The sequence below is a fragment of the Chlamydotis macqueenii genome, chromosome 19 (genome assembly GCF_036417535.1).
Source record: "Chlamydotis macqueenii isolate bChlMac1 chromosome 19, bChlMac1.mat, whole genome shotgun sequence".
Lineage (NCBI taxonomy): Eukaryota > Metazoa > Chordata > Aves > Otidiformes > Otididae > Chlamydotis > Chlamydotis macqueenii.
Genome location: NC_141574.1, coordinates 1,669,436 through 1,740,057, shown reverse-complemented (window position 1 = coordinate 1,740,057; position 70,622 = coordinate 1,669,436). Strand labels below are relative to the sequence as shown.

Sequence of the window (70,622 nt, the reverse complement as noted above, 5' to 3'; positions counted from 1 at the left end):
CCTGCTGGGGTTCTTGTGGCTGCCTCTGCCTTGTCTGCGCTGCTAGTGAGGAAAGTCTTGCTCCTCCTGCCAGCTTTAGTGGCTTCTCCGGTTTCCTTGGATTCAGACCTTCACCAGTGTCCTGAGACCAGAAATGCTGGTGTCGTCTTTGCTCTGAGCAGTTTGCTTTTACCCTGCCCTCTTGCATCTAAATCTGCCTCGTTCCATCTTCATTACATCCACAGGAACTCTGACTTTGACCTTGTGCTGGCTGAAATCCTCTCTTCTTTTTTTTTTTTTTTTTTTTTTTTTTAAACCAGATTTTTTTGTATCTTGTTAAGCTTTGGGGCAGGTCCTGCTGAGAGCAGCGTGGATCCCAGTCCGTTTAAACACCCCCCTTCCCAGCTCTGAGTCGTTGTGTGCTGGAACGGGTGCTTACCTGCAGTGAAGGGGGGGCAGTGCCACAAGAGGTGTTTCGGGTGGCAGGGGCACCGGCGACAGCAGCGGCCGGTCCGGAGATGGGGTCGCCTGTGCAGATGGGTGTCCAGTAGCACTGAAATGCAGATACCAGCAAGTCACCACATTAGTTAATGCTTTCAGAAGTGACTCATGGCTTGTGGTACCCCGTCTTTGAAAGAAGCGTGCCTGGGATACCTTATGGTTTGAGAATGGTGGGCACAAACCTTCCTCAGAAGCAGTTTCTCTCATGCTGTGGCCCAGGATGCGTGAGCAGGGAAGGAGCAGGCGATGCCCTCGCAGTGCGGCCACCGCCGCGCTCTCCGTTCAGCCCAGTGGTGGCTGGGGAGGCAGGACGGCGTGGCAGCGGGGATGGTGCAGCTGATGGGCTGGGACAGGCCTCCTCTGCGTCCCCCTCAGTGGAGTGTCCTCGGGTGCACTGAACACCCAGAGGAAGCGGGAAGTCAGGAGAAAACAGGAAATACTGAAATAAAGCAAATAAGTGCAAAAGCAGGTGGAAGTTGCTCAAGGTCATTGCTTGTTTTCCTCTATATTCGTTACTCAGACAAGCAAGAGGAAACTTCTTTTTTTGGGTACAGCTGCTGTCACTGCGCGGTCCTTTTTTTCCTTCTTCTTCTGATGACTATGTTCAGATTATGTGCCAGAAATAAAAATCAGCCATCGTGCTCCTGAAAGTAGAGGTCAAGGTAACATCTGCCTTGCCTACTCTGTTCTGCACTTACCAGTGTAATAATCACGCACAGGAAACATCTGCTTTGGAAATAACTTAAGCAGCAAAGGAGCCCAGCTTTGTTGAGTCAGAGCATCCTGCGGTAACTTGTCATTATGGCCATTTGTTTTTTCTTCGCTGCAGGGAGCCACGCTATCCTTTAAATTTCCCTATTCGAAGTGTTGGCTTTTCTGCAAGACAACGGGAAGCTCCTGGCCCGCAGCCCAGCATGCCAAACCGGGGTTCAGAGGCAGCGGTAGGTGACAGGGCTGTGGTGGCCCATGGCAGGAGAGGCGAAGGTGGCGAGAGCCCTTGTCCTCGCACCCCTCCAGCACGCCCAGCCTGCGGAGGTGAGCATTTCCAGCTGGTAACCAACACCCGACCCAGGAGCGGGGCAGGCAGTGCGAGTCACTGGGTGTTCGCACTGGCGTGTGTGTGTGTGAGATCACGTCTCTGGGCTTTGTACTTCAGTAACAGCTCTTTACGGTTATGGTGAAAGGTGTCTTCTAGACTCAGAACATGAGCAGCCTCACACTTGCTGTGCAGTGGGTGGGAACCGCCGCCCCGTGCCGGAGAGGCTGTTGGGCGGGACGCTGAGCCCTTGCCTGGTCGCGCAACTCCAGCCGCAAGAAGAGTGATGAGGGTCGCACAGGCAGCCTGTCGCCGGGAGTGTGGGACGGATCTTCCACCTGGGCTGCTGGGAGAAGAGCTCTGGCAGTAGGTGTGGAAGTGTTTGGTTTGAACGAGAGGCAGCCGAACTCTCGCCTGCTGCGTGGGTGGAATGGCAGGCCACCAGCTGTACAGGGCACTGAACGGCAGCTGGGGGTTTGTGTTCTCTGTGTGTGCCTGTCGCCCCCGACTGCTGGGCGCAGCACCGAGAAGCTACGTTAGAGCTGGAAATTTTGGCTGGAGGTAGCTCCTGAGGGATGCAAAGGCGGGGCTGCATGGTACAGGGACCCCGGGCGCTCTCCAGTGCACTAGGTTGTCTCTGCCCTTGGGAGCAGCTGGACGCGGACCTCTGACCTCTACACATCTCCTTCCCACGTTTATGTGCTCACGGTTAAGTGCACGTGTGGTTGGTTTGGTTTGTTTTTGTTACTGAGTTAGTAAAAATTTTTAGATTCTCTCTTTTCCCTCCCAAGCAGGAATATTTTTTTTTTTTATTTATTTGAAAAAGAACTAATTTTCTGAGCCATCTCTCTGGCAACTTGGAAGCCTGCAATTTGTGGAGCTTTTTGTTTTCCCTTCGGGTGTGTTGATCAGCAGGGAAAGAATGATGCAAGGAGAAGCCCAAAGACCAAATTCTTCTATATACAAATGGCATCAATGAACCTTGTGTGCATAGCACTGAGATCAGAAGCAGGACTCCAGTCCTGGTCTGAAAAAAGGATTAACAAATCCTTTATTAGCATGCTGTTCTTCCTAGCATTTTTACATGATTAAAATCCGAGCTGGGTCAAACAAGAATGAGATCTGATCAGAAGAAAGGTGCCTAAAGTAGGCAGAATGAGCAGTTCCCTGAATGGTATCTCACTCTGTCTTTCGCTTGAGTATGAAGGGAGCCCAGGCAATTAAAATGAGGCAAATACATTAATTTATGGATAGCTTGGTAAGAGAACTTCCTTCCTAAGGACTAGCAAGTAGATTTAGGTGATGTGTAAGAGTTTACCCAGTGTTCTAACATACCAACGTTCCCATCATGTCTGTGATGATGTGGTACATTTGAAAAACAGGTGATGTTGCCCTAAAAAGGAGTTTCTTTGATCTTTCTTCTGGATTCTGCTCGTGTTTAAGGGTAATGAGGATAAATTAATCTCACTCACATGGCTGATATTAAGGTGATTTCTTCTTAGGGACAGCTCTTCCCCCTTGTTTGATGTGCTGGTTCTGTCACCACCGCAGTCTGGACGGTGGCTGAAGCCAGCAGCTGGTGAGAGCCATGAAAATCTTCCTGCACTTGGCAAGGGGAAATTTGACTCTGCTCCCTTTTCAACCCTTGCGTTTGTCAGCCCGAGGTTGGCCGATCTCAGCCCCGGGGCTGATTGACTCACGGAAGAGCTGCCCGGCCGCTTCCCAGGCGAGGGACGGGGAGAGGCAAGGGTTAACCTTCCCAGAAAGGCCGGCTTGCAGCTGCATCTTTCTGTTCTGGTACTGTAGATCTTGCTGCATTATTGATGTTTTTTTTTTTTTAAGCTACTAAACTGCTACATTTACTGACTCACTCAGTCTTTTATCATATACAAGAGCACCACGCGCATTTTGGAAAAAACATCCTTCCCATTCCTTCACAGCTTGTGTGAATCAAATTTATTTTTGTCACTGAAAATGTAGGAAGGGTCCAGCCAAAACAAAGGTTTCTCCTTATCCTCCTGCAAGAGCAAGCACAGGCTGTGGTTTTCAAACAGGGTTAAAAGTCAGGCTTCCGAGCTCATCACTAGAAAGGAAGCACCTCAATGCTGGAAAATGCCTGGACAGCCTGGTAGCTCTCTTCGAGGTGAGCCTGCAGCTCTCCGTGGTGTACGCAGCGATCTCTGCGGGAAACCCAGATGTTCCCAGCTGTAGCGCTGAGTGTCAGAGACTGGTACCCACAGAAAGAGATGCTCAGAGAGGGAAAATGACTGTGCTCAAAGTCAGCCACCAGATCGATGACAGGAGGAACAGCTGTCTCGGTGGAGAAAGCTGTCTCCTGTACCATCAACCAAGCACGTTCTCTCCCACCATTGAGTCAGCGTGCCGAGCGGAGCCGTGCCTGGCAGCGCTGTGGCGGGAGGACTGTGCCGCTCCCGCAGCAGGGACGCGCGGCACCGTTTGCTGCTGGTGCCTGTGGGCCTGGCGACAGCAGATCCACCAGACAGTGGGAGAGCAGAAGGATCCTGCTCTGGGCGGTGCTGGTGGGCGAGGGTGCGTTTTCCTCACCTGTGCCCATGGAAGTTCCTCTGCTCCCTTGGTGGAGCTGGCTTGGGGCAGCTGGGGTCTCTCTGCCGAAAGCGGCACCGTGAGCCGCAGGGCAGGGTGGGACCAAGGAGGGAGCTGGGCTGGGGCTGCCCATGGCTAACTGCAAAGGGCTGCTCGTCACGCAGCCCTGCCAGCAGCGCGGGGCCCTGGCTGCACCCCTGCCCCGTCTCCTCCCGGCTGCGCGGGGGCTCGCGTCCCTGCCCCGCGTGGTCCCTCCCTGGGCACGGACAGGCCGTGGTGCCCTGCCTCCTTCCTTGCTCTGCTTCCTTTGCTGCTCTGTCTCATGTCTTTCACCAACTTGGAGATGACAAAAGCCACTCTGGGGCTTCGAGTGTTTATTCCAAAAGAAGGTTCCACGTTCGTTGTGGTTTTTTTTTGTTGTTTTGGTTTTTTTTCCCTTTATGATGACCTTGACTGAAACATTTCACCACCTATTTTTGTTGCTCTTAGGGTTGTAATTAATGTGATTTATTCTGTAAAATATCAGAGTTATTTAGTAAACATGTCTATAGAGATTTGTCCTGAATAACAGTGCATTATTAGAGATAATCCTTAGCTGCTCAGCTCAAACAACTTTTCAGAGCTGGAAATCTCTCACAGAGAAGCCAATTGTGAATATTAAAAGGGATTTGGAGGAGGAGGCAAAAATTACATTTTCAAATATTCCACTGAGTTGAAGATTTAACCTAGCAACATCACTGAATCCCTGCATGGGCTCACAACCTCATTTTGTTTTGTATTAAAAGACTCTTGGCTGCATTTTAATTGTGTACATAATATTATTGATATTTAGCAATTGTTTCTGTCACCTTCCACCTCAATCAGCATTGCAAAACACAGCTTGAACTAACTGGAATGCAATTTCCTGGCTAATATTCCTTCTCATCTCCTGAGAGGAGCTGATGTAACAGCTAGCAAAGCATGGATCAAACAGCCCCCGTCTCACAGATCTGCTCTTTCTCTCGGTGCCGTGTCAGCTCCTGTTGAAGTGAGAGCTATTTTATCCCCATAATGAGCGGATGGATTCCAAATTCTCCAAGCTAAGCAGCTCTTCTCAGTAGTTCAAGCAGGATGTGCAATGTGACTTGTAATTAAGCACGAGAGACACGCAGGCAGTGTCAGGGCGCTGATCCGGCTCCAGGAGGATTCGCTGTCCCCCGTGCGTTCGTGCTGGGGTTTGGCCGCTCCGCACTGCCGAGCGTCCTGTGGTGGGACGAGCGGCTGAGCCGTGGGGCGGTGAGCTCCTGCTCTCTGCTGAGGACAGGAGACGATGGGGAGTTTCATCTCAGCACATCTTTGACAAAAATGTGGAGGAAAGACAGAGGTGCCAGACTCCATCGTGCTGAATCCCATTTTCCTCCCATTACAACATACTAACCCTTAATAAAACATTCCTGAGATTTATGTGGCCTTTGCCCATGTTGCTGCCCTGCGGCTCAGAAGCTGGTTATCCAGTAAGCAAAGTGCCTGCTGCTCCGTCCCTTCCATGAGCGCCTTATCCTCCTCCTGAGGCAGCCCAGCCGTGGGTGAACCCCTTCAAACGCAGAGGATGGTGCTGCTGATGGAAAGTGTTCTTCCCTCTTGCCAACAAACGTTTGCAATACTCAGTGTTGTGTTCACCTTGACCCACACGCTGCCTGACTCCCGCTGCGGGATCCCCTTCACTGCAGAGGCAGGTGCTGCAGCGAACAGCCCCAGCTTGTGCTTTGTCGGGCTTTCTGCCTTGCAGTAGTTACACACTGCGTTTTTGGTAGTTAATACAGTAATTGCATTGTCTGCTGGAATTCCCCACTTGCCGTTGATTTAATTGCTTGGTTAGGACCATGTTAATTGTTTATTGACACTGTTAGCTCCCATGCTGGGGTTAGACAAACCTTCAGGCTGAGCTGCGCTCTGGGCTGAAGTCTCGGGGAAATCTGTGCCTGGCAGACTATGAGAAAGTTGTCCCCGTCGCTGCGCGCCGTCGGGGCTGAGCTGCGCTCGCTTGTGGTGCTGGGTTCACCCAGCTGGCGTGATCTGATACAGAAGAGTGTGTAGAAAGTGCTCTGTATCATTAGTGCATGACTGGCTACGTTTTCTGGGTCCAGTTCACGAGTCGGGTCCGTGAAATCTGTGTGTGCACTACGATGCGCATTCCTTGTGGATGCTGGCGCCCGTGGGCGGTGGAGGCTGGCGGTTCTGTGGTGAAGCCAGGGAAGGCATGGTTGTCTCCGGAGGAGACTCACTGCAGTCTTTGCTTCGGGCACACAGCAGCCATACAGCCTGGCTTGTCCCCCGGGCCGTGTTTCTGGGACCTGTTGCTGTAGGTGCCGTCTGTTGTACCGAGCTGTGCTTACGGTGGCCGGGCAGAGACGGTCCAGGGCCGGCCCTTGCCCAGCTCTCAGCGGCTGTGCTCGTGGTGTCGTAGCCGTGCTGCGCGTGGTACCTGCGCTCTGTGCCTGTGGGGCTGTCACTGTCCTGCTGCTCACCGGGCAGTAACCAGCGCTGTGCCCGCGCTCCAAGCTGGGCGCTGCAGGGCCAGCTGAAGCCCTTTTTCTGGTAGGAAAAGCACGTTTTCTTCAGTGAGCTTTGAATCCAGCTCTAACAGTTTCAGACTCAGAAGTGGAAAAGGCAGCCGTTTGGAGAGGGGAAGCAGGGCTGTGTATTATAATATCTTCATGCTATATATATAAAATCCGCTTCGCTGGTCTAATTTAAGCATGCACAGCATGGTAACACAGGGACTGTGCCTGGCCATCTCCTGATTGCGCTGCAGCGGGGAAGTTTTAATTTAACCTTTAGCTATTCTGAATGTCTCAGAAGGACTGTTTCTGCTGCATACTGTAATCGTTTTCATATCACTAAATTTTCCTGACAAGTCTGCTCTCTAATAAGGAGCTAAGAGCTCTGGTCCCCCCTGATTTTTAATAAAGTGTATCACTGTAAGTCAATAACCTGTCAAGTGCTGCTCCCTGCACTCAGCTAAAGCAACCAACGGAGTCTGTGCTGGTACGCAGCCAGGGATGCACGCAGAGGGGCTGGAGCCCGGTCCTGCGCAGGGGGGTTCACAACTGGAGTCTGTGGAAAGGAGCGGGCGCTGCCCGCAGGCACTGGGGCTCTCGGCTGGGGGCAGCCCCGCTACCTCCGGCTTGCCTGCCGCGGGGAACCGGCAGTCAGGAGAGGCTCCCCTTCTTCAGGAACGCTGTGCTGGTGTCAGTGGTGCAAAAGGGAACAGGAAATAACAGCTGGGAGAAGAGAGCATCCAGTTCAGAACACCTGCCAGCCCAAGGGGAAATATTACCCAGCAGAAGGAAATCAAATTAACTTTGAAATTCACCACTGTCAGAATAACGGAGCACTCACTCCAGGACATAATTTAATTGAGATAACTGTAACTGAATAGGCAGTTTTTCTTTTGGAGAATACTTATCTCTTATGATTCCTGCCCGCCAGTCTCGGTGTTTCACCAGCACGGGGCGATGCAGCAAAGGGAGATGATCTGGGCAGGAGCGCAAAGGCCAGCACAGATCGTTCCCCACACAGCCGGCGACAGGCGCCCGGTGTCGGGCCAGGGCTGTCCGCTGGGCAGGGCTGGCTGATGTGCTGCGCTGTCCTTGCTCCATGCAACAGCTGATGATCTCCTGTGGCCCCTAACTGTAAGCCCCATCTGGAAAGGAAAGGCGGCTGTGTGAACAGCACATAGCACCACGGTCTGAGAAAGAAGTGTCTAACTGAAATGACAGGATAACAACAAAACCTTCTCTCTCCTCTTCAAGGTCTTTTAGTTCATCAGGAGCAACCAGTGTTTCTGCTCTACCACTCCTGCCTGACTGAACGGGGACTGTCTGCCTTGGGCTGACTGTCCCTGGCACATACAGCTGGCTGCCATTTGAAATGTTCTTTGCCTTATGATTTATTCCTGTTTATTTTTTAACTGAAATTAAAGCTTCTCTGAAATCACCGTTCCAGTGCCTCTTGAAAGGTTCTGCCTTTAACATTTCTGAGGTGCAGCTTTTCGGCATTTCTAACTCTGGAGATAACTTCCAAAATGTTCACTTTTCATTCCGGCAAGTGGATGTTGAAATGGCTGAATTTCCTGATGAACTCAGAAAGGAGCCCAAAACTAGAGTCTGTCTTGTCTGTCATGTACTGACGGCGCTCAGCAAGGTTTGCTGTAAAGCATACAGGTTTGTCTAAAACTGTCCTGCTTTTTCCCTTCCTAATTAAAAGGTGTGAGAAGAGCATCCTCTCCTGATATCGCTAGAAGCTTTCAAAACAACTTCTTGAGTCGATTGCTTGAAAGGGGGGTTGTGAGGTAAATTCCCTTCAAAAGCGCTATGAAATGGGCATGCGACAAGCCTGCAGTTATTGTTGCCAGCAAAGCAGTACGGCTATTACTCGCTAGCACAAGGAACGTTTCTGTGATCAGTTCATCTGCCATTCCAGCCGCTGTCACTCACTCCGTGTCCTTTTCCTGAATGGTGCCGGCGAAGGGAGGCTGCTCACAGGTGGACAGACAGACAGACAGCCCGCCCTGCGCGCGCGACCCGTGGCAGCAGGGTTTCTCAGCCTCTGCTGTAGCAGCAGGGGTGTGCGGGGGGTCTGACTGTAAATCCTGTGGCAATTAAAAGAACAGCTGTTGTAATTTAAAGATTCCTTATTGAATCACTAGTAACTGATGCTGAAGGTGGGTTCTCAGTGAAATGACAGCAGCGCAAGATCTCTGAAGCAAGAAATGGTATTGGGGAAGAGGTGAATGCTCTTCAGCAGAAGAGAAAATCTGTTTAAAATTTCCTTTTTCCCAGTAGAAATTTCTACAAAATCTTCCCTGGAAAAAGAGCAGCAATGGTGCAGAAAGGGCTGTTGCCTTTGGCTGTTAATGGTCTCACGGAACAAGACAGACGCTACAGCCTCTGCCCTGAGCCAGGGGAGGAACCGCATGAGGCGTCCCCGGGCAGAGCGGCACGGCAACGCAGCGGCCCGAAGGAACGCGGGGCAGCGGCCGCCTGGAAACCCGCTCAGCCCTAGGCATCCCCAAAGGGCCAGCAGCGAGGAGCACAGCCCCATCTCCTCGGGGCCTTCTAGGACACAGCAGCCTTGGATGCCATGAAGCAAACAGGAACCCAAAAAACCCACGGGGCAGCGCAGTGGGTGCGTGCCAGGTACGCTCCATTGCAGGAGCCAGAGGAAGCTCCTGAGCACTCTAATGGGATTTTTTAAGCTCATTCTCTCCTTTACAAGTATTTGGCTTTTTTGCTGGTGATTAAGCATTTTGCAGGAAGACATATCACAGAAGGGATTTTGCACCGGTATCCATGGAAACAATAGACTGTTTCCATCTAACGTACATATTAATTTTTCCAAGCTGTTATTAGCTGTTCCTGCCAAAGGGGCTTAAAGCAGCATTAAGAAAGCAAAATAATGTAGCAAAAGATGTGAAACAGAATTGCTGTTACAGGGATTATGAGGACAGGATGTTTTTCAGATATTTTTTCAAACTGTGTTCCTACCTAAGGCAAATTTGAGGCCACATCCTTTAAATTTACAGGAGTGAAGTCATTAGCATAAGAAATTCACAGTGAGTTAAGTCACATCTGTGCTGTCAGAAGAGCTATTTACATTCTAAGAAAAACAATCAATGTCAGAGGAATTCACTAAGGTGAATCAGGAAAAAAAACTCTCTGGTTTTATTCCATACATACCCGTCATTTACATCCCCATAGTATCGACTTCTGGATTTTGCTATTGAAAAAAATCTGAATTTTTGTACAAAAACTCATGCTTCAGTTTCTAGTCTGCTCTATGCCTCAGTCACTCTTTCTAATGAACTATCCTCAGTTATCCTTGCACTTGGTGGTTGGTCATCTTCTTTCTACTTTCTCCATCTCATGGAAGTCCACTGTGTGAGGTTCAAAGCGCAAGACCGTTCTCTCTTCCGATGAGTAGGCAGAAAGGGCTCTCAAACCGCACAGATTTCAGCAAAGAGGAGGAGCTCTTTCTCTTGTGACTCTTTAACCATATTTTCTAGCGATGCTAAGTGGACACTTTGCCAGCAGGCCACCGGCTCCGTCCGCCCCTGCGTTGGGCAGGTGTTGAGGAGCCGCAGCCGGAGCAGCAGCAGCATCAGCGGGCGCTGGCAGAGGATGTTGGCGGCAACTGGCAGCTGGTTCCAGGCGATGTATCCAGGGATAACGGGGAGGCGTGGCAGGGGGCAGGGCAGGCTTGTGGTCAACAGAGACAAGCCCTTCTCCTCTTCTCCCTGTTCCGCAAATCTGTCTGCATCTGTTGGCCAGTTTTGTTGACACTTATGTCAGATCTAAGACCTCAGACGGGACAAGAGGAAGATGCTCACTTGCTGGCTGAGCTTGTGAGAGCTGCTAGCAGTCCCCTGGAGAAAGGGGACAGGCAGCAAAATCAACAAATGAAAAAGAACGTGAGTGATTTTTTAGCTATTTTGAATCCTGGAAAGATGCTAATTGGCAAAGACTTTAAACCATGTGTTCACAGAAGACCCATGAAGGGCTGATAACAGTTAGACCCATGTCAGGATGGCAACAGGAGAACAAAGTCATGTTTCAGTGATAGTAACCGGTTCTCTGCTTTTGCAGAAAACAGGAGAGAGACTGAAACTGCAGAGACAGGATGATGGCACAGTTGTACTATTGTGATCATTACTTATTCCTTTAGCATTCATTATTTTTAGATGAATCATAATGAACTCATCTAGTATTAATATAAATGTAAAATGCAAATTCCTATGTAATTGAGCATCATTTAATGTACTGTTAAACATCTGCATGAGCTTCCCCTGAGCTGAGGTCTTTCTTTGCGAGAGTCCAGCTATGACTGAAGAATGAAGTGATAGTTTGGCTACTGGACACCTTGCGAGACCAGCAGAAGGCAACAGTTGGCCATTGTGAGTGACTATTAAGAAGAGAGACTTCTTAATTCAGAAATGAAAACTGAGTGACGTGAGGACACTGTGCAAATCCAGCATCAATTAAAGGCCATTTGTTTTCTTTCACTGCTCAGTAATTGCGGCTGACCTGGGCTGTTTTATTTGAAGGTCCATTGTATTGTTTCTCCCACTTCCTTGAGCTGTTGTGCAACTTCGAGCTGCAACGTGTTTAGAAGGCAGAAGCTCTTTGGGAGCTCTTCCAGCGTTGCAAGCCTGCTTTCCAGTGCCTCTCCTCTTCCTGGGCAGCCGGGACCTGCTGGCGCTCCGAGTGCTCAGTGCCCGTGGCAGGGGAGCTGGGAAAACCAGGCAGCAGCTTGCCAGGGCTCAGAAATGAGCAGCTGAAGCCAGAGACCCTCTCTCACCTGCATTTAACCTGTCTGGTGTTCCAGAAGGTAGTGAATTAGTATTTTATCTGTTTGCCAGTTACCCTGCTCTAACAGCCCTTTTTCCAAAAGGCTTTGGAAAGCACCCTCTATCACGCTTCCAGAGGGGACTAGGTTCAGTGCTGACTTTCCTGCTTTTATTTCTGGGAATACCTGCACACAGACCTGGTTTGTGTTCCTTTGTACTTTATCCTCTCTTGCAGTTTATCCAACTCGGTCTGGTTGGGGCCTCATGTAGCTGTCCTGGTTTAGCCAAAATTCTCATGAGGGAGAAGCCAACAGGCAGTGTCTTGTTTGCAGAAATCGGTGAAGTGCCTGCGCTGGGAGAGGTGACTGGAGGGCGTTTTTATCCTTTTCCTTTCACAGATGTACATAGGATATGTTAACAGAAGATGGACCTGTGGTTTGCACTGCTCAGTAAGGCTTGGCTGTTAAGAATGGCCTGAATTTGTCTAATTTGAATTCAAAGGTAAACGTAATGTTTTGTTCCTAATTGGAAGAAGATACTTTAAAATTGTGGAAATGCTTTTGAAATGGAAATTGCAGTTCCCACCCCCGAGGTAAAGGTGCACTGGGAACTGCTTGGCTTTCCTCGAATGATTTAAGATTATTTTCCTGATTAATCCATTCCTACTTCTTTAATCTCTCAAAACAGCAGAAAGCTGCCTGCCTTGGGGTTTGCCAGAGCCTGTCCCATGCTGCCAGGAGGAACAGCCCGCACGCAAGGGAGGGGGCCGTCGGGAGAACCTGTCATTGTCTGGTAGTACTTTCCCAGTCTGTACTATTGCCATAATTAACTATTCACTGTCCTTCCAATCAAAAGCAGTGCAGAACAAAGGAATAAACTGTTTCATTTTAGGAGGCAACGTCTTGGAAATCAAAACCCAACATACAGCACACAGGAGACACCTGCATGACTATCATAATTAATTTAATTACAAGTATTTGCTCACTTTTGAAAGATGAAGAGCATTAAATGCTAGATGTCTCTTTCTTTAACAAAATATCACTAGACACATTAAAGTGAGACATTTTGAAAGCAGATCAGTTCCCATTTGAGCAGCAGCCTTCATACAGAGTGTGATGAATTCCCCTCTCGCAACTTCCACCACATCAGTTCCAATTAACGTAATAAGCAAGACAAAGAGCTGGACACGTGCAAGTGTCACTGCCTTGGCCGCGGAAGGCTTCCATGACCAGCCAAAGTGGGACAGAGCTTAATATGTCAAATGGCTGCAAGCCACGCTCGGCGCACAAACAAGGTTCTCTACGCAGAATGAGCGAACGGGCAATTTGTAAGTGAAGAGTTCAAAGAGGGAAGACTTTTCCTGTGTTCTGACAGAAAGCCCAGCACTCGTTTGCATGACCAGGGCCAAAGTGACTCCTGTGACAGAAGCGCGCTCCTTCTTCCCACGCCAGCAGCATTTGTGCTGCCTTCTCCTGGGGGTCTCCGTGGTGCCAGCAGTGGGGCTGTAACTGTTCCTTACTTTAATTTAATGGCGTTTTTATGTGTTGTCTATTCCTGCCCTGTCTCAGAAAGAGCAAAGCTCCTAAGCAGTGAGCTAAGAATGGAGCGAAACGCGTGTAAAAGAGAAGCGCCGCCGGCAGAAGGGCAGCAGCCCTGCGTGGCAGAGCTGGCACGGCACGTCTGTGTCAGGACGGTGTCGCGGCAGGACGGCTGCCGCGGCCCCCCGACAGCAGCGACCCCTCTGACCGCACAAGGGGGCTGGCGCGTGGTGCGGCTTTGCTCCCAGCGACAGGAGCTCTGCCCAGCCCTGCAGTGCATCAGGAGAGAAAAGGCGCTGGTTTGGTTGGTGTCGTGCTATTGATCTCTCCAAGCAGAAATTAATGGAAGTGATTCTCCTCTTTATTGCTTCAGGGCTGGCTGTCCAGAGGAAAAAAGAGTCTGTTTGTGATTCTCCTTGCAGTTACTTCTTGCAGCAATGCATACCCATTTTTTTTCTGTCTTCCTTTCTTCCCATTTTTAAATGTACGCATTTCAAACGTTTTGGCCGCTGGGTGTGGTTTGGAAAGGAACCTTCAGTCGTTAATATTGAGCAAGATAATTTCTGATCATATAGGCAAGCAGTGAAAGAATAAGGCTTAAAATATCCTGCCCTCCCTCCAAGAAAGGTAATGTAAGTGGGTAAGTAATGAAAGAAAATTATTACTCTTGGTGTCTAGATATGGCTCTCACCTGGTCTGTCTTCCAGACTGAAGACGTATGTGTCCTTTTCTTAACAAGACAGGTTATGAAACTTAGATGGTTTTGGCAGCTGTTTTCTAAACGGAGTGCGGCTTTTCATATTTAAGTGCTATCTCTATAAATGCATAGTAAACATCTGGGATTATATATAGCGAGTGGCTCTCAGATCTGCCCTGGGTTGATATATCAGCAGTTTTCTTGTCCTTACTCTATTTCCGCCTTTTGTTTAAATGTTCTCCCCTGATAATTGAATATGTAAAACTCCAACCTTGCGAGCAGCCAGGGATCAATGAGGGCTGACGCTGAGCACAGCAAATAGATGGGCTAATGGCTCCACTTTTATCGAGCCCATTTAACACCTCGTGACAAGGGGCCCGGTCCTCCCCTCGCTGGCACCCTACGAGTAAATCTGTCCCCGTCCCCAGCGAGACGAGCTCAGCTTTAACTTCGGCCATCAGGATGGTTTGTGTGCCTGACTGACGCAGTTTGCTGAATCAGGGCCTCATCAAGACATATATCTAATGGCATCCAGTATTTGGGAAAAAAAGATGAAAGGGCAGCAGCAGAGGCCATGGGATGCAATTGCCGGCTCCTGGGGCCCCTTGGTTGCACTGCCGCAGAGAAGGAGGAGCTAACCCGGCATCTCACACGAAACCTTCAGCTGCCCCGAATCCCGAGGGGCCAGTGCTGCACCGGCCGCCCCTGCGGGACGAGATGCCAGTGGCTCCCAGACCCCTGCTCGCTGCGGTGGGGAGGTTGGTGAGGACAGGCGAGCTCATCTCCATTCACGGCCCCACAAAAACAGGAGCCCTCAAAGTCCAGGGTTGAAGGAGTAGGAAGCCTCGCACACACCTCCTATGGTGTCAGGCCAGCCCAGCTTTGCCAGTGGGATGTGCACGCTGTGGAGAACTCCTTCCCTGCATCCATTTTTGTGAAGTAGCATTAAGAGGAGTTGTAGGTTAATATTTAGGTTGGTTTGAGTTATGAGTTTGTTCTCTTTTCCATCGCCTGCAAACTTATCAGTCTGAAGACCTACCTTTCTGAACCCACCTGGTACCGTGCATGCTGTGAAATTCTGGAAACTACTCTTTATGAACGGTATAAATCAAACCCTAACCGTTATTTCCTAGCCCCCGGTACAGCTGACATGCTTCTAACATTTCCTGGCCATCCCTGCCCGTCCCAGCCTCTCGCCTGCAGGGACCGGGAGGGCACAGCCGCCGCACGGGGCGTTGGTGGCGCCTTCTCTCGGCACGACGCTCGGGCTCTGCGGCGCGTGGCATCACGGGCGTTGGTCTGTGGAGCGAGGGTGGTCGGGCATGTAACGGGCACCAGCAGAAGGAGGCTTCTTTAGGCTGGCTGAGTGCAGCCGTACACAACCACGTGTTTGTAGTTGTATTCAGGGAGAGTTTGGTTTCTCTCCATTTTTTGTCTCTCCTCCCAGACACCAAATCAAAACTGATGCTTCAGGGTGCTCATGGGTCTGAATGTAGGATTTTTCCTGTTCAGCATCCTTAATCATGCAGTAATATTTGTGCTGGTGAATTGGGCCCCCCTCCTGTGTGTTACGGAAGCATACGTGCAGCTCTTGGCGTGTGAGCGGTGCCAGTGAAATCGGCTTGGGGTGAGCGTGTAGCGTAAGGAGGAAATACCACCCGCGTGTGTGAGGAAGGACAAACTGCTCAGGAAGCCAAGTTCCTGCTAAGCTCCTCTTGGACAAGAAACAACATCTGTTGTCTTACTAACTGTAATTTAGTTCTCCTTCTGCCACTCTCCTGAGACAGTATTTAATTGATATTAAAGGAGCATGCATACCTCAAGGGGGCCTACAAGAAAGATGGGGATAGGCTGTTTAGGAGGGCCTGTTGCGATAGGATGAGAGGTAATGGTTTTAAAATAGAGGGGGGTAGATTTAGATTAGAAATTAGGAAAAAATTTTTTACGATGCGAGTTATAGAACACTGGAACAGGTTGCTCAGAAAGGTGGTGGAGGCCCCATCCCTGGAAACGTTCAAGGCCAGGCTGGATGAGGCTCTGAGCAACCTGATCTGGTTGGAGATGTCCCTGCTCCTGGCAGGGGGGTTGGACTAGATGACCTTTGAAGGTCCCTTCCAACCCTAACCCTATGATTCTATGATTCTATGATATTGAGCATGTACCTGAACACTTGCAATAAGGCCTATCAATACATCACCGATATATTGATATCTAACAACTTCGATTTGCAGCATTGGCAGTATTATCTTGTTTTTTCTCTCTAATGATTAAATACACCCAAGCGAGATGGAAAGTACAACACAGACTATGATTACACAGGTACTTTGTGCGGAGTCTTGGCAAGGAAAGGCACCAGCACATTGGAGACAAAAAAAGTGAGCAAAGAGCAAATGTTTCCACGGCAAAAGCCAATTTAAAATAAAATAATAGGTTCTGTTCTCCAGGCTTGCAGAACCTGATACATTGACACATTCAGATTTTGGGTGGATGGATGGAAGGACAGAGGATGCTCTTCCCCTCTCCATGTGCAGATAGAGCATGGTGACAGGTGGGGAGAACCTCACAGGCTGCCTTCTCTGCCTCCCCAAAACGCATGGGGATATGTTTTTGCCCCAAGTTTTCCAGAAATTTTGATCAAGTCTTGCATGCCCATGCTGTGTGCATGTGTCCATGTACACTACCTTGATTTTTCAGCAGTGGTAACTGATTTTGCCTCAGGCACTCAAAACGAGCCACTCCAGGTTTACAAAGGGTAAGAGAAGTGAGCCCCACCTTGTGCTGGCCGTACGCCATAAGGTTAATCCATGCTCAGCTGGACTTTTGAAGACCTTGGATAGTGTGACTGCTTTTTCCTCTCTGAAATTTTTCTGCCCTTCTTTGTAACCTTTTGTTTTCTTCTTTTTTAACTTTCTCTTCTCTTCTGTGGGCTTGCATAAGAATTCTCACCTACAGTTTTTGGAAGGGGTTTGAAATGAGGAAATATAACTGGTGTCTCTCCTTTTGTGCGTATATGTTCCAATTCTGTTTCCCATTTGCTCATTTTTTCCCTTCCCAGCTGCTCTTATACAGATGTCAGAGTATATTTTTTCAGTGAAACTGATCATGGACTCTGCCCAAGCCACCAGAATTCTTCTGAGCCCCCTGGACACCAGCTAACCTTGGCCAACACTGAGGCTCTTCAAAGCCAAGATCACCGTGTTTATCAAACCCATCTGCATGTCTGCCTTTGTGAGCTGGGGCTGCTTGCCTTGCGTTTTCTCCGTTCGTTGAGAGGCATCAGTCAGTGAGCTGAGTAATGTTTTCGTTCCCAACCCTGCAATTACTGTGCGGCAGTTAAGATCCTCGCACGGGGGATGAGCAGCCTGAATCGTCTGGCGCGCAGAGGGGCTGTATGAAAACAGCAGGCTAATAGCAAAGATGCAGGGGATTGGGAAAGCCTGCCTCCCAGTTTTATGCACAAGAAGTGGGAAATTACATGCTTTCCGACTGCAAAAATTTTGAATGGCAAGCGGGTTTCGCTGGGAGGTGTTAAGGAAAGCTTTCCATCACTCCACGTTTTCTCTCTCCAGCACTCACCATGGCGGGGGATTTCCAGAGGAGCCTGGGGAGCAGGCGCCGAGTGCCCATCCCACGGCTGAGCCTCAGCTGCTCTGCAGGGGTTGCTCCGCCACCTCCTCAGCAGCCAGCAGCAGCCAGGTCCCAGCTGGTGTCACCTGGCAGAGCTCCCTCGGTATCGGTGACACCGCACCGCCTGCTGAACGCTGAAATCAAAGTGCTGGCCTCACCCTGGTCACTCAGGCTGGTCCTCGTGGTAGGGGATGGTCCATGAGAAACACCTCGGCACTTCCCCATCTCCTCTTTCGGACACAGAGAAGTTCTCTGGAGCTAGGTTTTTGAGTTGGGGGAAGTCACCAAGGTGGTTCAGCTTATGACAGAGAAACTTTCTCAGGAGGAACCTCCTGCATTTACTCCAAGCACTTGTGCTCTGGATTTGCCCGCACAAATTGTGGGGAAATGTGCCCCACAGTATTAAATGAGACATTTTTTCCTAGCTTTCCTGCTGTCTGCAGGCACTCCAAGACTTTAAGTGGGCTTGTTGATCAGGTCTAGCTGTCTAGTTCATATTTGCTTGTCTTTCATTTGAGTTTCTCAAAACTATGTGTAGACATTTGATGACAGATCTTCAAAACAGGTGTAGAAGTAAGTAAAAATGTTCCAGCCTGGTTTTACAGAAACTAGGATTAAAACCACTACTCTTTTTAGCTGCATGGCCATTTAAAGAGAGATCTCAGGCCTGTTTGAGATCAATGATTGGGCTGATCAGCACCTGGCTGTTATAAAAACCAGCAGGAGTGAGCTCTGCAGGGCTGTGGAGGGTCTGGGGGCTGGAGTGGGGTCTGGCTGGCATTCTTTGTTTCAAGCAACCAGTCTGAAATCTCCTGTTTCAAGGTTAGGGTTGGCTTGGTAAGTCACCTCTGTTTTCGTGCTATCAGTGGTTCCAGTTGCATACTTGTGAAGGTCTTCTGGCTGGGGTATCATCCTGCGTTTTATTTACCATGGGTTTTTGGTGTCTGGAGCAGGAGCCCAGGCTGCTGGCGAGGACGTGCTCTGGGTGAGCAGGTGCTGGCCCGGTGGACCCAGGTGAACAGTGTTGCTCTGTTACCTGGGGCTTCCCACCAGCCTACATGTGGTTTTCCAGTCCTGTACCAGCTGCAGAGTTGTAGAAGCTTTTGGGGCCTCTGCTGTTTCCTCAGCCAGAAAGTGTGTGGGGAGCCTGTGAGTCCTGAGGAATCCTGTTCACAGCACCATCTTGTCATGCTGCCTTCACTCTTACAGTGCTGTTCAAGTGAGCCGGTACCTTGGGAGTGAGGGGGAGAGTCTCTTGGTATGTGTGTGCCCCAGTATGGTGGGGGGCAGGCAGGCACAGGGCTGCGGGGATCCCTTGCCACATGCTTGTGCCCTGCTGACGGTGCTGCGGCCGTCCTGGGGCGTGCACGCGGTCAGTGCCTCCTCTCCAGCCCGTAACACGGTGAGGGTCTGCACATTGGGCTCATCTGGCTTTGTCAGCTGGGGTACAGCCCCTGCCCAGCCTTGAGCTGCTGCTTGCTGGCTGGCAGCTGCTCCTTCAGCTGTGCCCTGCACCAGGATGAGGGAGGGATGATGCCCAAGGGCTTCCCCGACCGCTGCTCCGGTGTGCTGCAGCGCGGGAGCCCTGTACCACTCCATCCTCCCTGCAGAGAGAGATTTACCATCAGCGCAGAGCGCCTCTGCTGTCATTAATCATCCTTCCCCTTAAGGAAGTGGGAGGATATTTCAATGTGTTCCGGACATTGCCAAATTATAGGCAAAATATGCTGTTCAAACCCTCAGGCCTCTCACAAATAAGGCTGGATCCTCAGCTGCTGTAGGCACCCTTTTAAATTACATGTGTAAGAGTCCCCCAAAATTCATCTGGTTTCCTTCCTTAATGTCTAGAAACCTAGAATTATAATCAGCACTAAATTGTGGCTGGGATTGTATTACAGGATTGCTTAGATCCTTGTTGCTGCTCCTGAATTTTCATTTTCTGCTTTCTTTTCACAGGATGTGATATGTAGTGCTCAAATATATTCTTATGGCTGCAGGGTGAATATCACCTTCTTTAATAGGTTTAATGGGACTTTCTTTCCTTTTCTGGTCCCGTGGAAACAGGAGTTGTACTGGGTAAGATCCCACGTGAATGTTACCATCATTTTACTGTGTCAAAGATAGGATCTCATCAGCGCTTCGCTGTATTGCTAATTTGAGAAAAGGGCACAAGCATTAAAGCTCAAATGTGCAACCTTTAGCAATCCTGCAGTGTGTGTGGAAGGTACCTGGCATGCAAATTGTTGGGCATTATGCTCTGAAACGTTCCAATAACTTCTGAACTGCAGGATTATGTGACTGTCGGGATTTAGGTCACTTCCACCCCTCCTCCTCACCCCGCTCATCTGTACCACACTACGCATTGGAAGCACTGCTTGTAAGGGACCGAGGAGTGCTATTAGTATTCAAATGAATTTCCTTTTCATTATGAAAAATGGAAGGCTTCCTTTGTAAAAGTAATTTCAGTGTTACACTGCCTATTTATGGTGGGTTCTGCACTCAGCTTGTGGGGAGGTGACGTGTAAATATTCTTCCTAACCAAGGGCTAAATCTTGGCGCTGGCTTACGGATGGTGCGCAGGAATGGATCCATGTGACTGGAGGCACAACTCCTCTGTTTTGTTGTGTCCGGGGGCACCTAACTTCTGATGATTTTGGGAGCTGACGCATCTCTCCTAGCTCCCATTCCGGCAAAGGAGGCGTCAGTTTTTCCCTGCGAAGTTTCAACGCCACCCTTAGGTTCACTGGAAATGCAGGAATGCCGTGGAGACATGCTTTTGCAAACCTTAACTCATGTTTTTATCACTCATCAGACCTATCATTTATTTCACCCTACTAACATATAAATCTGCCCAGACAGAACATAAAAGCTTGTATTTGCCAGCTGTTTGCCACCGCAGAAGCGTGTTCTGTGCTGCTGCTTCCAATAGCTTGGGAAACGCTAATATCGCAGTTATTTTAGGGTGGGTTTGATGGGACGGGCTTTAAATGCTGATAGGTTACCAAGTATGACAGCACCCTTCAGACCCTTGGTGGTCAAATTTGGCCTGCAAAGTGGCAAACAGAGCATAATCTGCGTGTCGTCTTTAAAGAAAAAAGAACACCGCGGTCGGTGCCTGCCCTTGGTTTTCAGGTCCCTGCAGCTGTCCGTGGCAGAGCAGCAGGTTGTTTCTCTCCAGAATGCGAATAGGTTTCGGGTGCGGTTGGTCGTGCCCTCCAGCAGTGCTCCCGCCGTGGCTGTCCCCTCTGTGGGGTCCTGTTCTTCCGTGCCTGGGTGCAGTCAGTGCATCCCTCCTGGCCAATGAACCAGGATTTGCAGGACCCCAAGGACTTAGGATCCTGAGTCCTACTGAGTTATATGGGGGAATTCCAGCGCTGATGAAGCTGTTGGCAGTTTCCTGGGTTCCTGACAGCCCCTGGTATTTGTCCCATCCTGGCCCCGGACCCTCTGCCTCCCAGTCCTGCCCAAAAGGCTGGGAAGGCTTTTTCTGTTTCTCCCTATAGACAGGGAAAGCAGTGCAAGAAGGCTGTGTGGAAATATTAATAGAATTTATGGATGTGGCTAAACATGATTGAAATGATGCTTGTAAAAGTGGGTAGAACTTGTCAGTGGGTGTTTAAAATGGAGTAATACCATTTTAATTGTTATCCTTACTGCTATAGATCACCATAAGGTTATGTTGATGGAACCGTCAAGCATAGTAAATGCTGTAAGTACAATATGTTAGTACTAATTATAGAGTAATTTAACAACAATGTATATGAATAGGGCAATTTTGCTTGCCAATTCACCATAGTAAATGTAATTGTATGGAAGAAGGGGAAGGCAAAATATTTTAAATAAAGAACAAAATGATAGATACTGGGTTGCTCTTCCAGTGCTGGTGGCATCCCTGACTCCTTTTGAAAGGAGTCAAACCTTATGGAGCATCCCTCTGGTGTCTATGGCTGGCTGTACAAGGCACAGGAGATTTCGGACTGGTCGCTGGACAACAGCTCTGAAAAATACGTTATTTTTCATTGAGGGAGGTCAGCTGAGCGCTGTAGTGATGTGAAATGTTAATGGAGCACGTGCACAGGAATTACACCTGTGAAGGGCAATGAAAATAGGCCCCTGGGTTTTTTCTTTTTATCAGTCTGCAGGAAGTCAGAAGCTGTTACTCACTGAAATAAATTATCTAATAGCTGTGACCTTTTTCCCCCAGATTATTGTAATTTACAGACCTGAGAAAGAACTGAATTTAAGAGGAGTTGCATTGTTTTGAGTAAAATAACTCTTTTGCTCTTTACCTGAAACACTTTGTTCTTACTTACACTGAAGTTGCCTCTGGCTGTTTTGGAAACCCAAAGGGACTGTTGGGAGTTTGCAAATGTCACTTCTCTCTTCTTTAAACACCATTCTTGCAGTCAAGGTGATGCAGGTTGCCTGAGCATAGATGAGCCATCGGGCTGTGGCTCTTGGGAGGTGAGCTCATGCCCCCTGGGCATGGTGACCGCTCGCGCCCCTGCTTCTGCCCAGGCATCGTTTCTACAGATGATCCAGATTGCAAGGAAATGTGATTTTCCTGCCTATTCTGCTGGCTAACTCAGAGAAAGTTGTAGGTTTGAATCTCCACGGGCTGACTGGCACGCCCCAGCGAAACGGCCCCTGCTCTGCGTTACCCACCGGCACCCTGGCTCGGGGGGTTTTGGGGCAGACTCCACCTTGTCGTTCCATGATGCTAATGCAGCGCAATACAAAGGTGAATTAAAAGACATAACTGTGGCATAATGAACAAATGAGCGATCCAGAACATCTCTGCTAGTTCAGTTTCTAAGAGTAATTTCCTCCTCCTTGCTTCCTTCAGACTTCCTCTGTCACAGACAAGAGACCAAATTCACCACGTGAAGATGCCTCACGCCATGTCTGCAAGAAGGGCAAAGTGATTACGAGAGATCAGGGTGGCCCAGTAAGTATATTCCTTTTTTACTCCTCACTAGTTCTGGTCTATGCACTTTTCCTCTAGCGTGCTCTTTGTGTCTATGTAAAAACTCAATTTGCATTTTACTGTATGTCAGTATCGAGCCACTTTTTCTATGAAGTGAATTTTCTCATCTTGGAAAAATGAAAAGTGAAATAGACTTCCAAATAGTAAAAATTTATTAACATTTTTTTGCCTTTCATCAGTTCCATCAATTATATATAGCACAGAGGTTTTGAAGAATACATTTACAATTTGTAAAAAACACTAACATAATTAAATTCTTGTTAAGTATGGCGCATTTATTAATGTGTTTCTCTTTCAGCATCAGGTTGAACTTGCCTGTAACAACAGCATCTGTACTGTACCAGCTGGAGTATGGGAGGCACGTTACAGAGCACCCTGACGAAGACGTCTCTCTCGGATCGTGGCCCCTGCGCGGCACAGGAACGGCTCAAAGCCCCATGCTGGGACCTGGAGGACTTCTAGTCTGGCTCTGCAGTTCTTCAGGCCCTAACAGCTAAACCTGGTTTTTACTTACATATGCTTCCTGGTAATAATTATAACTTCCAGGTGTTGAGAAAAGAAGAGGGGAAATGGCTGCACACCTCACATGACTGGAGAGAGGCACCGGCAGCTGCATGCTTCTGGGGAGGACGGAGACCTGGAGCACCTGGGGAAACCTCCCGTCCTGCTTTCTTCTCACCTTAGGTTACGTAAGAATAGAAACCAGTCCATAAAGAAGGTAGCTTGGTGTTCCCAAAGCTCCTCCTTAAAATAATTTCAGCCAAGATAGTCTTGGTTGTTTGCCCCTTATCTCCCCAGTCTCGCCTCCTACTAGGAGCCATTCAGAAAGATTTCCCCAGGGGCTATGAACACTGACTGTGATTCCCTATTGTGTTTTACTAATTCTTCTCTTGCCTGAAATCCATCTGATACAGATATTGCAGAGATAATGAGCACAGAGCAAAGCCTGCTCAGCTGCATCTCCAGTGACGGGAAGTGTTCCACGGCCCCAGCGGGGCGCGTGCTCTGTGGGTACGTCAGCTGTGGCAGATACGCTGGTTTTGCCTGTTGAGGATAATCTTCTGTGCTACCCTTTCATTGTAAAGAGTGATTACAGAAAGGATTACCTCTGAATAATGCAAGAACTCTGGAGTCTTAGAAAATGCAAAACTTAATAAATCTGTTGCAGCTGAAACAAAATTGAAGCAAACTTAGAAATATTACTCTGCTCTCTTACCCAAGGTAAGTAAATAATTTTTAGTGGAGGCCAGCTCACATCATAATTGTACTTCCCCTGAACGTCTGAGTTAATTTATCCCGTGGCCACTGTCCCTGACTGGTGGGTCAAGGTGCCGTGGCCTGACTTGTGCCAGAGCGGCAGAAGAGAGCGTGCGGGCTCCGATGCCGGGTGGGGAGGGGGATGCTGGCTGCTGGCAGGCGTGGGAGGGTGGGCGGCTGGAGGGCAATGTGGTGGCTGCTGCGGCTGCTCGGCAGCACTGCCCGACCATCGCTGCGGTCCAGCCGGTGTCAGAGGCTCACGGGCTCCTGCCGTGTGCAGCCCGTGCTTTTGCTGGATGCCATACATAATCCTCTTCAGTAAGGGATTAAATATGACTAAATCTCATTGATTAAGTTAGGTGCACACTGAAAATCTGGTAAGCAAAGTGTTCCTGGAAAAACTTTGTAAAGTGTTCAAAGGAAGAGTTTTAGTTTTTTGCAAATGTTGCAGGAATTTCACAGGTTCTTAAATTAATCTGGAAATGCAGAAATATAAGGATGAAGCAATAACCTAATAAATGAGGAAATGATTCAGTTATTTGTCATAGGTTTTTCTCCCTTTTACATATATAAACATGTTTGTTGATTAATGTTGAAATGCAAGGGTTGTTATTGCCAATTGGAAAATTATAATTTTAATTTAGTAACAATGAAAAAAGTGCTCAACCTCAATTTGCAATCAGCGCAGGGTGTCTAACTCGTACATAAGTGGGCAGGGGGTTAGACATCGGTTGGGTGGTAATGGAGAGGAAGGTGAGCTTGGCTGTTTTTTCTCCAGCAATACAGTATTACGTCACTAGTAATAATCACTAGCGGGCTTCATAGTGGCAGTGTTTATACAGAGACACCAATATTCATCATGCGGTTTATTCCTACAGTTAAAACGAAGGGGTGATGACAAGCCCGGGAACGCTGCACGGCTTGCATTTCATGGCAGAGTGGCGAGTGCCCCCATGCTGCTTGGATGCTTGAGGAGCATGCCGAGACTTGGGCAAACTCCTGAAGATCCCTGACACTTGCAAGGTAAAATAAAAATTACTTTCTGTGAGACCTTTGTATTGACCTGGAAGGCTGTGATTGCTGAGAAGTTCAGAGAGACTTTGGGTTGTGTTCTTTATGTGCCTTAAAGATGGAGACCACTGTTAGTTTTGTAATGCATGCCAAGACCAAAAATATAAGTGAGCTTTGGGTTTTAAGGGTGTGAGAGCTTGTCTGCTGACCGCCCTTGCATGCTACATCATGAAGGTGACAAAGTGACTCTGGTATCCTGCTGTGGCTCAGTGGCCTTCACCTGGGGTCAGGGATGTTTCCAGACCACCCAGCTGTGAGCAGTGGCTTTGTCCCTTGGGCTGCAGGTGAGACGGGCAGGCATGAAAGCTGCGGCTTCCCCTCTAGCACCGGAGGCTTCGATGGCTCCATGCCGACCTCCAACACTCATGTCTGTCCCTCCATGAGGTGCAGGGTCCACGCTTCCTGCTTGACTCCCTCCCGCTGCCGTCTGTCCGAAGCAGTGGCCTCACTGGGGGAGTCGGCTGGCGGCAGCCTTGTGCGGCTGCTGGCGCCAGTTCAAAAGTAAAAACGCTGGTGTTGAAATCGGTGGTTTAAACTCGCTCATTGCGCTTCGGCATGGTGTTAGAGAATCCACTCTTATACACATGATGCTTTTTGTCTAAGATGTGAGTTGTTACTGGTGTGCTATATGAAGATTGGTTCTCTAGATACTGATGTCTCAGCAAAATCCGTCTGCAGCCATTTGTGGCCCGAAGGGACTGTGTCCTGGGCAGAACACTGTCTTGGAGCCGCGAGGAGCTGATTGCTGAGGCTCTGGCAGTGAGTCAGCTGTGCATGAGATGCAGAGGAGCCAAAAGCAAGTCTGGTCTTAAGGGCAAGTGTGGCTTCTTTGCGTGCTCATGATAGCTGTGCGGTTGCTCTCCTCTGTTGCCTTGTGCTCCCAAACCTGGAAAATAGGAACTGCTCTGTGTAAGTCACAACTATGTAAATGCAATTAAATGATCTTAGAGTGGTGCCTCAGCCCCCCGGCCCTGCTTGCTCACGCCTTCATGAATGGGAGAGCAAAAATCTTCATGGGCTGGGGAGGAGGAGAGGAGGAAAAGCAGAATGGGATGCTCTTTTTACTTAAAACTCCTAATAGAGTTATAAAACTCTATTAAGTTTTATAATATCTTCTTTGATGACAAATACAGAGGCAAAACAGCTAATACCAACATTTAAATTGTCATAATTGCACTGCGAAGTAAACATGCTCTTCTGATTAACAGGAGTGGTTTGTTTCTCTGGAAATCACTATTTTGGGCTCTGCAGGCTCTGTCAGTCTACAGTACAGGACTTAGCTGGGTTTAATTTAGAAGGTTTCTGAGAGCAGCTTAAGAAAAAAAGGTTTGTTTTCATTTTAAAAGATAGATCTTATTTCTGGGAAGACCTCTTGTTGCTGGAAGAATGGTCCTCAAAGCAAAGTGCAAAGCCTCTGAATTTAAGTAATTACATAACAATTTTGTGTACCTTTCCACTTACAGAGCTTACTTAATGCTATATTTCTGCATCATAGCCAGCAAAACTCACAATAAAGTCTCTCTTCAGTGGCACCAGAGAACAAATCTGCCTTCATTTGGGGTTGTTACTCAGTACCACAATCTCCATATCATTTCAGCTTGTTTCTGTATACACGGGATACTGGACAAAGTACATGAACACATGTCATCTCCATGAATATTCGGTTTATGTTCCTCCATAACGTTGTGATATTTGACACCTGGCATATATAATTCAAGTTAACAAGCCTTTCTAATTCTCATTTCTGTCTCACACAGAGCCAAGATGTAGGTCGTCCACCTCCTTCTGCTTGACGCTCCTGGAAGAGGTAGTGACTGTAGTGACTGTGGTACTGTGTTTCTCTCGCTAATCTCATTGTCATGAAAATCTTCTGAAACCTGTGCTACTTCAGTGCAGCATTTCCCCTCTATTTGCCCTTCTGTGCATCCAAAATAAGTCCCTTTGGGACTCTCTTGCCTGTTTTATTGCACAAATAGCAATATAAAAATATCATTGAGGTATCTCTTCAGACTTACAACCTCCACTTAAAAATCTTTTTAAATGTTTTCTTGCGTGGACTGTTTACCAGTTTTAATGTTTTTTTTAAACAACCTTTTTATTACCCTGAAATGGCTGAAGGAGGTGATCGTCAGCAGTGGATAAACAAAAAAAAAAAATCTGTTTGAAGTGGACAGAGTGACGCTAACATTTACCAGCTCAAGAAATGCTCCTCGGCAGCACTGGAACAGCTGGATGACCGGCTCTGGAGCCATGTAAGTTTATGGCACAGCTCAGGTGAATTCAGTGGGGTGACAGCAGAGAATGAGATGCTTTTCATCTGGTCTTGAAAGCAACAAAAGCTCTTCAAACTTATTGTCATGCTCTGTCTTTAAAATCTGGTTTCTTTGAGCACGTTTTTCCTGCTTTGCAGCATCCCAGCGCCTCTGGCTGTTCTGCTGCCGTCGCACAGTGCCTTGCTACCAGCCGGTGTTCACGCGGCGGGGAGGGCGGGCTGGCGCGAGTGACCCCAGCAATCCCAGCCTGCGTGGCATCCTGGGGAAGGTTTTGTTCCTCTTACCTGTAGACTTGCAGGGTGAGACGCCAGCCCAGGTTGTGCAGCCTTTCAGCTTCTGTATCAAACCGTTCCTCTGTGGAAGCTGCTGTTGGGATTCAGTGAGCTGTGCTAGGATGCAAGATGAAAGCCAAGGAAAGTGTAAAATTTCCAGATGCAGAACCTGCAGAACAAAAAGCCTACAGAAGCTGAAGGGGAGCTAACAAGGGCTTTTAGTTTGAAGTCCAATTCAGAGGAAAGCAAGGAGGCCATCTGTGGTCCCAGGAAGGCCAGGCTGTGTCCTTAGTCCTTGATCCCTAACGATTCTGTGATTCTGCGTTGCCTCCTAACGGCTGCTGGGTTAGCTTAGTTCCATTAATGCCCTGGTGCAGCACTCGAGCTGGAGACTTTTCTCAGGAGTATTCTTCAAATGTATTTCCAAGTGCCCTGTTTACCGTTTAATGATCGTTGGCTGCATCCTTTTGCAATCTCTGTGGCTTCTTCCCAGAGTCTGTTTGCAGAGCTCGGGATGCTCAGAGCACGCGTGCCCAACTCGCATGGAGCACAGCCCGGTCATCATCTGTGTCTGGAGTCCTTCCATGGCTACAACAAGCTTGTTTTATTGATTGCTGGAGATGTGCTCATGACTCTTAAAAACCATTTATGGCTTTTGTTAAAAGTTATTTGATTCAAGTGTTGACAGGATGGCTCCTGGCAGTATTCCCCATGTCCGAGCACTGCACAGGGAGGGAATAACGGGCACTCTGGTAACAAAGAGCATCCCGCAAAGGTCTACATATGCATAAACAGTCCATGGGCTTCCGTGTCGATATTTAACAGGAAAGCAAAGGAGAGACAATCCCCTTCTCCCCCACCAGCACGACCAGGTACAGCACATGCTGGCAGCCGCCAGTGTGGTGACAGCCCCTCCTGCAGCGAGCGCCTGCACAGGTTTTGGTCCCAGTTCTTACCAAAAGAAAGTACCACGTTGTCCTGAATGCTAACTGATGGGGAGAATAATTCGTACTCCTTTCCACAGTGACATCGCATTTAAAGTTATAAAAATAAAGACTTCACAGAGGAAAAATACAATTTATTTAAAGTGGCTTTCTCAACTGTGTGGTGAATTATGGTTTCAAGATAAAAAGAAACATGATTATTTTTGAAGCTGAAGAGGACAAGCATGGCCTTTGTTGTACAGTTTTGTTTTCTTCATTTTAGCCAATAAACAGATCCTAGGAAGATACAAAGCACTACTTCATGCAGAAAACAGCGGAGAAGAAATGTGAGTGAGTGCAGATAGAGGGGATTAATGAATTAGCAGCACAGAGGAGACATGCGAAGCACGTACCCACGCCGGAAAGGGACCCAACGGTCGCTTATCTCTGAGCTTGTCAGATAGCAGGGCAGTTATTTCTAGACCGACTTCTTAGAAAGAAAACATTGTTCCGTGGCAAAAAATTCAAAAGGCTGTTTTTAATTTGGCAGAAAATGAGGCAATATGAGAAAGCTCTGCTTGGCCTAATTAACTAAATGGGTATGTTTTTATTTCCTGAGGCCAGGGCTCTGTGGTTTACACTGCTGGTAAGAAGAGGCTGGCACTGGCATTTGTGTTTTGGGCTCAGTCCCCGGGGCCGTGCGCTCCCAAAAAGGGCCACGCAACCTTAGCAAAGCCCAGTTTCAGCAAGAGTTGTTCTTTGTAACACCACACCAAAACGTTCCCACTCCTGCCTCTAGCCGGCTGTCCCAGGGAGGGAGTGTTACCCTCTCTTCCACGCCGGGATCAACCGATTCACCGTGGTCAGACGTGCCTCACCTGCGTGGTGCACCAGCTGTGGTTCAGAGGGGAGAATGAGATGTTGGGGCTGGTGAGGGACCCGTGGTTCTCACAGAGGGCAGGGCCTGCTCTCCCAAACGAGGTGCTAACGGTGAGGGGGCCGGCAGTGGTGGTGGGGTGGAAGGAGATGACGGTGAGACCAGCCCTGGCTCAGACCCAGCTCCTGCCCGTGGCTGGGTGGGCCGTTCCTCTGCTGCTGGTGAGCTTTGCTGTGGTGTGGGAATGCTGCGGGGCAGCTGCTGGTGTCTGCCCCTCTGCGAGCGGGGCTCACTGTGGTGCTTTTGCTGTGCCGTGAGGCTCGGCTTGCCTGGACTGAGATGGAGTGCGTGCTTTGGTGAAGGAAACGCCTGGTGAAGTGGGAAGCGCTGAGGACCCACAGGACTGCCGGCTGGTGCGGGTTCATTGGGTCTCCGCTTGGCTCCGTAAGTAAAACGTTCTCATTTCTTTGGTTCTCAGCTGCGGGAAAGCTTTCAGCCAGAGCAGAGGCTCGGATGCACTAGGGCAGCGTAACAAACCTGTCGGTGACTTTGCGACACGAAAACATCAGTGCTTAGAATTTCAGCTCTTTTGGGGGGCAGCAGTTACTGCGCATGCTGCGTCGGATGGCTTCTTGGCTGTTGAGCGTGGCTGCTGTGTTGGTTGGACACTGGCCCTTGCTCGCGGCGTTGGTGAGCTCAGGGTTGCTGGCTTTGGGGGAGCAGAGGACATCAGAGCTGGGTCCCTGGCGGCCCCTCCTGCACCCCCTTCCCCGGGCGCTGCTCTGTCGTCGCCAGCTCGTCCTGCCTTTACGTGGGAACGAACACAGTGGCTCTGCTTAAACACACCGCGGACGTCGCTTCCTCCAGTGAGCAGACAAATCTGTGCTTTCCACACGTGTTCTGCATCAGTCCTGTTCGTGGTCGTGTGTTGAAACACGAAATGTACTTGTTTGGTTAGCGTTGCACGTTCTCCTCTGAAATGATGAACCAAACTAGAACAGGGCGCTGTGCAGCTGGGGCACTATTTAAATCTGTTTGGAAACCTCATGCTAATATTTAAATTGCTTCTCATTTTAATTGAAATATTTACTTCTGGGAAGGTGGAAGATAGAGGTGTTGCTTGCAAACCTTCGTGGCACTGACAGCCACAGTGGGTGATAAATACCAACCTGCAGAAAAATAAATATGTAGAAGCATCTTCTCTAGAGGCTCAGCAATGAGAAATTAGTGAGTTAAAATGTTTTAGTTATGTGTTGGAAGAATTAGCAAGAGTCTGCATTAATTGAAATTCAGTTCTTTATGTATATCAGTTCCTTATCCTTCTGGGACTCTAAGCAGTAAGAAAGAGACAGAGCAACAGATTAAGTTAAATGTTGGCAATGACAGAGATAAACTGAGGATTTAAAGCCTGCGCTGAGACAAATTACTACTGAAAACCTGCTTGCTCTCTTTTCTTGACTTCAAGACCAAGTACTCAGTGATACAGCAGGCCTGCTGTTCGTACGCCTGGCTGTGCAGTGCCAAAGGGAATTGACGCCGCGTGGATGTGATCGCATCGAGGTTTTTTCTTCCGTGACTGGAAAGCAGATGCCGTGGCATGCTTCCACTGTCTCTTCTCAATGCCTTTCCTCCAGTTTCCTCTCTGCCATGTTGTTGTCTTCTACAAACTGAGTCCTGACAGCGTGGAGGGAGCCGGCGGGCACGGAGCGCTGCGGGGCGGGGCCCCAGCGCTGCTGTGCTTCCCAGACCTAACAGCAAGGTTGAAATCGGGAGAAAGTTGGGGTTTTTTTGGTCTGATTTGGGTCAAAAAGCAGCCAGTCTTAAGGTCTTTGGGTCAGAAAGCAGCCAGTCTTAAGGTTGTTGTGTTCTGTGTGAAACGAGAGATGTATTTATGCATAGCTCATATAGAATAAGCCAATTTGGTATTTTGTGGCATTGTTCTATTAATTTCCATCCCCTTCTAGCTTGCAGGTACTTTTTAAATTAAAAAGTCTGCAATCAGGCTTGATAATATTAGTAAACTTTAAATCAGCATGAATAATACAGAAATTAAAGCCTAAGAAAGCGGGAGTAATTTGAACATGGGCACTATGGAGGCTTTAGCTGCTTCCTGAGCTTTCTGCATGTTGCTGACACACTGAACACTATTTACAGAGCGCGTGCGTGCTGTTGTTCCTAACGTAAACGTGTGCGGTGACTGTTGTGAGACCGGAGGCAGGAGGGCTGCTCTGTGCTGAAATACGGATCAAACCGGACACCTACACCAGGTCGGGACAGCTCTCCCAGGCCAGGACTGAAAGGTTTCGTGTTGCACGCTAAGAAGCCTGTGGCATTTTTTCTCTTGCTGGGGATTTTAAACTTTTTAATAAAACAAGCTGATTGAAAAGTGCTTTATTGAATTAGGATGATCAAAAGCTTATAGCCCTGAGACCTTGGCACCCATTAAGTTGTAGCTGTGGAATCTGGAAATCAGAGCCCCAGGTGCAGTGGATTCAGTAGCCGCAAATGGAGGGCAACTCATCTCTGGATGTTGTCGCTATTTCTGTGCGTTTCTGTGGTACCAGCTTGGCATCGTTGCGGTTCTGGGTGATGGGCCTTTGTGCGCAGCGAGCGGTTTGTGACTCTCTGTTTGATACATGACAGGCGCGTGGCACCGCGAGCAAGCGGCACGGTCCGGCTCTGCGTCTGTCTCGGTGCCGGGCTGCCTGGCTGCTGCGGAGGGGACGGGGTCCCAAGGGGATCCCAGCCCGGGGCGCGGGGAGGCTGTGCCCTGCCCGACTGGCAGCCCTGCTCTCCAGCAGACCTGACTGCGGGGCCAGGTACGCGACTGGAACGCCGCCCAGGAGAACAGGGGCCTGATGGCGCGTCTGGGAAAGCCCAGAGTCACGCCTCTGCGCGGCGTGAGCCTGCGCGGGGCTGACGAACTGCGGGCCTGGCCCCTTGGACCTGCCGTGGCGCTGGGCCCCCTTGGCCAGCACCTGCTTCTTGCCTATGGACTCCCTTCAAATTAAACAATAAGCATCTGCATTTGTAAGTAAACAGTTATTAAATTTGCTCAAATATTCAATTTGTTCCATCCCAAGGATTCCCAATCAATATTGCACTCTAGCAGAAAAATAATGTAATAAGCCATTATTAGAATAATGTTGTGTTTATTTGTTGATGCTCGCAACTGACAGCAAATCTTTATTTTAATTAATCCTTGGATTAGTTAAATAAAAGCCATTCTCATTTTTCATTCTGCTTTTTTTTTTTTTTTGTTAAAGTTTTATTATGCTCCTAGTAGAGGTAAAATTGGCTGGATTGATCAGAATGTTTTTCTTCTGATGCTGTATAACGGCTTTCTCAGCGCTGCGGCTGCAGGCCTGGTTTCGGTTCGGGAAGTCAGCTGAGTGCAAATAGCAGTGGCACTTTTCGTAAGATGCTGTGGAAACGTTGTTTTGGAAGTTCCACTCTGTGCGGTTCTGATTAAAGGCATTTTGCATATATGCTAATGCTCTGGCAATTTCCAGCTTGGGTCTGTTTACACTCAGCATATATCTTGCAGAGTGGGATAAAATGGAGCATTTTAGCTTCTCTGACTTGAAAGTGCACTGGCACCAGGTTACGGTTATCCTGGAAGCCAAGGATCTTCTGCGTGCGGCTCCAGAGAACATCAGCACCTGGTTCCCGTGTTCTGTCCCATGATTGACAGCAAGGGCAAATAAAACATCACTGGCAGTCCCTGGGCAAATAATGCAGAAAGTACATTGGAAATAATTTTGTTGTGCCTACTGTACGTGGAGACTAGACAGAGGTTGTGTGAGTGTTTGTAACAAACACCTATGTTTAAAAAAGCTCAGAACTTAATTTTAATGCTGCTGTAGATACGAGCAGAAGACTTTTGTTTCCTGTCCCAGAATAAACTTGAAATTTCAGTTTATTTACCCTCTCTGCTCTCTCATATTGCCACCACTTTAAATGAGAGCTGAAAGGACAATTTGTGTGTGCATGAGTGTAATTAGTCTGAGGAAGAAAACATCCAGAAAGGATGTTGCTTCACCCTCAATTGCTTAAAAAACAACCAGCCATAAACTGAAATTGTAGAGCTAATATACTCTGAACTAAAACTATTCTTTTTCAATGAATGCTGCTTTGGCAGCTGCTTTTTTTTTTTTTTTTTTCTTCCCCCCCCCCCCCCCCCCCCCCAAGTCTGTTTTCTTAATCGAGGAGGCTGCAGACATGGCCTTTCTCCATAAGGAGGTTTTGACAGAGGATGCTCCTGTCAGCACCTCATATTTGGTACCTCACCCCTCCCCTCCCGCGCCCCAGTGAGCTGCGCCGGGGAGCCGAGCCGTCCGTGAGGTTTGTTGCTCTCCTCAACAGTGTGTTTAGCGTCAGAGGTGCCTGGGTACTCGTGATGGGCATCGACGGAACGCAGCACTGGGTGGGAGCCCGGAAGTGTGGGGATGCCCTGTCCCATCGAGCTGGCGGCCTCGCGGGGTTTCTGTCCCTGGCAGCGAGGGTTAACCCCGCTCACAGCCGTGAGGGGCTGTGAGGCAGAACTTCTTGTCTCTCTCCTTCCTGCATGAAATTAGGAGAAACAAGTGCCTGCTTACAGCGCAAGCCTGTTTCACCCTTCAGTACGGAAATTTAATCGTGGCACTGGTGGGTAAAACATCTTCGACGCTGCCCAAAGAGCACAGAATTTGCGGAGGTATTTTTGGTTTAGAGCAGTTTTCAGTTGGTATCTCAAGGGATGAAGAGGGCTGATTTACCCTGATGAGTTTTCCCTTTTTTTTTTTTTTTTTATTTGTTTGTTACAATCGAATTTGAGAATGCAATTCTAGTTTCTGTGAGATGTTGATTACTTTTTCACTGCTGTGTAGCTGTTTAGCATTGGGAATTGCTCCATCCACATCCGTGCTAGGCTCTTTAGGGACTCGGCAAGTTCTGCAGGCTGTCCTTGTTAATTTGCTCCTCTGGCGTACGGCAGGAAGCGTGGACTCTCACATTCAGCACGTTTATGCGTACTCTCCCCTGCAGACCATGAAGGTTTTAGTGGCAAGCTGTTAGGGTCCCTCTTGCATGCTGTGCATGCTTTTCCTGCGCGCGTGCTGGAGCCAGCCAGGTGAGAACCAAGTTGCTATAGTCAAAATGGGTTAGAAAATCCCCGGTACGTTTCATACTGGAACTTGAACATTAGTCATGCTTAATTTTAATGTAAACTCTTCTAGCTGAGGCAATTGCAAGTGAGCACCTTCACAAAAACCTCCTCCTGTGCGTGTCACGCTGCTGCACGGCGCTTTCTGCTGCGTGGCTTATGACGGGGACACCTGGTTTAACCGAGAGCAGCTGGCAGCGGCTGGCATGAATCCCTGTCGGCAGGGTGGGCTGTCCTGGCTGTTGGACGGGCGCGTGCGGCAAACCTGCCCGATAGCGCGTCAGTGCCGATGCGCTGCAACGGGGCGGTGAAACGAGAGGTGTTGTGAGCGGCGCTGCGCAGCTCGGGTGCTGCGGCGCAGGAGGGACTGGCTCTTGCAGCCTCAAGGTAAAGGCAGTAGAGAGAGGCCACTCCGGAAAGGTAAGGTGGCAAGGCGAGTCCTGTCCGCCTCACGTCCTCAAACACTGAGGCCGGAAAGGAGAGTAGATGTGCAATTACCTCGTAGATCTCCTGCCTCTTCCCGTCAGGAGATGTTTTGCTTGCAGATGTGAAGTGTTGCGCAGACTAAGCTCCCCTTGCGATGGTGTTCCTCCTTCTCTTCCCTAACACAGACGCAGATGGTTTGAGCTGTTGTTGCAGCATCTCTTGCTGCTGAGGCTGTGTGGGCGAGGATCTCTTGTGGGGAGGATCCTGGTGTGATGGGAGGAACTCAGTCTTGCAAATGGATCTTTTATTGACCTTCCCATACAGTTCAATTTAAACATTCAAAATTGACCTCAGCGGGCTGGAAAATGGAAGGACTGGTGCTGCTGCTTGGTTTGAAAGTGAATTTCATCCTTTAAAGTTAGCTCTCCCAGTACTTTGAATAGGAAAGACAATTTTTTCTAAGTGATACCATGTCGACCTTCTTGATAGCAAATGTGCTATAAAACAAGGAATGTAATGGTCTGTCTGCAATCTGTGGTTTTTTTCAGGAGTCATGGGCCAGGGAGTGTCCCCTGGTCCTCCTGCTCCTCCTCGCGCGGTGCTGGGGCCATGGGGTGTAATGTGGGCTGGGATTACTTACACCAGAAGAGTTCTCAGGTCGGGGGGTGGGGAGACCCAAAATGTGTGGATCTTTTATTATAAGATTCAATAATAATTTAAAAAGATTACTCCATCACCTGATCTGCTGCTTGGGACAAGTATTTTTGTCCAAGCTTCAGAGCATCTAGGTTGTCCTGTGGTACGTAGTCGTACGAAGTTCTGCAGTGCAGGACACAGGTTTACATCAGCCCAGACTGGTGCATGCGAGGTACGCTCTAGACGTGTCCTGTTTACTGTTGTCGTAATGAAATACACTTAGTTTATCTTCTAATTGGGACTAAATTGTCATTATTATTCCTGAAAACTGACATAATACTACTACATGATCCCCTAAGACCATTACTATGCCAGGAACGTCCCTGCAAATCGACATTCTGACGGACTACAGACTTGGTCAATGGCAAGCTGGCAGCTACACAGTTTTATGCAAAATTAAAATGCTTAATTCTTCCCTCCTTTTTGGAAAACCTTATGCACGTTTGTAGTCTGCCAGTTTTCAGAGCAACGTGTAGACGTTCTGTACTGGGGAGAAAAGTACCTGCTCGGTTGAGGGCACTTTTTTCCCATCAGCTGTTTAATATTCATTATGTAAGTTGCTGTGTCAAAATATTAAATAAGTGTAACCTGTATAGGAGAGGAGTTTTATTTTGACCTTTGAAAGCTGTATTTACATGTTTCAGAATGTATGAATAATGCATAAAGTTCGACACTAAGGTTATTTTCAAAGTCAGTCACTTCAGGATCAAGCTGTAGAAGACAATGAGAGAAGAGTGGTTTCTTTTCTCCTGCTCTCCTCCTTTCTTTAATTCCCCAGGATTCAGGAAATAGCATTGAAGTCTTATGCCACTGGGATTTCTCACTAAACTTCAAAGCTTAATTTAGTCTCTGCTGGAATGAAGAGGGGCATAAAACAGGCACAGCGGCATCCGTTTGAATGAGTGACTGTGAGAGAAATAGTTTCTAAGAAAATGAACATTCTACACAGTCTTTTAACAAAAAATACTCCATCGGAGCGCGGTGGCTAACCCGCAGCCATCCCCACGTCATCAGTGGCAGTGGGTGCTCCGCGCGGCGCTGCCCGAGCCGTGGGGGTCCCAGCCCCACGCACCCCAGGGCGGCTCTGGGGGGCTGGAGCAGGGAGGAGCCTCCCAGTCCCTGCGCAGGGGACGTGGGACCAGCTGCCCCTGCGGTCACACGTGCACCCACTTGTGTGCATTTGACAATTTTCCAGAGCATCATTTTAATAGGGTAAGTCAGCACGGAAGATTTGGTTTATTTTCCAACATATTTGATGCTTCATGAGGGATGCAGTTTTACTTCAGCCCGCTCCTTTGTAACCCTACTCATCACAGGAATGTTCTTGTCGTTAGCAAGATGTTTCCTTTAAATCATTTCCCTATCTGTATTTTTTATCCATTGTGACATGAATTTTCTCCTACGAAATGAGCTGTATAATTTTGCTAAGGCAGCGCTAAGTGCTTTATTTTAGAAGCATTATAGGTTAATGCAGACTTTTGACATATCTTAAACCAGGGGCTATGATCGTTCATTCTGCCTCTGCAGCAGCGTTACGGTAATTGCCTGTAACCCAGTCAGTACCTATCTGCAGGAAGCGCTCCAGCTACGCAGTATTTCTTCTGACCCGCCCTGCTGATGCAGAACTGACCTTGAAAGATCTCTCCACTGTGGTCTGCACGAGAAAATTATTCTCCTTTCCAATAATTGTAAGAGCTTGCAATGGCGTAGCATCTCCCGCATGCAAACATCGGTGCCTTACGCTGGGCAGTGCCGGCAGGCAGCGGCGGTACCCCATGGCAGCCAGATGTTCCGCACTGCCCTGGGGCAGGACCTGAGGGAGGCTCTGGCCAGGCTTTGCTGAGCCTTGACCCTCGGAATATCCCGCCTGGTGTCCCCCGGGTGGGCAGGAGCCAAACTGGTGGCTGCGGATCACCCTCCCCTGGGCAGGGAGGAGATGAGCGGGCCCTGAAAATGGGGGAGAGACACAGCTCTGCAATCAATGGGGAGGGGACGTGGCTGCGGGGTGAGACCGGGCGGATGAAAAGAGCATTATTTGGAATTGATTTCATTAAAGTCTTTGGGCCTGTCGCACCATCGAAAAACGGCATTACGGTGCCACTTGAGAGCCCTGCGGGTTGAAAAGGGTCCGCGGTGTTGGGGCGGTAGGCTGGGTATTGCAATGGGGAAAACTGACTTGGGAACCGTTCACTGAAACTAGAGAGATGCTGTAAGGAACAGGAACCGATGCTGAGAGATGGATATGTTTGCTGGTCTGAGTACGAAGATGGCTAAAAAATGCCTTCCTATGTGACGATGTGGTTCAAAGGGGAAGAGCTGATTTAGAGTCCATTATAATTTGTACATCTGGAAATTTGTTAGAGCAGTTAAATGCTAATATAAAAAGGAGATTCAAAAGGATAGCTTCTTTAAAGATTACTCTCAACTACCCAGGGTCAAAAGTAAATTATACGTAATGCAGCTGAGAAGTTGGATCTTCCTGGCTGAATAAATGTCACAACTGAGCAGAGTGGTGACTCCACTTTCTATATTTGAACATCTCATTATATTCTAGGCCAGTGACAGACACATCAGGTTCTAGAGAGGTGACACGCAAGGTCTCATGCTGATAATCCATCCTTTAATTATTTTATGGAGGTTAATGTTGCTGTAGTAGAGTAGTAGCTTGGTGTTAGCAGTGAATAATAGGTTTTAGCAGGAATGAGTTTAATGGAGAATGAATAAAGCTGTGCAGAATGGATGAATTGCGTATGAAGGCTGCTGCTGATGTCCATGCTTCTTTAGAACTGCTTTAAAGGCTTTACTCTGCACCTGGTTTCCAGGAATCACAGCCATTCCCTCTCTTGTTGTGTTCCCAGTAAGGTTTACTGCCTCTTTTTTCTTTTCTTTTCTTCCCCCAGTCTGTCCCCCCCCCCCACCCTGCCAATAGAAGAGTGCGAGCACACTTGAGGGTTAAGATCTCTGAGACACTGGCCCAGTCTCTCTCTCTAGAGAAATTGTCTCTCATGTATGTGTAAAAGTTTTCCAGGACCTCAGCTTTGATGGGGGAGAGATGTTCCCATCTTCAAGCCAATTCTGGCAAAACTTGGGTTTGGTTTTGCGCCGTCACAGCGTGCGTCTGTATCAGCTTACGTGCGTACCGTGGTTTTGTACCTGCCCTGGTTTGTAGGGACTGTGGCCACCTGGACAGTTCCTGCCTGCCATCTTTGGGCATGTTAGCTTGAGCGACCAGGCTTTTTGGTGTTGGCGCACCCGGGGAACGTTGGTCATTGACGTGATGGACCTGGCATGGGTTGCAGAGGGGTGGGGAGGGCGTCTGCAGATGTGTTATCCTGTTGGTCCCAGCAGTGGCTACTCTGGAAGGAGAGGAGAAATGGAAAGCGTGAGCACGTTCTGTCTGTACGAGGAAAGTGGGTTGAACCTGGTAGTGTGACCGGAGGTTGGCTTTGAGCTCTTGAGTCAACAGGAGAGCGGTCGGGAGAACCTGAACCAGATGTGCAGCAGGACAAAATGTAGCTGCAGTTTAATGGAGAATCTTGATTCCAATGTGTTTATTGTGACAGTTGTTCACTTCTGAAAATTCAAGTGTTACACATCTCCTTTTCCAAACGTAGCATCTCTGCTTTGTTCCAGTTGCCTGCTTATGACTCATCGTAGCCTGAACTTCCTGAAGGAAACTGAAAGCTTGAGGGAATTGCATGCATGTTTCCATTTCTAATATGCTACTGTTGAATACAAAATAAGAATGGAAATGTGCACAGAGTGAACATAAACATGACTTTTAATGGCATGATAGCTTTTTTTTTTTACTAAAACATCCTGGCTAATTAAAGCTTAGTGTGATAAGTGTGGAGCTTGTTGAGTGTAGGAAAACCTGCCTTGCAGGGAAGCTGCTTGGGGTATTTTAGTAGTTTTCTTCATCCGCCCCTATGTTTCATTAAAATGGATGCAGAGGGAGAAATAATTCAACGAAACCCAACATTCACCAATCGGCTTCTGCTGCGTGACAGTCCCGATGCAGCTTGATTTGGCTGGTTTCAGTAGCGTCCCTCCCTGACCTGGCACGAAGCAGAGGAGTCCCAGTAAATAGTGTTATATCCAGTGAATCTGATCTGCTCCTTCAGAGCCTTTGTCCTCTCCAGCTGGGGGACAGGTGTTGGACCCTGACCATTGCTTTGCTTCTCCAGATACGTGTAGAGCTTTACCTGGGCAGCTTGCAACGTATGAGCGTCTAAAAATGTCATCTTAGTTTGGGATACTGAGAGGGGCTACCACAGAGAGTGGGAAGGATGGGGAAAATGATTCTGCAGCCTTCTTCCTAGGAGAGTAAGGGGTAAAAATACCGCGACGGTTTTTAAGGCAGAAGGCAGTGTATTTGTGTGAGTAACTTGCACGCGGCGGTGCAGGCAGTAGTGGGGATTGTGTACAGTGGCCCAAGTCCTGCTCCGCTCCTGCGATCTCGGGTTGAACCCTCACAGAAGATACAGCAAGCTGATGTGTATGTGTGTGCGTGTGCATACGTATGGACAACTCGTACGCTGTCTGGTACATATTTAATATAAAATGTATATGGAGATAAAGAGGCAGTCCCTGTACCTCACCTGTTAAGAACTGGTTAGCTACAATTTCTCTTTTAAATGAGCTGATTTTTGGCATGCACAGAGCTAATGAATATTCATAACTTTTGACAGTTCTAATTTTAGCCGCCTGGAGTCTTCGCTACAGGACATGCATGTAACTAAATAGCCTTGAGAGTTCACAAACTGTCCTTACTCTTGCCAGGTACAGGTTTGAAATATGTATTTTGATCCTGTACATACAAGGATCATATTTTTTACATGATGCTGTAATGCTATACCAGGCTGGAAAGGCAATACAATAAAATGTCATTCTCATAATGTTTTGTGGCGGACCCAAGTTCTGGTCCGTGGTCTCCTGAACATGATTCAGTGAGGCTGAGAGCAACTTCTTTCTGTGAGGTACTTGTGCAACTTGCGTAGGCTGTGCTCAAATTCCACGGGATGTGAGCTACATCCATCAGCAGCAACTGGTGCCCCAGTGGACCTTCAGAGCATTTTAGTGCTTAATTTCAAAAAGAATTGCTCTTTACTAGCTCACAGTAAAGGTGATGATAGTCCCGTTTTGCAGCATCCTAGTCTATCCAGGTGATGCCGTTTCTGTACCTGTGTGTGTACCCTACCCGTGGGGTTTGCTCGCCCTGCCTAGTGCAGCGTCACTGGGGTGTGAGGCTGGCGGGAATCTGTGGAGGGACGCTTACAAATGGACTCGTGTGCGCGGCAGGGCAGCAGTCCCAGGCTGAGCAAGCTGGGGTGCTGGCTTCTCCTCCCCAGCTCCGCAGGCCAGAGCCCTTTTCCTGAGCGCAACGACGAGCGGCGTGCAGAGCGCAAACGGGGAGAGACTCAGGCCGAGGTGTGCTGTATTTTTTTTAAAGCACCAATGATACAGATGCAGAGGAAGTCCAGCTCCCTTTATAGAAACTTCTTGTTTTATTAAAACTAGTATTTTCACTTCAGTTTCACATGAGCAGAAGCATCTCGCAGCAGGGCTGCCCCTGGCGCTGTGCGGTTTGGCCATCGCGGAGCTGCTCCAGCAGTTCCCACTGGCCGGAGTGCGAGGCCGGCCACCACCGCCCTGCCGTGTGCTCCCTGTGTGTCGCACACGCGGCCCAGTGCGGGAGGAATCAAATGGCAGGGAACTGCAGCGAGCCAGAAATCAAACACGCATCGCTGCTGGGGTGGCTCTGGAGAGCAGCAGTTGGCAGCTTTAGTGTTTCTCGGGCTGGGCTGCCTCGCTCTTCCTCCGCGGCTGGGCGGGGAGGGGGGATCCTGCCCGGGCTGGGGCTCGTCCCCTTTGCCCCCGCTCCCTGGGTGGTCCGGGCTCAGCTGGTGCTGCCGGGCTGCGGCCGCTTCTCGCACCGAGCGTGGCGACATTCGGCCCCGGTGTCTCCCCAGGCCCACGGTGACGCTTGCAGGGATGGAGGTGCAGAAGCCCATGTTGAGCCCCTGGCGTGGGGGGCAGCCCCCCGTCCCACTCCTCTGGGGCCTCCTCCACGTCCCTGGGGCCAGCTCTTGGGTTTGTTTGGGACTGGTGACACCTGCGATTTCTACCCCCACCATGCTGAATTTCTGCTTTCTCCTACGGCTCCCCGGCTGTCTGCCTCACTGCGGGGAGCTGCTGTGGCTGCCCACCTCCCCGCGGAGCTCACGTGGCCCTGGGTCATGCCATGGCCACGCTGTTCCTGCGGGGAAGCCTGGGGTCGGTCCTGAAGCATCTCTCTGCCCAGCACCTGGGACACCTTCGCCCACTGGTGCTCTTCTCCCCCTGCACCTGGCACGGCTGTGGCAGGTGACTGACCAGCACACCTGGGAGAGGGAAGCTAGTGGGCTGTACTGAGAAGAAAGCAATGGATTTTCTTAAAGGCTCACATGAAAATTGTTGGTGTTAAGACCTTTTTTTTTTTTTTGGTTCCCCCCTTCCCTTTTCCATATGTCCATTTCCAGCACCGTTGCGGTGAGTGTGAAAACCCGAGCAGCCCCCGGCAGGTCTGCGATGGCAGCGGGGCGAGGAGGCAGGATGCCTGCTGCAGAAGCAGGGGTGCTCCGCTGAGAAGCTGTCTGTGCAGGGAGGGCTGTACGCAGGCAGACAGTAACAGCTTTTGCCTTGGTTTATAACCCAATTTCCATCCTTCATTGCTTGCCCTCTGGAACACTTACTGCCCTGAAGAACGCCCAAGAGTGGAGAGAATTTGCGCTGCTCAGCAGACTCCACAAGTATCTTTGCTTTAACTGCTATAAAGCTCTGGTCTTTTTTTTTTTTTTTTTTTTTTTATAAGAAAAAAAAATATTTTATTTTTAAACACAGCTGAGCGCTACTGGGCTATCATCTTGGCACATACTCTCTGGGCAGCCCTGTGAAGTTTCTTCCCCTCAGGGCTTCATCCACTGTCAGGATGTATCTGTTGATAAGATCTTTCATTTCCTGGGTGAATGGCTCAAAATCCTTTTGCTTAGCACCAGACCGCTTGAAATTCCCATCCCTGTTGTTCTCCACGCAGAGCAGTCGGTCCTCTGTCACTGTCATATTGAGAAACTCCACTATCTCCTTCAGCTTGGGGATGAGGCTCTGCTTCAGGTCCTCGTAGTGGACGACGAGCAGGCGCTTCCCGTACTTCAGCCAGTCCAGGACGTGGGAGGCCCACCACGAGGCGTAGCTGTTCACGAAATCGGGCCACTCTAGAGGACCAGAAAACCAGGAAAATGAGACAATGTTAGCCATGCTGCGTTTCAACAGTTTTTCAAACATTACCTTGCACACAAACTAGAGCTGCTGGGCACGGTCTGATGTTGCAGGACGGGTGCACACTGAAGAAGCGCAGCGTGGCCGGCTGCCGGGGTACGGCAGTTCACTTGGCGGCTTCTGGCATGGAGACAGATGATGCGTAACCCTGCCGCCCCCCGGCCACCTGGGCTGCGCAGGCTCGGTGGCCGTGATGGGGCTGGGAGCGTCACCGAGCTGCTGACAAGCGACAGGGCAGGTGGGCAGAGCTGCAGCTTTGCGTCTTTGCTGTGCCCTGTCCGTAGGAGTTGCGCTCTCCGTGCACGCCGGCGGCGCGGGCAGGCAGCTCTGCGCAGGGGCTGGGGGAGCATGACGTGCCCTGGGTTTGACTGGAAGCTGGCAAAGGGGGATGAGCAGGGACGGCAGCGGGTCCTGCTCGGATGGTGGCTTAAGCAATGCTCTGCTGTGTAACTTCAGGCAGATTCTGTTACTTCTGTGGTTTTTCCTACCCATTTACCTTCATTTCAGACAGGTTTTTATTAATATGTATGTAAAAAAACGATAGATAATAATTATGTATTAATATATTAACTTTTTATTATGTAAATGCAGCATCAAGACACTGATCTTGGCTGGGGACCAAGGTGTTCCCAACTTCCAGATCTGCAGAATAACATACTTTTCTGTATGCCTACCAGTCTGCTTCTCGGGAGACTGGGCAAGGAAATGGGATTAATAGGGAAGATTCTTCTGTTCCTGGCATGTGGGAGGGATTTAAGGTCACCTGCCAGCATCACTGGGACAAAATTTACAGTAAATTTGCCTTGGGCATTATGACACCTCAGTCTCTATTTGCTGTGATAATTTAAGTTTCCGAGGGTCAGGACAGCCCTGGCCAAAGCTTTGGGGCTGGACAAAGAGCATTTCTGGCTGAAACGTAACAATTTGTAGTCTGCAGTACAGGAAAGCTATTGCCTCCAGACTTTCTCTTTTTAAGTGCTATTTTGTCTGGTTCTTGATGAATAGGTCTTGAGGTGTGACTGATGAGAAGTGATACGTGAACCTGGGACAGAAATGCACTGTGACAGAGGACCCTTCCCAGCCCTGTGCAGCGTGGCTGTAATGCCCAAAACGTGCAGGGGGAGAAATGCAGGCTGACTCTCTTTGCTGCAGCGTCTGAATGCAGCAGCGTGCTCGGTGGGGGAACTGTAGTCACGCCGTCTAGCTTGCCAGCCAAATGCATGAAGCGTGGCAGGCATATTCTGGAGTCTTTTCATGTGTTCCAGGAACACTGAACCTCAGGTCCCCTTACTGCTGTTACCCTTATTTATCTGCAGTGCAGTAGCACCTGTGTAGTGCTGTACAACTTCTTTCAGGAAATGCCATGCTCCATTGAATTCTCCAAATCTTAAATTAGGTTCTCATGGTTATTACATGCTGCAGGGGCAAACTGTCGTCACCTCACACAGCTCAGCAAATGGGCCATACGCAGGGGTGTTGTACCTGGCCGTGTGTTCTCTGCCAGACAGAACGATGGCAGCAGTGTTGCTGCATCCCCCTTCTCTCCATGGTGGTGGATGTACGGCAAGAACACAGCCACTCCCAAAGCGCAGGTCTGAGTGCTTTTGGGACTGATCCCGGCTGTGGTGGGACTCAAGTCCTGCTGAATTTGTTTGCACCGCTCACTCAGCTCCCAGCGCGTTACCCCCTTTCCAGCATGCCAAGAACACAGGTTTCAAACTGTGTGCAAAGCGGCAGCGGGCTCCCGCAGTTACCTTTGCTCTTCCAGGTGCGGTCAGTGGCGTACCCCAGGTGCCCGGCGTATTTCCTGTTGAACTCCGCCATCAGTGATTTGTACGGGTTCCTTATCAACAGGATCGCCGAGTCAAACATTTCAATCTCCATCTTGCCACTTTCATGAGTTTTCACACAGATGGTCCTTCTACTTCTCCAGTGGTCTTTTTCTCCTTTAAAACCTGTTTTACAAGACACGATTGTTGGCTTTTTCACTTGATACAGTCATGTGCTACTGAAGGGTCTTACCCTCAGCATTTAGTCAACTTTTTTTTACTCGACAGGTCTTTTGGACCAGTCTTTTCGATGGGAGCTGCACACGCACATGTGCACAGCAGCACCAATGCAGGTGACACGCAAATTTTGCAAATCTAGAGCCCGGCTGTTGCCTGTGAAAGCAGCTGCCTGTCAGGCTCAGCGCGCTGCTGGAGTAGTCCCCGCTGTGGTCTGCACCATATGAGACTGCTCATTCCAGGCATGCGTTTAAATTTTACTAAGTGTGCTGACCGTGCCGGCCTTCCCCCCAAGCAGAAGGACGCCAGAGCGAGCAAGGAAAGCCTGGTGCCTCAGAAGGGCTTTGTGTCCCATCCCTCTGGGTACCTTTGTTGTAGAGGGCTCCATCGAAGTAATAGCTTCCTGTGTAATATCCTGTGGCGTGCTCTATCAAATGACGTGCCCAGGTATTCCCAGCCCCTGGAAAGCTCGACAAAGCAACAAACACTTTGGATTTGGTGGTTAAGAACTTCCTGTCCGTGCAGCGGGTGTCTGCGAGTACAGAAGATATTTCATTGTTAGCATTGTGGCTTTTTAATAATTCCACTGACAGCTCTTGATTACAGGGTTTATTGCTTCTTTCTTCTCTCTTATGAATATAGGATATAAATTTGAGTCCAGTTGTGAGTCAGCTACTTCCTAATATTAATTCAGCCGTAAGAGGCCAAAGAGATTATCCTCAGAAGAGGGTTTTGCTGGTTTTTTGATAGAGCTGCGGCAAAGCATTGTACTTGGCAGCAAGTTGTGATAAAAGCCCCTTGAGGCCTGTCTGTTAACTGCTATTTGCCTGGCAGGCTGGCTCTTTCATGAAACCCTCAATGTGCCATTACACCTGGAAACCGCGAGTTTTATAATGCAGGAGAAACCCCTTCTACTGAAGGGAGCTAGCGTTCAGTTAAATGTCTGGGCTGTGAGTCCTCTCTGAAGGGCCCGAGGCAGCAAGGAGCCCACACTGGTTAATCTTCCATGGGGCTACACGTCTGGTTTCCATACGTGCTTTGGGAAATCCTAGCCGTATTTCTTAGCGTACCAATAAAGGCAAGGATAGGACAAGAACCAACCTTGACCCTTGGTGATGATTCAAAAAGAAGCTAGGAAATAAATTAAAATTACTCTCTTCATTCTTCAAAGCAGCCTCTAGATGAAGCCATGGGTACAAATTGCCACCACAGTCCAGAAGAGGCTGTCTTCTCCTACCACTGATCTACGCAGATGTGGGGAGCACTAGCAATTTAGTGAAAGCAAGCGTTCTTCTTGCATGATCTTTTCACATACTGGTGTCTGCAGTCTATCCCTGAACTGGGACATGGAGGAAAAAAATGGGGGTTGGGGGGGGGGGAAAAAAGCCCAGCACCAACCCAGAAAAGCACTTGATTTGTTTCATTTTAAGCTTATGAGACGTTTCACTGAACTCAGTGCAAATCACTGCATGGATAAAGTTGTCAGTACCACCTAAATGGTTTACTGGGTTGGAACCTTACCCTCTGCTCTGTCTTTCAGCTTTGAAACGTGTGCAGGTTAGTATTTTAGAGGAAGATGGGTAGAGCAAAACTGGAGTCAGCAGAGCTGCCTGTGTAACATGGGGGCCAGTCCTGCGTTTAACAAGCAGGACTGGAACCAGTGTACGGGGTCCTTGTCCCTGGCTGCCTGCGGTGCTGCACGGCTTGGGGCATGCCTTCCCAGGCCCTTCCTTCTGCTCTCCATCTGCAGAACAAGTACATGTCACTGGGGCGGAGGGAGGCTGTGCTGCTTAATGAGAGAATGGAAAGACACGTGTTCACAAGCATGACTGCAAGGGGGGATTAGATAAGGGCTGCTTCCTAAATTCTTGCCTGTATTGTGATACCAAGCGTGGTGGCTACGCTGCTGTAAGCTAGGTCACCTCTACCCACTGCAGCAGGGGCACAAGGGCTGTTTCCAGCAGTGGTGGCCCTGGCACGATGAGGCTGGGGCTTGTACCTTGCACTGGTGTCTGATAGACCAGGCAGTATTTTCCCTCGAAGGCACTGCTGGCGTTGCGCATGCCGCTGCAGAGCAGCCCGTCCACGCTGTCATGTAGCGAGAAGTGCCCGGTGGGGTAGCCGCAGTAGCACTCCTGCCCTCGGATGACTGCCAAGGGAAACTCCTACGAAGGAGAGAAAATAGATCAGTGCGTAAATGCCACGGCATCAACAGCCTGCGGGAAATGCTGCTGCTATACAAAGAAAAATAAATCTTCACAAGGCCACTGTCAAGATCAAAGCAATGTTTGATATATCACTGTAAAGCTCATGCTTTTTATCCCACTGCTGTCTTTCATACAGCAATTTCATTAAAAGTGGTTTTCAGGCACAAGCCTTGTAACACTTGGAAATTCACAATATTCTGGGTTTTTTTCATTACTCATAAAAATAATTTTATAATAATCCTGCAGCACCTAGTATGTAATTCCACCTCCAAAACATCAGTGTGGTAAAAGTTGTTGTTATTTACCCCCAAAATGAGCATTTTGAATTGGATCATCTTTTAAACTTCCATTTATACTCCCCCAAACTACAGGAGTCAGCTATTAAAAGATTTGCCTAATTCAGTTAATTTTACCGGAGTTTGCATAGAGGAAACTTGCCCTTAAAGAATTTTAGGGAAGAAGGAAATTTAGACCCACTAACTGCTGCAATCATGTTTAAAAATAGAAAGAAAAAAAAAGTCAAGCCATAAAGTAAGTATGCATCTGAGTATGACTTATTCACAGTTTGCAAAAAATGAATGTGCATAGGGGGGCTGATACAGGGTTTGAGAGCTACTGTGTATGTTTTTGGAAAAACTATTTAGAAATACAGTACCAAGTAATTTTTGGCACATCTGTTCAGAGGGAATGCGCTGACGGCGAGCATGGGGCTGCACCAGCAGAGGCAGAGGGGGACGTGGGGTGCCCGTGCGCAGCCGCAGCCGTACCTGGTGCTGGGAGCGAGCTGTGGGCACGCACGGCTCAGCCTGCCCGTGCACGCAGGACGAGCTCCGCTGGCACCTGGGCTTTGCCTTCGGGCATGGACACTTCTTGGTTTGTGTTCCCTTGCTTCCAGTTAGGGAAACCTCACACGAAATCCAGGCTGAGCACTGCAACTGACAGGTATGTCAGCAGAATTTAAAATGTGCAATGACAACAAAGTTCTCAGTGTAGTGTTCACTGCAAGGAAACAATTCCCAAGGAAAATTTCTGGCTGTGAGAAATTTCTTTTCAATGGATCTGATGAAAAGTAATTCAGGTTTTGGTGTACCAGTCTTACCCAGAATAGGCAACGCAGAGCAGCGTTGCTGTGTGGCGGCAGAGCAGTGAGGCTGGGCTGCTGGGCTTATACTGAGGAGAGTTCAGAAGAGTTTGAGGGAAGTGTGTGCAAATTATTTGCTGAAGAGATTAGCAGTTGCTTATGTGCTCAACAGGAAAAGCACACTTACTACTTTGCTGCCTGGCCCTACGATTCAGTCTCTCCTCTCTACCAGGACTGGGGTTGTTTTTCCTTGCATTTCCAAAGCCCCTACGACAGGCTGCTTGGCACCGGGGTGTGTTGCCATCAGAGATGGGCTTGGCGCAGCCATGGGATGGCTCACATTCCACCTATTCCATGTCAACGCTTTTTGCCTTTTAAAAGTCTTTTGGAGTCTGGGAGTGCGTGACAGGACTTCTGAGCAGCTTATCTCTCTCTCCTCCCCACATGTTCATCCTCTGATAAGTCAAATACAACACATGTGCCATACGTGCCCAAACAGCCAACATTTGCTTAGCGAATGAGATCTGACATTGTCAAAAACTATTTGCAACTATTTTGCAGATTTGATCCAAGGGCAAAATAGCTGTTTCTGCCTGCAAACAGAAATTTTTCCTTTACAATGAAGCAGTGTTTCTCAGTTTGAGAAATTCGTAAGTGTCCCCATGCTCAAACACAGCCTAGAATGAAAGCGTACCTTGTACCGCCTGCCAAATGGCACCCACGAGCCACTGGCTTTTCTGGATGGCTGGAGGTTTTGTGAAGAGACCTAAGCAAACGCTTCTCCAAACTTCTGCATCTGCTGGGCCACACGGTGCTGTTCTGCAGCCACGCTGCCTGCGGTCCAGGGTGACTGGGGCATGGGGTGCCCGGCCCTTTGGGACCCAGGTGCTGTTGGGCCACCCCGCACCTGGGCGGCCTTCCCGCTGCTGGGGCAGCAAGTGTTTGGAAAAGGGGAGGAAACAGGGAGTGGGCTTCACAAGTGGAAGTCTCAGAGTTTCAGTGATGGTAGCACACGTTGAAAGCAGCATGACGATAGTCTGGGAATTGCACCAGGATCCATGGCAAAGCGCTGATGGTTTGGACTGTACGTCCATGCAGCACACAAAGGGAATGCAAAGTAACGTAGTCAGTCTCGATTTCCCATCAAGCCTCCAACCCATCCGCTTTGTGTATTTATATGTACCTGTGCCCCAAGCTGTGGTCACGGCTTTAAGCAACCCTGTACCTTTTAGGCGCAGGACTAGTCCTCAAGCTCAGCGCACACAGATCTGTGATGCTTCGCATCAGTTAAACACAAGTGTGTCGCCAGAGAAATCTGTGGGTCTGAAAGCTGTAATTCAGTGACAGATGATGCCAATGGGACTATTCACAAAATAATTCCTTGGATGAAGCCTCAACAGGTAGTTTGTGCTGTAAGGAGAGCACTCATTCTCCAATAGCAACACAGATGATGTGATGATTCAATCTCAAGTTGTTCTTGTTGGATTGTATTCAAATTAAGAATTATGGATACGTTAAAAATACACTTAACTGGTTCTACTCTGATTTTTCTGCTAATTACTTTTCCAACTTCCTATACTAACTCTCCTCTCTGCAGTCAAAATTTTTCTCTCCACCTACCAAAAGGAATAAGAGATGGTGGGACTGGGAAAAGCCTTCCCACTTGACCTAGTAATTAAGAAGATTTATTGTTCATGCCGTAATAGTTTTAATCAATTTTGTGATGCTAGAAAACAAAGTAATTGAATGCTCAGTTTAGTGCATGAGGCTGAATGTGGCTGCAGGCTAAATCTGACCACACTGTGAACCCTCCTCTGCACAAAAAAGTAAGCCCTACTGGAGTGGGGAGGAAGGGAAGGGAACCAGATGCAGCAACAGCCACTAGAGCAGAGGATGCCCTGGGCCAAACATTCCGTCCCGTGAGCCGGGGTCCATCAAAATCAAACTCCTTCAGTTCTTAAATCTATGGTCCTACTCTGTGGTGAGTGTGGAGGATGAGCGGAGGTGATGCTTCAGGCCAAGAGTGTGCACAAGGATGGTGGATACTAGCACATGCCTTCTTGCCTTCTGTCCAAAAGCCAGTAAGCACACAACTGACCTTATTCGTTGCTTTCTTGTAGTCTTATAGATCAGCATGAAGTTCTACAATGATTCAATTTTAAATTAAAACAGATTAGATTTAAATGACAGAAGTTATAATGAAAGCGGTATAATTTTTTCTGGTGTGGAAACAGGCACATTTGTACAACAGTACCAGGCAAGTCCATCTGCTTTCAGTGTGCGTATTTGCTAGGATTTTTCTCTGGCAGCTTTTTTTTATCTTTAAGGTTGTATCACGTTCCTAGCCAACACAGTTACACACTGGTATAAAAATTGTGTGTAGATATTTCAGCATTAAATCCTCATGTTGGCTACGGCAATGCCTACAGCTGCGCGGCCAGGGAGCCGCAGACCAGAAGGACCACCTTGCGGGGAGCCCACAGGGCCACGCAAAGCGGAGGGAGCTGGGGGTTGCTTCTCCCTGCGCCGCCCACACACTACGCACGGCTCCCCGAGGGCTGAGTGGGGACCAGCTCCCCAGAGGGCACTGGAGCTGGGTTCTGGGTGCTCCCAGCCCACATCCAGCCTCTGGCAGCATGTCTCCCTGTGGGCTGCAGCCACGAGACCTTCCCCAGGGTCAGACCTGGCTCTGTGCTTGGCTTGAATGTGACCCGGAATTGGTATCGATTTCCTCGTGGTCAATACTCGCCACTTAGAACGGCTTGTCTGTGCATCATGTTTGGTGGCGTCACTCTCATGGCTTTCCCTCCCACCTTCCCCACTCAGGAGTGCGGCTGGACCAGATGCATCACTGGGTGTTTACTCTGATGAATTTTGCCGTTTAGAAACTAATTTACAAATTCAAAGCTCTAAGGCACTAATCTCTGCTGTTCCCTTAGTAGATTAAAATATAAAATAACAAAAAAGAAGAAAGGATGTGAAATGAGAACTGTTCTTACTTTCTTGGAGCAAAATTCAGAGCACATCTCCACCGTCAAATTGGGCTGTATCAAAGAGGCTGGAAAGGTGTCTGTTAAATTTTCTGGAGCTCTAAAACATCCTCGATAGATAACATTCCTCCCTGCAGGGATATGAAATAGGTTTCTCTTGAGAAAGCAATGTCCATAGTATCCTGCCTCTTTCACAAAGAACAATATTAAGTTCAGAAGCTAAAAATAATAAAATAAATTTTATATTCCAAGTGCTGTAGAAATAAGAGAAACCATGATATACACTAGCAAAATGTGTTGCAAATCCTGTGGTATTGAAAGGAGCACATGCCTTTAGCTTTGTACTAACTGCTGAAAGTAGGGCTGCAGCAAAGAGTTTAAATTAAATTCCACCAGTGGAGGGCATTGCTATTGTTTGCAAGTCCCAGTTTTCTTTTGAAGACATGCTTTCCCCTGAAAGGCTTAAAAGCCCCGACAGAAATCTACAAAGTTTCCCATGATCTGCACCAGAAAAGGAAAGGAATTTAAAGGAATCCTGAAGGGACTCACCTTCCTGCACATCTGCTCAGCTGCTGAGCTATCCCTCTCCTCTTCCCACTCTTCTCTTTTCAGGGCAAGGGAGTTTGCTGCAGCCTTCAAAATCTCAACTAGGCTTTTGTAAGCTGTTCAGGGAGAATAGCTTTCCAAGTCTTTAGCATCAGCCTCTGCTCTCACCTGCTCCTGCATAAATGCCACAGAGCTTGGCAGAATTGCTCTGGTTTTTTGCATCACTGTGACTGAAGTCAGGATTTGGACCAAATACTTGTTGCAAGCAGCAATACAATTTTTCCTCTTCTTTAAGAGGAACTAACAGAACTGAACAAAAACTCAAAGCTGTCATGGAAGCTCCCTACCCCAGGTGAGGCCATGCATTGGTGCAGATGAACTAATGGTAATGGAGAAAATAACGTTATGTGCCTCCTTAGAAAATAAAAAAGTCTGCATGTTGTATGGCACTTATGTAATTCTTAGGATTTTGTGGGCTTTACAAACATGGAAAATGCCTTTACTTCATTGCTCTGTGACTAACTCTTTATTGAGAGGATTTACCTACATGGCTCCACAGGGAGAAGGCAGATTTGGAACGAATTTGGGTCTTCTGAGTCCTGGACTGTACCTACTGGCCATCTTAAAATACTCACCAGAACTGATGTGGAAATGTGTTGGATGACAGGAGAGATACTGTGCAGCTTTGAAGGAAAAATTTGGTTCTGCATGAGTTTCCTGGCAGAAGGGCCCAGATTTTCCAGCATAAGCCAAGAGCGATCTAAAAAGGAGCTGCTTAAATATTGTTCTAATAACTGTTCAAACCAGTTACTAGAAGCAATGTTGTATTTTTGGGATCACTCAGGAGATGTGAAAATAAAATAACTTGGTGCAAGTTGGAGGGAACCAAGAGTCTCCCTGGAACCGGATTACTGCAAGCAGAGCAACAGAAAATAAAGGAGCAGAAGTTTTTTGGCCTCTCAGGATGCTCTTGAAAGGCTTCCTACTAAATCTCACACTGATGTTTAATTCCTGAAAAAAAATGTTGTTTAGAGTTGTCCAAACAGGTCAGGCAGAAAGTTTGTACTGCCCACGCCGGCACCAAGGAGGGAGCAGGGTTCACAGAGAACCCAGGGGTCACACGGGAAACGGGCTGTGTTTCTGTCCTCTGCCTGCCTTCTGGAAAAGGGTGGCGGAATCCTGCCCCAGGAACAACGGCACCCTGTGCCACAGCGATCCCAGGCTGCGCTGGCTGCAGGCTGTGAGCTCCGTTGCATCTAACGTCACCTGGGGGCATGAGTCCTGCGGTGCAGGAGCTGTGCGGCTCATGGTGCCGATGGAGCCAGGGTGGGACAGGGAGGGGAGCCAGCAAACCCCATGTCTAGGAATGTTTAAACTGGGATGCCATGGGATCTGCTCTGCATAAGGAGAAGCCTTATGTGGGGTCCGTTCTCTGTACTGCACAATGTAAATCACGGATGCCGTTAGTGTCTCAGAATTACTTTGCAATTCATGGTGATTAATACTTCTGCTGGCTCCTCAGCTAGCTCGTGTCAGTGGGATTCTTCAAACAGGCACATATCAGGTATTACTAAGGGCAAACAAAATACAAATCTAGCTCCAGGCTACACTAATTTGATGACTAATTCATTAATACTTAAGAAAAAAATAAATGCCGCCTTTTGCTGTGAAATATGTATATATATTTTATGCTGAAGATTTAAACAGTGATGCATGTCCCAGGAAACCTGCCAACGTGCCTGTCAGCCTGACACTAGCAATTCAGCTCTGTGTACCTTTGATATATAATTTATATGTAGCTGGGTGGATTATTATACAAACCTTGACTTGTCTTTAAGAAGAAATGAAATGCCATAAATCCTGACACAACCTAAGGTCTTGGTGCTTCTTCTCAGCAAATAATATCCGTTAAGGTCTGTGAGCGTTCCAAAAGTAAAGACTGCTCAGCTGTTTAGATATTCTTTGTGCCTCGTGTTGGCCCAAAGGTTTATCTATTGTATCTCCCATGGTAGCTAATTGAACGACAGGTACAGTAAGTGTTGTCATCTGAAGATGAAACAAAAATCCCACTGCCACTAGAACAGAAGTCCTTGGAAGAGTAAAATTCTGGTCTCATTTCTCTCAGTTAGGAAGGAGATCGGTGTGTCTCTCTCTGGCCTCTGCTCATCTCCTGTCACATAGCACTTATTTTGTTTTAGGATAACTTCTGAGCTCGGGGTGGCATTGATATGTGTGGTTTTTTTCTGCCCTTCCAATACAAGGCACACACTTCCAGAGCTGTTTTAAACACATGTGGGTTTGTTCCTTTGCAATGGATGCAAAAGGAAGTAGTTTTTCAGCTGAAATTCTATTGCAATAGCTCTGAACTGTACTTTGTTTGCTCCCCGATGACACTGACGTTCTGTGGAGCAGCCCTGAGGCAGCTGTGCCAGGCACGTCTCACCCCTCTGAGGCGTTGAGCAGCGCTGCTATTTCGGGGAGGGAGCCAGGGACCAGACCAGCAGCAAATGGACACTCTGCCCTGCAGGCACCTTTGTCCTTTGCTGTTTCAAATGCTGTGACAAACAGAGCGAGAGGAGCAGTGGGGACAGCCCACACGCTCAGCCCGGCCGTGGCAGCTCCCCTGTGGGGCGAGCAGCCTCCTCTCTCCGGTCATGCGCCCACTTACGTCGTCTGGCTCCTGCCCGCGGCTCCTCCACCCTGTAGATGGAGAGCCGGTTCACCCCTCCGCAGACGGAGCCCTTTTCCCCCTTGCACTCGCTGTTGCACTCCTCGGGCTTCGAGGCGGCTGCTGGGAGCTTGTTCCCGCAGTAGCACTCTGCTCCGTAGGCCAGGCCCGCGTAGGTGTAAGCCCTGCAGGGAACAAACAGGCACTGTCGGTACCTGCACCCCATCTATTCCCGACTTTATAGCAGCATGGCCTCGATGAGGCGGGCAGCCACCTTGTACTGCAGGTGACGGCAGCGCGCGGTGGCGGTCAGAGTCCGCCCGATGCGACCTGCCTGGGGCAGTCCTCGGAAGGCCAAGGTGGGCTTTGCCTCATCCCCACAGTGCGGACGTGCTCATGCCATTCCCGTGGGAGCACAGCTTGCCTTTGCCTGCCTGGTGCTGGCCTCGGTGTTGGCCTTGCTGTTGGGGTGATCCTGCCCCTGCCCAGAGCTACCACATCACGTTTTCATCAGCAATGTTTAGGACAGTTTAGAGTGACGGAGAAGAAAAGCCCCTTTCAGAGGTTCTGTTAACTGGCAGTTAGAATGGGGCATTTTGGATCCAGTCAGGCCATTTTCAAACGCTCAACCCAAGGCAAGGCTGTTGTTCGAATGCAGGGTCCTGCCCCAGGTACTGATGATTGTGCCCCCCACACCCTGTCTGGGCTGACCAGGGCAGGCAGAGCGGCGGCCGGAGCTGCACCTGCCTGTCCCTCGACGACCGGCAGCTCCCTGGGCTGCGCTGGGAACAGCCCTGCTCCCTGCCACGCACCTCATCGTCTGGCTCTCTCCTGGTTCTGGGAGTGCTAGTTTGTTGATAGGTTGTTTTTTTTTTTTTAATATTTTAGATCAAAGACTTAGGCTAGAGGGCAATATCTAACAAATATCTAACCAAGATTATCTAACAAACCAGTCATTTTTGACCAGGACAACAGAAAATGTGCTGTAGGTAGCCATGCTCTAAGAAAGAGGATAGGCAGCAGTGAAATAGCCTACTTCAAGCAAGGTAGCAGAGCTACACAGTGCCTGGAAGTATGAGATAATCACGGTTTTCAGAGATGGTACATATTTAACATATGGATGCTTTTCCCATTTCAAATTCCGTTCCACTTACTGTCAGAAAAGAGAGAACTTGCAGTGAAAAAAACACCACTCACCTCTCAGCACAAGCTTCCTGACAGTGAGACACTGACATTTTCCTTAAGTCGTAAAACACAGCTCCCTTCAGTGTCCTCTCCCTCGAATCATCGCTGAAGCATCCCATGTAGGTGCCTGCGTGCATGAAGAGCAGAGTTAGGCAATACACACGGGATGGAGATGGGGGAGAGGGAAAGAACCGTCCAGCGGCCATCCAGTGCCGCAAGCTGCGAGCGGGGCTGTGTTTGACCAAGTCACACCTGTCTGGGGTGCTGCCCGCTCTGCAGAGCTGTGTGCTGGTGCCGAGCCTGTGCGCTGCTGTTGAAGGGGAAAGCTCAAACGTCCAACGGAAACCAACGGAAGGGAAAGGAGTCTTTTCACTTAGCCAGACTGCTCTGAGCAGGGCTGCCTTTGCAGACCCAGTGCCTGCGACAGCCCCGAAGTCACGGTTCCCGTGGGCGGCTGCCGCCTGCTTGGCTCCCTCCCTTCAGTAACAAAGCAGGGCAAATTTCTAAAGTAAAGGAGAAAGTAGTCTGCAAAATGGGATAAACTTTGAGAAATCCTCCTGGATTCCTCCCAGGTTTTCTTGAAAATCTCTAGTTGAGAATAAGATTGTGCCAGAGAAATATTAAGAAAATCCATTTTCTTTGGGTACATAGAGTTCTGCTAAATGGAAAGATAACTTCAGCCTTAGGTAGGCAGCACTGTCTGGCTATCGCACTGAACTATCTCTTTCTCTCCAGTGCAAATGAATCTTTTAGAATACCTCTTGCTTTATTCAGCATATGAAAGCTAGATATTTCTTGTAGACTGCGTCCTATGTTACGCCTCTTTTTTGTTTTCATGAACAAAATACTGTAAAAATCCAGCCCATGTTTTAATATGCAACTGGAAGGGTGGTGTGGAGTCCTGGTACTATACAGCAATTATCTGTATATAAGTACATTTTATCATTAAAATACAAAGGAAAAAAGGAAATTTGATTTTAGATGTAGCAGTATTGAGATGATAACACGGGGAAATTAAATAACACAAGCTGTGGACAGAAGAGAATATACGATGAAAAATGAAACTAAAAAGCATTATATTAACAATAAAATAATCCACAATAAAAAGAAAGTTCAAGCTACCCTAACAGAGATTTTGGAGCTAGGAATAATAAATGAAACATTTAAATATTACAAACACAACAGCAGATTCAAAGAGTTGCACATTGGTAATTTGCAAACATACAATTAGAAATTGCAAAAGCTGTGAATATGCACCCACAGCACGCGCTTAACGAGACAGAAGTCACACACTCGCAGTAAGGACATTTTACATTTTACTGGAGGCTTTTGATCTGGGTGCTTTACTCAAGCCAGCAGCAGCAACAGCAAACTCAGCGTGTGGGGCCAAAGCGTCCGAGTCGGGGGCAGAGGCAGGGCTGCCAGCACAGCCGGCGTCCGCGCTCCTCCCTGCGTCCCTCCCACGCTGCCGCCAGCCCCGCAGCAACATCTCATTCACAGCCTCCATGAATGAGTCACGGAGAGACTCCGCGGTCTGAGAGCCGAATGCCACATCCGCGATCCGGTCCCTGTCACCTCTGCATCCTGTGCAATGGCATAACCGGGCCAGGGAAACACCATCCAATGGAAGCGTTCGTCACAGAAAATTTTGATTTTTTTACCTAACAAATTCCTGTTTTCCTTTGTTGCACCAGCAGTATTTGCCAGTCTCCCTGGCAGGCCAAGATGTAGACTCTGCCCTGAGCCACTTGCAGTGTAGGCAGGCAAGATAGCTTCACGTGGAGAAAAATAAGAAAAAGGGGCCACGTGATCCTGGGTGGACACAGAGCAAGGCAAAGCGAGCCGGGCTGTGTTCACAATATGCTGGCGCAGATGCCATCGTTCTGTCTCGGGTCGAGGCTCTGCCCCGGGAAGCCCACCGAGGCCTGGCTGGCAGCCGCTGCGCCTGAGCTGTGCCACATTGGGAAGCGCGGGCATAACTAGGACAGCACTGATAAGGAACGCACAAATACAGCCTCCGCAGCAAGGCAACGTGCTGCTTTACTGCGTGGGAACCGCAGGGCCACGCTGAAGCTTTAATGAGTATTGGAACCGCGGAGGAGTCCATCGTGTCTCAGAAGGGATCCGTAATGAAATAACAGCCTGTAAGTTCACTAGCAGAAGGGGGGGAAGGTAACGTGCTCTGCATAGGTAGCTAAATTCTTAATTGATAATTTCCAAAGGCATTCGAATGCTTGTTAACAATACTGTTGTTAATAATGTCACTGCATGTCAGATATTCAAGTGACGCATATTTGAATCAACGTAATTCAGAGGGACGCAGCAATGAACAGTCCTCCTGGCTCCTCTCACGCAGCAGTTAGAACTTGAGCAGGGCCGTGCCTTCGCGGCTGATACGGGCACTGGCCTTAACTCACTTCACCGATAATCTTCAAAATTACTCTTTTTGGTTTTAAGTGAAGCTTTTAAAGAACAGGTTCATACTTTGTCTGGTATTACAGAACTCCTAAAGGCTCACCACATTTCTCTGCTTTCTATCTACTCTCTTGTTTGTTGGGGGCGGAGGGAGAAGTCACCAAGCGCAAGGGTGACTAGAGCAGCCTGAGCAGGTACGGGCCGTGAGGGGAGAACCAGGCGTGCTGTCTTCACGCAGGCGGGACTGGGGAGAGGCAAAGCCGGAGGGCTCGTGGGCGCTCGCTGAGGTCAGCGAGACAGGTTTACTTCATTGGACCCACCAAAACTGTCCGTGCTGCCTGAGCACGTGCGGCATGAAAGTATAAATGACAGGGCATCTGGAGCCAGGGAACATAACGTGCCCTGTTTTATTGTATTGCTTTGTCTCCTCCCCGGCCCCCTCGGATCTCCCGGTGTGGAACAGCAAGCCTGCCCAGGCAGCACCCTGCCTGAGCCCCTCCTGGTCAGACTGTCAGCCTCTACCAAGCAGCTGAGACCACAGTGTCTGCTGCTTGCAAAAGAGTGAAAAAGTAATACCTTGTGAATATTAAATATGGGGTTTATGAGGTACAGCTACCAAAGTGGTAGTCTGGAGGGTTCATGTGATTCTTTTCTGCAGCTGTCCATGATGAGCATATTAGAGTAGGTGGTGACCGAAGTCAGCAAAAGACATACTTGCTGAAGGTGAAGGCACATCTTCCTTCCGCAGAGAGCCAGCAATATCCACGTCCAGCCCTTCCCAGCAGGGACAGGGACGGGGACAGGGCTCCTCGCAAAGCTCTCCGCTCCCCTGCGCCACGCTTGGCCACTGCGGCGCAGGATGGAGTAGCTGCAATCTTGTGTTTCGTGCAGAGCACCCAGACTGTGTGCTCAGGGCACGTCACAAAATGCAGTGAGGTTCTCTGGAAGACATCTGCGCTTTGCAACCGCTCTTCTCTGCCGCCAAAACCTGCCAGCAACAGGATGTTACGAAGCGCCAGTGGAGCACTCTTGGATGCTCCAGCCTGGTGCTTCAGGTAACTCCAGCGGTTACAGCTCGCCTGACTCATGCTGTGTGACTCATCTCCATACATCACCACCGTCACCCTCTTGTTCCCATGTCTAACAATTCACTCAGTAGGAGTCATGAGGTGGCACCCATTTTGTGGGATCTTTGCAGAAGGTGCCTCTTTGTTTGGGTAAATTTATTCAACAAACTAAAGAGCAGTTTAGTAATGTGGTGTCTAGTAATCCAGATCCTGTTCCTTTTTTTATTATCAGTGAAACATCTCCAAGAACACTTCTTGGAGATGGGCAGCGGAATCAGGATCACAGTGAACTCAAATTTCTGTCAAACCTGAATGGCTTTCCATCTGGATTGGAAAACATACAGTTTTGTACCCTGTGCTCTGGCCGCTGATGCACTGCACTCGTACGGTGGTGTGAATTCCCCTTGTGTTCCCCTTGGCCTGTTCCAAATTTCTGGCAAATCTGCCAAACACCTGGAGTTTGTCTCTGATCCAGCAGTTTTTGTTTCATTGTGGTGCTGGTTTGGGACTCAGTAAGGGAAGAAGGGTTGAATGGCCCACACCTCGTCCCCTCAAGGACAGTGTTGCAGAGATGGTCACAGAGGGCAGGTCAGGAACAGTGAACGTGTTTGCAATAGCAGAATTTAGTATATGCTAGAAAGCTTTAGCAGCAAGGCGACACAACTAGACCTAAGGCATTGTGTGGTTTTGGATAGTTAATGTAATAAAACCCATTTTTAAAGTATTCCGTGTTCTGAGAAAGAAAATCAATTAAACAGTGTTCATCTCTGCCTGCTTGAAGAGAAAATAATTTAAATTAGAGAAGCATATTTCACTGTCTGGGCTTCCATTCAATCAATAAAAATATATTTTTGGAGGGAGTTACGGCTCAGCATGACCAGGAACGTCAGGATCGGCCTTTGGCCTGTGCATACACTTAAGAACCAGTTTGAAAGTGGTGATGAGCCAGGAGGAAGAGGTTTCTGCAGGGAGACTTTGTGGTGCTCAGCAGTCTCTGCCTGGGATGGTCCTAGGAGGAGATGCAGTTTATGTGTGTGCCGGAAAACAGGGCAGAGGGTACATCCCTTACCTTTGTGTTCAGCAGTGTTCTTCATCGCTTTAAATCCTGCTGTTTGCATGGGCTCCTGATCGCTGATGAACCTGCGAAACCACCTTCTTCTCAACTGCCTGAGCTCCGAGTTGTGGGACACGAGCCACCGTGGGCTGTGCTGCTGGTCCAGGGCGGGCTCCTGCAGTGCGTCCATGCCCACCAGCAGTCTGGGAGTGGGGCGGGGGTTTTGCAGCATCCTGGGGTCTACGATCCCAACCCCGACCATCCCGTTTGGTACCGGCAGGGCCTGATTAGCAGCGGTCCCGCGTGAACCTTGCTGGATAACCAAGTGGGTCCGCTGCAGCAGCAGGAGGCTGCCAGCCATCAGGTAAACTGCTGTGAGGAAGAAGAGTAGAAATTGGGTCCGACGGAGAAACTTCTGTAGCCTGAAGAAAGCTTTGGCCATGCCCTTAGTGAGACAGGGCCCTTCACGCCTCCCAACGGGCCTCTCAATCTCCGCCTGGCCAGGCACTGGTTCCTCCCATAAGTTCAGCCCATCACTTCGGTGCCTTCTTCCAACGAAAAGCCTTCTCCCTGGTCGGCCGTGGCAGAGAGAGCAGCCTGAAGCAGCACTGCCGCCGGCTTCAGACGCCCGGCTGGCTGAGGGGCTCCACACGCGTCCAGGGCGATGCCATCGTCGTGCTCTGCTGAGCCGCCTAACAGCTGATGCTGAAACCTGGAATACCAAGGGGGAAAGGTCTGTTCACAGCCAAGCAGAAAATACCCATCATCAGCGTGACTTTCCCCCACCCATCCCCTTTTTTTTTTAATCAACTGAGCGTTTCTCCATCTGTTGTTTATAATTATGCACTTTAAAAACTGTAATCCAATGAGAATGATTGATTAAGCAGAAGCTAGTTTCAGATCTTCAGCTTTACTTTTTTCTTTCTTTTAACTTGGAATGCACAAGAAATACCTTTATGATGAGGTTATTTCTCTTGGGATGTTTGGGAAAAAAGTTCTTTATTTTTTCTTGTCAATAGCTGACATCTCCATTCTCTATTGCTGGCTGGATCAGGCAGCCGCAGTACAGGCATCTTTTTAGGAAGGTATTATCAAATTCCTTCCTTTCAGCTAAACAGTAGCTAAGCTACAAATGCAGATCAGAAGGAAACAGCAGTGTGGGTGTGTGAGGGAAAAAAAAGAAATTGCATCAACTCACAATAGATAAGATAATAATTATGAATCTCTCTGCAGCACAATAAAGTCAGGCTTTACACTGGAAGGATATTCGAGGATTCTGTACTTACACAGAGTTGTGCGTGTTGCTTTAAAAGAAACCAGAGATCCTGCTATTTTTTAGTAGATTTCTATTGCCAAATATCGATGTGCGGATGCATGGATAAAAACTAGTGAATGTTTGAAAAAAATTCATTTCAAGTTTCACCAGATATCTCTTGACTGCTTCTGAGCTTTGCAGCTTTAGTTGTGCTGATGTATACCATGGTGGGATTGTCTGGGCAAGAAAAGCTGCTTTGTGCTCTTGGGAACCTTTAACCTCCCATAGCGAATAAAAGCTGGCATCTCCCCATCCGCTCCTGTTTTCCCAGTCAATCACTTCTCTGTGGAGCCAGGCAAGTGTTGAGAAAAGACACAGTGTTTTCCAGAAAAGAAAATATTATGGCTTTTGCTTAACTTGCAATTGGGGCACACTCTTGAAATCCACAGTCCTGGCAAAGAAACATCCATTCACTGTATTTCTCGTTTTAGTATCTGATTTAAAGTCTTGTGGATGTTCACTTATGCCTGTTTCCTAAATAGATGTTACCAATTACGTACTCGCCCATTCCCTTTTTCGTGTAGTTGTGCAACTTCTATCTTAAGCAGCAATCAAAAACAAAGCTCAAAAACTTCTAGGCCAAAAATATATTAAAGCTGAGCTGAATCTTTTGTCAATTGAGTCTGAATTCCTTTTGTGTGGCCTTTTCAGCCTTGATTGCTGAACGGAGTTGACACAAGGCAGGAGTCCCCATCTCCTAATCTTACAAGTTGGGTGGTCTTGAGGACCTAATTTAGGTGCTTGTTAAAAATTTTTTTGTTAAAGTTCATTTATGCCCGTCTCAATAGTATAAAGCTGAGTAATATCCAAAATCATTCTATGTGTTCCTCTTTACGCTTTCTCCAAGAGCTCCCTCTCTTCCCACCAGTACCTGTGGATCTATTAGCAGCCCGTGAACTCGCCAGCGCCAGCAGCTGCATGGCCCACGGGGCTGTACCACGCTGCAGGGAATTACGATCGCTCTCTCCACTGTAAAAGTTACCACAACTCCCGTCTGATCAGCTCCAAAGCCAAAGAAAATGCATTGATTTACACCAGCTGAAGAGCTGACCCTTAAAGGTAAATTATCGAAAAATCTCTGATCAACGTTGTGAGTGCTGAGGAATTACAGTAAAAGGGTCAGAAGTACCTAGACAGATGAACAGGAAATTAGCCATAATTGGATACTGCAGATTGTTACTGCGCTAATTTAGCTGAAGAAATACTGTCTATCAGCATTGGTACGACTTGATTCACTACTTGTTCCTACCATGGGGCTAGTGGAAACGTGAGCTGTTCCCAAAAGAGGCTGTTTAACGCAGAGGAAGGATGCGTGTGTATCAGCCGTCTGAGATGCTGTGGGGAAATGACCGTGCTCCTCACAGCATGCAGTTTTTTGAGGGAAGGCTTGGCCAACGAAAGAGGCAGCCGCGCAGCTGGTGGCGGGGCAGGCAGCGCACCGTTTGAGTTGGCGTCTGTAATGCAAAGGGATGGCTCTCAATAAAATGCTGCTGCAAAGCCTCGTCAGTGAGATAATAATGGCTGCAATCACATAGGTATTCAAAAGGCTTCAGATGTTTTTTTTTCCCCCCTACCAGCACGATGAGACTAGGTAAATTTATCAGACTTGCAATCACCATTGCCCAGCTGTAATTCAGGGTTTCATAGCTCTTTTGGTTTACTCACAAAGTGATCGAGTTACAATATCAGGAAACGCTTGGAGCCAAAGTCCTCAAGCGCGTCCAAGTCATTTGCACTGGAAGGCAGTGCTGCAGCAGCTGCTAACCAGCGATGCCGAGAGGGGCTGCTCGGCTGGAGAAGGACCACCGAAGCCATGTGGCGGAGGTTGGGCACGTTATGCCTGAAACTGCATCACTGGCCCAAGGTAGTCCCTTCTCGTGCTGCTGTGTGCTGGAGCCTTTCAGCAGATTTCAGTGAGTTTCTCCATGTTTGCAGTGATGTGAAGTGGAGCATCACCCCCACAACCAGAGGATCTGCCACTTGTCTGGGCAGCATGCGGCGATGGTGCCGGGGGACACAGGTCCGGTCCCCACCCACCCAAACAGCACCCATGCGGGCCGCAGTCGCTGCCTCCCACCTTAGCAGGATGAGAAGCCTCAGCAGAACTGGCGATACCAGACCTAATTTTAGCATGCAGCAAGCTCTGCATCCAAACACACAGAACATTTGGCATTGCTCCTGTTGCTCTGCCTACTTTGTTTGTTTGTTTATTTACTAAGAAGAAGCTGCTGCTGGATCTCAAAAGGCTAACTTTGCCCTTGCCCAGTGGCTGAGAAAGTTTATATGGTCCAAGGCAATTTTACTGCAGTCAATATGACATATATAAATTACCTCCAGATGCGCTCGCCCTCGGTACAGTTGCCATGACAGTACATTGTAGTAAAACCCAACCAAATAAATAAGCAGACTCTCCGCCCACAGCAACTGCTGCAAATGTGCAACTCAAAAATTAAATGTTGCTTTTTAGTGGGAAATAGCAGAGTGCTGCTGATATTAAAAAATGTCATTTGATTTTTCCATAAACTGCATATTGCAGTATCATCAAAGTATGCCTAAAAGAATTGAAGTGCATCACTTTTGATGATGGTATTAAAAAGGAAAGAGTAAGGAGGATATGAACTAGTATCTGGTAATAGAAAATGTACCATTTGTCTTTTCTGTATGTTTCAGTTGAAACGAGCGAAGTGAAAAGAAAAGTAGTGTCTTCTGTTCCTGTTTATCGGCTCTCACAGCCAAGGGGGTTTCAGGACCGTATTAACTGGGAGTTGAGTTAGTCACTAAAACTGTAAAATGATAATTGAAAGGATTTTAAGGTGGGCAATAAGAACTGTTAAACGGCAGAGAAGACCTCTAGGTGAAGAGAATAATGAAAGGGTTAACGCTGCAACAACAACAAAAAATAATTTGCACTGGCACGGATCAGCTCTGGAGATGGTAGCAGCGGCAGTACAGCAGCTCTGCTGGGTACTGTGCCTTCAGCGGGGAGAGGGTCCTCCCCGCCACCAAAGAGGGGTTTTTATAAATCGGGTAATTGGGTACTGAGGGCAACAATCTGATGGGGTTCAGAAAAGCATTGAGTGATCTTATTTTATAAAATATGAATTTATTCACTTTACGAGGTGCATTTTTAACTATTCAGAAGTCAGATAAGCATTAAATTATTTGGACAGCATTTTTAGCTGTTTGTGTCTGAATTTTTTTCTCTTGAAATGTCATTAGAAAAACTAGTTTGAGTTTGTTTTTTTTTTTCCTGTAAGACCTCTGTATATACCAGCAGGACTGAATGCAGAGCTGAAAAACCCATCTTACCTGAAATCTCAGAATCTCAAAATATGAATCTGTTCCGATCTGTTTCCTAAAACAGGCAATGCTGTCGTTCTTCTCACTGTCTCTGAAAAGTCAACGTCTTAAAAGAAAGATCCCTCGAAATCTGGCGTGCCTTGACCACCAGTGGATTTGCTGGCTGGCAGCCAGGGTTTCAGACCCCTGTCCCTGCGCTGGGGAACCGTCCCGAGTGCTGCTGCAGGTGGGGTGTTTGTTTATTCAGGTGCCGTCAGGCTCCAGAGCTGGGTGCCAGCTGCAGGAGATGCTCTCCCAAAGGTTTTGCGCATATCGGCAGTGCTTGGACAAGGCACGGTCCTAGCAGCACCCACAGAAAAGCTGCTTTCCTTTCCTGCAGGCCACATTGCTCACAGCCTGCTCCTGCGGGGTCCTGCCATTGCCCAGAACAGCGGGGTGGCAGAGGCAGCAGTCCTTGGGGGGCCTTTGTGGTGCCCTCCGAAATGAGCTCTGGCAGCCGCGTGGCGCCCAGCTCCTCTGAACGCGTTGGTCAGCAGGCAGCCGGCTGTTCTCCAGGGGATGCGAGCCCCCCGGGTGAACTCACTGAAGACATGAGAACGGCTGCTAATGCCTGGTAACGCACCTCTGTAGAGCTCTACCAGTATTTTATAAAAACAGTGTGGTTAATGGGTAGGGGAATACCTGCACCACTGATGTGACTGTAGGGAGCTCTTTTGGGAAGAAGGCAGAGAAGGGAGTTGTCCATGTGCGTTACTTATTTCAGACCACTCTGAAATGTTCCCCTCCCTGTTGTCTTTGCAATGCTGTGAGGTTATGCACAGCGTTGAGAAATGCCGGAGCACAGACTGTGAACCCAGCACGTTGTGCCTGAGTGCACTGACAGGACTAAGCACCAGACCCAAGGCATTTCCCATTTAAAGTGCTGGTTTTCTTTTAATCCTTATTTTTCTTTCATTACATATATAATATCAGATTTAGAACTGCCATTTAAAAGTTCCTATAAGGAAAAGCTGGTCAGTACCTTGCTTCCAAAATGATCTCGGGAAGTATGACAGAACATGTCACACTAGGCAGCTGCATTAATATATTTGTGAAGAGAAATAGAAGAAAAATTGTAAAGTTCTTGGCAATGCTACTCTTCTAGGTAAAGGAGTGGTTACAGAATTTTTAAGGGAAGTCTGAATATTCTCAGTGATGCTCTGAAAGCTGGTAAAGGCTGAAGACACTGAAGATCAGCACCAGACTTGCAGGTGAAGAGTTGCTCAGTTGAGGGCTGTCCCTTAATAGGTTGCTCAATGCAGAATCTTAGGTCAGCACCGCATTGATGGCCGCAGCTCATCAATAGCTGATGTTGTCTAAAGACCAGCAGGACTTTGCAAATTCAGAGTTCTTGGCACAGAAGCAAGACTATGTTTTCTATTGTAAACTGAAGGCAATTGGACTCATGAACACTATTTTTAGAAAAATCCATCCCACTTCCACATTTCTCCTTTCTTTTGTCAGCTTTCTTTGAGGACAAATGCAGCCAGTTATGACCTAGCTGAAGGATTCTGGCTGGCAGCCTTTCTTTTGGATACACACTGCCATTTTCTAGAGACCGTTTGGAAAGTGAAGACCAGCATCATACTGTGTGAATGCGCATAGCAAGAAAAACTCTTGAGAAGCCGCAGATTCAATGCTGGGATCCTGTCAAATATTTGCAGTTCCCTTTATTCCAATAGCTGAGTAATCCTGAGCGTTGGTCCCGAGGCAGCTGACAAGCAAGCGCTTCTCACAGCTGTCCTTTCACTTGGCCAGAGCCATCTCTCAAGTTTTGAGAAAGGGGTTGAAAAGACCACAAAGGTGCACTGTCTGAGCTCTCCCCTCATACCACAAGTGGAATTGAGAGAGAAATTCCACATTATCCCAGTTTCCATATCATGGGGAAAGAGAGAAAAATGAAACCATGGATGACATTTGTGTGGAAAGCAGCACATGCTAAAAGTCAAGCCTAGCAGAGACATGCTGGTACTTCACTGTCTTAAGCCAAAACCCACTCAGATCGAGATACAGGTTGATGCTGATGGATTTTGGCTCAGGTCCATTGTTAACTTTTCCAGCTCCTTAAGATAGTGTCATGTGGAATCATCTCACAAGCTTAACAATGCAACTTAGGAATTCATGCAAAGGAAAGAAAAAGAGGTGATTTTGTAATTCCATTACCTTTCCTAGGGTATTCTTTCCCCAAAAAGAGAGGAAATTTTCAGTGAAGAGTTACTATAATATTTATTTCCTTCACAAACTTAAACATGTACTTTTCTATGAGATGAGGTCTGTGGAAGATAACCTGATAGTTGACCTTTCTGGCATTACGATGCAACGCTCAAATGAGACCCAACGAGAATCCAGTACCCTGGCCTTCCAAGAGCATTTGGCTTCAGATGGAGAGGCAGAAACACCCTTCAGCCCTGGCCCTGGGCAGGCATTCCCCCTACGCTCTTCCAGTAACCCTGCACACGAGGCTTTTATCGCAGGCCCTGGAGCAGCCACAGCCACTGTCCAAGCAGCACGGACAGGGCCAGAAGACAACCCTGCCGCGGCTCAAGCAACGTGCCGCGCAGCTGCTGCAGCCGCTTACTCCAGTTCTGTTGCTCTCCAGTTTTCTCATCCCTGCCCTTCCTGCAAGGCAAGTGGAGAGCTCAAGTTGCTTTTCTTCTTTGTTTCAAGGCAGAGGCGTGTGAGGCTGAGTTAGTGCCTGTGCTCTGCTCGTGCACGTCCTGCATCACCCTTCATGTGAAATGCACCACATCACTCAGTTCTGCTGCTGCAGAACTTGCTGGAGGTTTGTATTTAAATACAATGAACGGGTTTCAATCCCGTCTCTTCCCAAGTCCCTTCCAGTTGTTTGATTTAGAGAATAATTTGGCCTTTAAGTATTTCTAGAAACTAACTCTTCCACCCTTTTCCCATCAAAATGAAGCTTACCGTCTGGGGATTTTCAGTAAGGTAATCAGGTGCCCAGTGAGATTTAAGTGAAGGGACCTTCAGTCCATCCTGACCACTGAAGCTCTGATGTCTCATGCCAGCTTCCCTACCAAAAGATCTGGCCTCACTATCTGGGCTTTCAGAGGCAATTAGCACTTCTTTCAACTTACAAAGTTTTACTTGCTAGAGGATGTATCTGTGCTGACTCCACGCACATGCCTGGCTCACGAGCGACTCTTTCCTGACACAAAGCTGCTTGGAATATTACTTTAAGCACAACATAAGGTCTGCCAACAAACTAGAAATGGGGTGGAAGCACCACAATTTCTCCACATGCTGTAGTGGCAAATGTTGCAGCTTGCGAGGGCTTTCTAGCAAGTTTACCATTTCCTCCCTCACCTGTTCTCCCTTCCCGCTCTGTGTTGAAAGTGTGCTTGCTACACGATGTAATTGGATTGCAAAGTTATCTTTGATGCTGCTACCGTGTTAAAACTGTTAAATAATGATGAACTGTGATAAATAAAGCAGAAAAAAATCTTTATGCAGAGATAGCAGAAAGATGCACAAGAACTCTCTAGTCTGTAAAGCAATCAAATCAAATTGAAACTACACAAGTTAAAAATATCCCTGACATCCACTCTATGCAATATGGGGGGTGTTCCACAGTTGACGGATAACTCAGCTGTGGAAGTGAAAGGCGATGTCACAGAACAGAGCTGCAGCCTCATCAGGCTGGAGAGTCGGAGCTAACTTGTGCAAATTTGGTCACAGCAGCTCTTTCACTAGATGTTCCACTTCTTTGAGACCAATTATCTAGCACAGCTAGGTGTAAATCTTGGCAACAATTTTGGTGGTGACCGTGGTAGCCTATGGTGAGGGATGCAGCAGAACCTGCAGGAGCAGGTGGTCCGGGGAGGCTTCTTGCGAGAGTGAGTGCTGCCTGGGAAAGTGTTCCAGTGACAGCCTGTGGCAGAAAGCATACCATGGCGAGACGGTATTTTTTCTATTAATCCAATACTTTTTTCCTAGCTCTATGCTAAAGTAACAGTCAGGAGGACTGACTCCATGGCAGTATGGAAAAGATGCAGACATATGCATACCTACACTTCCTATGCATAGACACACATCTATACGTATGGGTGCACGCATTCTGTACAGAGAGGGCTGTGTACTGAAAACATAACGTGCAATCTGTTGTCACCATTCGCTGCTCATCTGAGACCTATCAGCAAACAGTATTATTGAACCTAGAAAGTATTTGGATCAATAATAAACCATTCATGCATAATGTACATCCCTCTGATATCAAGAAATCAAGCACCCAGCAAAGGATGCTTTATCTGCAATTTCAAAAAAATCCCCACAATATGGTTCTGTGGCTGTAGGCTGAAGTTTTGCAAGAGATTGTTGTAAAAAATGTACCATATATTGATTTTCGCCTCATCCCTCAGTAGCTAGAGATGAGATCTTTCCCTGTATGCAAGGAAATCTACTGGAATTAAAATATAATGCAGATCGGTAACTAGCTCATGGATATTTTAAAAGTGTCTTTCACATCCAAATTCCTGCAACATCCACCTATTAGAACTGGTAGAGTCTGTTTATTTAGCACAATTCAGCAGCTGTTTGGAGAAGCCGAGCAGCCTCGCCTGCCTCCCCGCGCTGTGGCACAAACACGCTCGCACCATCCATGCCTACTTTCCAAGTCGAGTGTTCGGTGGATGCTCGGAGAAGGGCATCTCGAGAGCAAGCCGCAGTCTTTACAAATAACGCGGCTGAGCCTCCTGTGCTTAGGTGCTGTGGATAAATTTAATACATCAAACAGCCACTCAGGCTGCAGTGAATGTTAATACCCCAGCCTCTGCAGAAAGTTGTCTGGTTATCACTCGTGTCGAGGCCAGCTGACAAACAGCTTGCAGACGCTGATCACGCAACTGTGTAAGAAAAAAAAAGGAAAAAAACCCTCACCTTTCTTGTGTGGCCGGGGAGCTCCTCTTGCAGCCAGGCGAAGTCCGGACAGCCCAGTGAAACGCTCTGGAGAGCTGTTCGCGGCGCGGGGGAGCGGGGGACTGCTGCTACCGCCCCTGCCCCTCCCCGCCGCTCCTCCCGCCGCCTCCGCTTCCACCGCCGGAGCCCCCCGCGCGCAGCCGGTGACCGCCACGGCGTGCGGAGCCCCTCGCCCGGCGCGGTCCCTCGGCGGGTCCCCGCGGCTCACCGGGCCGGGCAGGCGGGAGGGAAGCGCCCCATGGCCTCCTGCGGCAGCGGGCGGGATGGAAGCGGCCGCGGCGCCGCGCTGCCCGAGCCCTGGGCCGCTGCCGTTTCGTAACGCTCGGGCGGCAGAGCCGCGCCTCCCGCCCCGCCGCGCGCGGAGCCCCGCAGCCTTCCGCAGCCCCCCGCGCGCGCAGGCCTCCCGCGCTCTCCCCGCGCGCGCGCGGACGCCGGCAGCTGCACCTGCACCTCGGCGGCGGCGCGAGGAGGCGATGCCCGCGCGGCACGGCGGCTGCCGCGCGCCTCGCTCGGGGGGGGCACTCCCCCCCCCGCCCCCCGCGCGGCTCTGGAGAGCCCGGCCCTCCCCAGCGGGTGCGGGACTCGGGAGCGGGGCGCCCCGCCGCCCCCCGCCAGCGGCCGGTTGCGGTGCCGGGCACAGGTGGGCAGAGGCGCGGGGGGCGGGGGCTGAACCGCTGCGCGTGCGGACCCCTTTCTGCGCCTGGCTCACAGGGAGGCCCACCCCTTTGTAACCACAGCGCCCGCGCTTACGGGGAGCAGGCTGCGCGCTGGTGACTGCGTGCGGGTTTGAAGCACCCCAGAGTCCTGGCGTGTCTGAAATAAACCTGCGGAGATTTGTCTCCTGGGGCCAGTGTCGGGTGCGGTGGCGGGGCCGGGTTCGCCGCCTCTGCGGGGCAGCGCGGTCACTCACCCGCCCCGCGCCCGCCTGGCGCGGGAACGCGGCACGCGGGGGTCCCTGGATCCCGGAGGAAAGAGGGAATCTGGCCGCCACGCGGGGACTGATCCCGCTTCCTGTCTGTGTGCTGCACAGTTCTGGTGCTGCGGCCGGGCTCAGCGGTGCTGCGCGTCGATCTCTCCGTGCAGCCGCGCCCTGCGAGCGGGACCCGAACCTGCCAAGGCCATGGTAGCGCTGCTAAAATTACCCCCGGCCTTCCCCTCTGGGCACCGTTTAGGGGAACGAGGACCTGGCTGTTGGTTTCAGGTCTCTGCTCACGCGCCAGCTTATCTCAGAGTCCTCCGGTTGTGCGGCAGGCCTGGATTAGAAGTGCACCCAAAGATGGGAGCCGTAGACTGATCTCGCTTGTC

General features: G+C 48.8%; 1 protein-coding gene across 1 annotated transcript; it reads right to left on the bottom strand.

The window, feature by feature from the left end:
* Positions 1-42,018: 42,018 nt before the first annotated feature.
* Positions 42,019-70,069, bottom strand: WSCD1 (WSC domain sialate O sulfotransferase 1). The gene is made up of 9 exons (XM_086763101.1): positions 69,279-70,069; positions 59,747-60,443; positions 55,208-55,322; positions 54,011-54,195; positions 50,806-50,927; positions 46,518-46,683; positions 44,886-45,050; positions 44,267-44,467; positions 42,019-42,448 (listed from the first exon to the last, which is right to left on the bottom strand). Exons 2-9 carry the CDS (start codon positions 60,171-60,173, stop codon positions 42,096-42,098), a joined length of 1,734 nt encoding a protein of 577 aa, XP_086619227.1. The 5' UTR covers positions 60,174-60,443; positions 69,279-70,069; the 3' UTR covers positions 42,019-42,095.
* Between the last annotated feature and the right edge of the window lie 553 nt (positions 70,070-70,622).

Bases quoted from the DNA above. Each gene is read 5' to 3' on its own strand.
- WSCD1 (XM_086763101.1), bottom strand. From the start codon at position 60,173: ATGGCCAAAGCTTTCTTCAGGCTACAGAAGTTTCTCCGTCGGACCCAA. The intron at 46,684-50,805 runs GTAAGAACAGTT...TCTCCTTCGTAG, and splicing joins CTGAATTTTGCTCCAAGAAA to GAGTTTCCCTTGGCAGTCAT. The intron at 42,449-44,266 runs GTAACTGCGGGA...CTGGTCCTCTAG, and splicing joins CCGCACCTGGAAGAGCAAAG to AGTGGCCCGATTTCGTGAAC.